Below are 72089 nucleotides of genomic sequence, written 5' to 3'. Positions count from 1 at the left end.
CTTGAATATTGGAGCACATTCATTATGAGGTTCTTGAGGATTTGAGAACTTTTGGTGTGTACTAAAGAAATGATATTATTTGATGCCTTAGTGGCAATTTGTGTTTTATTGACATCTTTCATAGTTGCAAGTGGCAATTTGTGTTTTATTGACATCTTTCATAGTTGCAAGTGGCAACTGTGCTTTGATGTTTCAGACGAAACATGAGCGTTGCATGTTTCCTTGGTCATAGTCATTAAGGAAAATATGTGTTGTGTGTCTTTCAGTACTTAGGAAAGTTACAGGCGTAGATGACCATATGGTCTACACATACACATTTCTTTACAACTTTCTAAGCCATTTCGTGGATGAAAACTCTTCTTGAAGGGAAAAGTACAATGGTCAACATTTGATCAACTAATAAGATGTGAAAACATATAAGTTTGAAAGGCTCTTTATCAAACATCTCTACAAACTATATGGCCTGCCCGCCGCAGATATAGTGTTGGGTAGAGATAGAAAGTTTGATAGTCATCTTTGAAGGAAAATCTTCAAAGATTAATCATCACTCTAAGTAAGAGTGAGGTTAACCATCTGTAGATGAATGGTGGTCAAACTAAAAACCCAATGAGGTTCTAGAGCATATTCTTGTGCATAGATGAATAATCTATGGAGAGAAGTACCTCTCACCTTTGGAATTTGTTTTTTGTTGCTCATGACTAGTTTTGCTCCATTTATGTTGTTTTATAGACTTGAGTCTAGATGTCCTATAGCCATAGAGCTATGCAAGGAGAAGAGTCAACAAGTTGGTAGCATACTCTACACATATTTAGTAGCATAGTCTACAAATGGTTGGTAGCATAGTCTACAAACTTAAGTTTCTGGAGAGCTCTTGAGTACACCTAGTTTTTCATGTAAGTGGCATGTGAAAACAATGTATCACTAAGGTAACATACTTGGTCTTAAAGTTGTAGTTGAGTCCTTGGAGTTACCGCACTTCCACATGAACCAAGGAGAATTCTTAGGTTCAAAGACCAGAACAACACAAGGTGTAGTGTGGACCAACAAGAAATTGTTAAGTGAAAGGATGGGTCAGAAAAGGTCTCAAGCGAGAATAACTATTTATGCTTACCAACAACTTTCCCCAATTTGTTTTCACAGACGAAAACTCTTTATAAGGGGAGGTAATGTCACGTAGCTTGTCACAGCACGTGGGAGCTCAATCAGATGTGGAGTCCATATGTCGGAGCGTAGACGGTGGGTACATCTAGGGTCAAAATAGGCCATAGAGCCTTAACAAATTATTAATTTTTATAAAAAAAAGCTTGGAGAGTGTTCCCACACCCATGATGCACATAGCCGCACTGCTATTTGCAAGACTAAGTAGCCGTAGTGCTACTCATCCTTGGTAGTCATAGTGCCACTTAGCACATAGGCGCATTGGCATCGTTGAATTGATGTTTCCTAGCAACAGTGGTTGGACATCCGCATAATAGGCGCCGTAATATGTGTGCACATCTCATTATCTATACTTTCTCAACTAAGATTAAAAGAAGCAAATTAATAATATAAACTAGTGAGTGTAGAAATCATGTCTACTAGGACTTATGAAAGCTCTGCACATCTCATTATCTGCTGCTGCAGGCAAGCTCAGAGGAATTATGAAGAAGAGGAGGTCATAATTTCCTAATCCGTCTCGCTTGGATGTTGAAGGATGGGCTACCAGACACAATTATTCAAAAACTTGGCTAGGAGATGCAGATGAAAATTGAGAGAGAGTCCAGGTGCGACTGATGAAATACGATCCTGACTAACAAAAATGGGTATTTGTGTACAATTCACCTGTATGCTACTTAATTCTACAAGATCATAGAGTACAAGAGAAGCTGCAAGCCACATGACTTAGTTGTTTAACAAGCTCATGGTGTGAAGATTATGATCCTATTCAAATTATGAAATTCCTCAATACCTATGATGTAGATTTAAATATAAGAATAGTGGAATTGGGAGGCTATACAGTGGAGGTGGCATCGATAGAGAACTTATCTTAGAAGCCCTCAAATTACCAACCTCACCTCGATACACAAAACTCATAATGGGAAGCTTGGTTTTGAGCAAGTACATAAGAAATTGGAATTGGGAGGCTACACAGTGGAGGTGGCATCGATAGAGAACTTATCTTAGAAGCCCTCAAATTACCAACCTCACCTCGATACACAAAACTCATAATGGGAAGCTTGGTTTTGAGCAAGTACATAAGAAATTGGCAAAGGTCAAATACAGGAGTATCTTTTAATGTCATCACATATCCAATGCTTCTAAAAGCAAGCCAAGCTCTATGCATGCTTTTGCAGGTTAAGTACATAGACATACATAACATAATTTACCCAAGACCATTGTACATGTTAGCACCTAGAAAAGAAGATGACTGGGGTTTTTAAATTCACAAGGATATATAAGCTTAATACAGAGAATACAAGAATACAGTAGCTAATCCGTTCTTATTGCATAAGATTCTTATTTTTGGAGCAGCAAAGGCATTTGCTTTGAAAGGGACCTACAGATTATACCAACTCCCATAATAGAATATCTAATATATGAAGAAAGCTAGGTTGGAGAACTTTCTAAGGAAACTCCACACAGGACAAAGGAACATAAGTTGCAATAGATAGAGAAAAAGGCAAACAGGTGGAAGAAAATACAACAATCCTAAAAACTCCACAAAGTGGAGTAGAGGACACAGAAAAGCCTGACACTTGACAAGCTGAAGAAGCAGAAACCTCTATAAGACCTTGGAAGAAGCTAAGGACCAATGAAAATATTGAAGTATTACAGCTATGCAAAGGCCACGTGCCTTGTTCATCTCAGGTAAAGCGTCCACAACTCCTGCGGATTGTCTTTTCAATCTTGCAGCAGCCGACACCGTATGCCACCTTGTCATGTTAGCTCCATGCGCTACTTTATCTTCTAATTAGTGCTATACTTTAATCAACATCTGAGATCAAGTATACAACATCAAGGTACAATACAAAAGCGGAATCAATAAGACAACCCTTGATGGCTCTTGACGACCTACTAAATCAGTCAAACAACCTGCTGCTCATGGGTCAATGACCCATTTTGCTGACAATCAAATGACCTGTTGTGCTAATAGTCGACAACCTACTATTGATAATCCGATGACCTCTGTGCTTACAATTCACGACTTGTTGTGCTGATAGTCAACAACATGCTGCTTACACCTACTTTATGGTCAAGTTTACTTTTTTTGGCTAGGTTTACTTTTTTTAGCTAGGTTTACTTTTATGGTGGGGTTTAGTTTCTCTGAATCACTAACGAAGTCAGATTTCGGAGTCAAATATATGAGGCATCTACCTAAGTCGGATATTGGAGTCAACTATCTGAGTCATTTGTCTGAGTTAGATATCGGAGTCAGCTGTATGAGTTAGCGGCCTGAGTCAAATTTCGGAGTTAGCTACCTGAGTTAACTATTTGAGTCAGCTGCCTAAGTCAAATTTCAAAGTCAGCTATCGGAGCCAGCTGCCTGAGTTAGCTCTCTAAATCATCTATTTGAGTCAGTTGTCGGAATCATCTTTTGTTCCACATTCATTCTCATGCATATCTAATTTTGGGAGGGCTCATTACTTTTATGGCGGAGTTTACGTTCTTTGAATAAGTTGTTTGATGAAGTCTGAACATGGAGTTAGATATCTAAGGCATCTACCTCAATCAGATATCAGAGTCAGCTATTTGAGTCATTTACCTAAGTTAGATATCGAAGTCAATAATCTGAGTCAGCTGCCAGAGTTAGATTTCGGAGTTAGCTACTTAAGTAAGCTATCTGAGTTAGCTACTTAAGTCAGCTATCTGAGTCAACTGCTCGAGTCAGATTTTGGAGTCAGCTACCTGAGTCAACTATCGGAGTCAGTCGTCTGTATATCAACTATCAAAATCAGATTTTATTCCACATTTTTAGAATTTGTTCCACATTTATTCTTATGCATATCTAATTATAAGAGGGCTTAATACTTAAATCATTTGGGATTAATCTTTACATTAATAAAAAGGGCTTGTGGAGGATTGCCAATGGAAAGGAGAAAAAGCCTTACACTAGGGAGGGAGAAGCATTGTGGGTTAGTAAAGATGAAAAATCTCTTGCCATCATAGAATCGATCTTAAGTGATCAATTTAACCATCACATAGATGGACAAAAGCACTTCAAATAAAGCTTGGGAAGAGTTAGCCATATTGTTTGGTGCTCAAGATAAGAGCTCCAAGATCAATCTTCTCATTCAATTCTTTGAACTTAAGTTAAACAGGGGAGAGCCTCTTACCTCTCACTTAAATCTGACGAGAAGTCTAACCACACAGCTTGTAAGGATTAACTCAACCATGGAGGAAGATGTTTGCATTGCATTATTGTTAAAAAGTTTACCCCATGAGGACTATGGCAACATAGTCACTACCCTCACCAACTTGCCTTCTCCAACACTAGCTGACATCACTGCAACTCTTTTGGAAGAGGAAAAGAAGATCAAAAGGCAAAACACCACCAGCACCACCATGTTTCAAGATGAGGCCTAGTTCACAAAGACGTACTTCAACAAAGGATCTACATCAAAGCCAACATTCAAAGACAAAAGAGAGAGTAAATGCCACTTCTACGGTAAGCCTGGACACTTTGAGAAAGATTGCTACACCAAGAAAAGGGTATCTACAAACCTAGTGGAGGATGAAGATGAAGAAGAACCTACTAATGATGTGGCCTCTCATAAGGCCAATTTTGTTGACTATGATCGGGCCCTCTATAAGTGCTCATGTGGATCCTAACTCATATAAAAATCATGTATGCCAATTAGGTTTATCCTTTGGATATGCAAATAAACCATATCATCATTATCTACTTGTGATATAATAGAAGTAAGGGGATTTGCAAGCCCTTTAACTTTCACCAAGTAATCATTTATACTCGTCTTTCCTCTGGTCACATTATGCAACTCTTGATTTAGTCGCATCTTTCGAGCTTCATGATAAAAAAAAGGATAAGTCAATGCGACTTTGCATTGATTATTGTGCTTGTGCCTTCAACATTGGATTGATGAATAATTTGATGAGTTACTTCATGCCAAATTATTTTCCAAGATTGATTTAAAGTCTAGATATCATCAAATCTGTGTTCATGATGGTGATAAACACAAGACCTTCTCTACATAATATATGGACATTATGAGTATTTGGTCATGTCTTGTAGGTTAACCAACATCTCAACAACTTTTATGAGGATCATTAATAACCTTTTTTTACTATTTCTAAACAAGTTTGTGTATTTTGGTTTTTAGTGCTTTAATCAATGATCACAAAAGCTATATAAATTAAGTTTTTTTGATATCGCACGGCAATACACTTTTTATTAATCCACATAAAAGTGATTTTTTTGAGACATCACTGAAGTCTTGGACACATCGTTTTAGTTGATGGCATTTTCGTTGATCCTAATAAGATTCATGTTAAACAACAACTCCATTTATCGTAGATCCAAATTGTAATGGTGGCATTAACAAATTGGTTAGTTTAAGAAATGCAAGACATTCTTCTTCAAGTTCGAGATCAAATGATTTGAGTTCAAAAATAGGTGAATTTCAAAAAGGTGGTATGCTTCTTTTGATCGTTGCTCCTTCATCGGTATAAAACAGTGAAATCAAATTTTCTAAAGTTATGACTGTGTTACTATGGTCCTTTTCAATTGTTGAGAAGAATTTTTAAGTTGGATTCATCACCATCATGGCGAAAGATTTATGCTACTTTTCACATATCATGAATCAAGAAATTTGTTCAAAGAAATTCTTAACATACCAAACGTTCCAAATTATGTTTTAGAGATTGAAGATGAGCAGATGATTTTTCCTTCCAGAGAAGATTCTTGATGGTTAACTCGGATTCGATTTGGTTGAGTAATGAAGATCTATAACAGTACCCATAATTACTTAAGAGTTCTTTCATTAATAGTAGTGACTTGTATGACCCCGGATCTTATTTTATGTGGGATTTATGACTAATCTCTTAATTATAACTGAATCACTAATTATTATTGAAAGGGTATCATTGAAAGGTTGTGCACAACACATCACAAGCATTATTATGAAAGGACTTGTCTTAATAGACACAATAATTCGTCTAAAGACATAACTCTTTGATTAAGAGCCGCACCCCTACATTCAAGATGTGACTCTTCACTTTTACTTCTTCGAACCCTATTTAAGAATCACCCTTGTCTCAATGTAACAATACATAACTTTTCGCTCTATTAATCTTAATTCTCAATATCAAGTCTCTATTCATGTCTTATAAATATTTTAGACTAAGAAGTCCTTGCGTTATAAATGAAGAGTAGGTATTTCCTTCCCAATAATGACTTGATAGATAGGTTGCAAGGTGCTACCTATTTCCTAAACATCGAGCTTCCTACTATTTGAATCACTAATTAAGACATGATTCCATACGCGATATGGCCATTATGAGTTTCTTGTATTACATATAGTTGAGGAAGTTAGCTTTAAGACATGATTCCATATGCGATACGGCCATTTCATGTTTCTTGTATTTACCTTTTCATGTGCACCAAACAGAAACAATCCAAAGGGTAGAAACTGCTCAGGAAAGCAGGTAAGCAAACACTTTAGTGTTTCTATTCTCGTGGATCTCACAAAGTGGCAGACTGCACAGTTTGGAATACTTCCATACCCATAGTCACTGACACTTTGCAACCCATGTGTGAACGATGTGGCATTGATCACATGTTCCAAGATTGCCCAAGGCGAGTTGCTTCAATGCAACTTGTCTCACAAAATACAACTCTTAACATCTTAAGTGTACAAAATGGGCAATTGTCCACGGTACCCTTGAATGTGCTTACACGCTTAATGAATGATCTCTTCCAACATTATTTGGGGAGATTTGTTGTTCTTTTAGGGATATTAGACATTCTCTTGAGGGGATCATGTTGAATATCTCCCATGGTCTTCGGGATTCTAAAACGTGAGTAAATCTATGTCAAAATCTCTTAGTGGGAGTTCTTTTGTAAGGAACTCATATACCTAGTTCATTGGATTTCAAAACACTATATGAGCATAGATCTCGAGCAGATCTAGAAGATGTTGGACTAGCCAATTTCTCAGACTAGGAGGCAACTTCGAGCATTCTAGGATTTGCCAAGGAAGTCAGTGAGGGATTATTCAAATCCAACTGTTTCTTTCATGAGTCTACTTGTAGGTTAGACCATGACATAAGGTGGAGGTTTAGTTGCATCAAGGGCGAGATTCGGAAAGGATTAATCACCCTGACTTAACCTTATGGGTGGTTAAAGGAGATTTTAAGTAAAATATTGTAGTGGTACGGGATGCTAGGATCTACAACATGTAGAGTTTCTTGATGCTTACATATTTATAACTTGACATGTCCTATTCCTAATGGGATAGGATAGTGGGCAAGATTTTGACATGGAAATAAAGTATAGGAAGGGTAGTTTGAATCACGTTACATATGGCTTAAATAGGATTGGGGAGGTGAATCTTATGAGTTTCATTGAGGTTAGTGCTGACTTATATGATTCCCTGAGCAGGCTATGCTAGATCGATGGCCATTCCAGCCGATATTGGCAGCTGGTCTAGGCGAGTCATTCCATAGTTAAAAATAGGAGTCACATGTTATACCAATTGTCAGTGTGGCCAATAGTGAGTACTTTATTTGGAACATGTTGTTATTCTAGGATTATAGAGTGCATGTATTAGATAATGCTGAGACTAGGAGAGAGCTCTTGTTAAAATGTCATGACACTCCCATGGGGGTATGACATCTGGGGATACAACGAACTTATGATTTGGTAAAAATAATGTTTTTATTGGCCTAAGAGTACCAACGAGGAAGAGATGGGAATCCCATAGAAGAAGATGGCTTTTGTAAATCATAGCTATGTGTAAATCATATTGCAATGTGGAGGTCCTAAATATATGGTAATGGTGTTCTCCACATTTAACAGTGTAAAGATGCACTTTCTCTTTAGTTTGGGATGCTACCTCATCTGGAAGATGGTTGTAATATCTACGCCCTGCATCCTTTGCATATATTTGTATCGTTGACTGCAATTTTGCCCACTATTTTTTTAAGCAAAGAAGTCTATTTGTTTGACGTGCTCAAGTGTGTCTTACTTTTGGTAATGTGTAAGCCTCGCTCTGTTCATATATTGATTAGTGTAATTTGAAAAGGAGAAGGGAAAGGGATAGTTTTTTTTCTTTTGGGGGGGGGTGTGTGTGTGGGTGGGTGGGTGGGTGGGGTGTGTGTGTGTGTGTGTGTGTGTGTGTGTGTAAAAGATAAACACAATGGGCTAACTCCAAAAAATCCACTAGATTTTGACAATTATTTCTTCTAGTTTTGGCATGCCAACATTATGTACCTCGAGCTTGAGCACCTCACTTATCCACAAGAAACATGGTGCTTTATAGCAAACAATTCACATCCATAAAAAAATAATGACAATATGTCACACCAACAGCACTTATGATTTGTTGAGCTCAAACATTGCCATCATGCTGGGGATCCGACAAGTGGTGATGCGATGGGTTATAATAGGATCATAAGCATGCAGCCTTTGAGAGAAATGGAGTGAGGGGGGTTCTTGGTAAGGTTTCAAGGTGTAAAAATCCTATTAGTAAAGGATAGTTCAAGTGTTGATGCAATGAGTAGAGATTGTGGGATCTAGTCACTGTTAAAAACTCCGACCTCCAAAACAGTGATAGCGTAAGCATAATACTATAATGAAGCATATGTTTATAGATGTTGTGGCTGCATGCAAGAGAATTCCAATGATAATAGTCCTTCCAATGCTTCCTTTTCAGTGTTTGGCTGCATACTAGAGTGAAATACTAAATTTGTCACCAGTGGAGTGGAGGAACATCCACAAGAATGTCCAATGGACTCTGATGGTTCAAGGAAGATCGTGAGACACTCATTTTATTCAAAGGTTTTTTGGCCAAAGTGCTTTAGTGAGATCCATGGTGTCCTACATTAACCATTTGTTTTCCTCATTGGTAAAGTGCCCAATTTGGTACTCGCACCAAACCTCAAACTTAAATTCTCTGTGTAAACACATACATGCCATTTATAGGGTAGTGCCTTGTGAGGACTCAATGATGAGCTACACTTGTGCATAAGATTTTCAAATAATAGCTTTTACCATTGATACAAGTTCTTGTGGCATCCATGAATTAGAGTCAAAGCTCACAATCGTCTGTCCATAGATGTTCTCATCTCTCAATAGACAATGATGTTCGAGGTAAGCACCCTTTGGATTAAAACTTTCATATTCGTGTGTCTTTAAGAGATTTGCCAAAGGTTTCTCATATACATAGAGAGTATATATTAGCCAATCTATTTATATTTATACCATGACAATACGCTCTTATTTTATTACCTTTAATAGTTCTCCATATTTTTTTGGAAATCTTTCTTGAGCATTGTAACACACTAAATTAAAGGACTAATTAGATCAAGGGGTTCCTACACTAAAAACTTCTAGATACATGTGGAACCTACTTATTATACTCGATTTGATGTCATGTGGAACTTGCTTAATATAATCAATTTGAAGTCATGTCCTATGTCCAAGGTAAAAAAAAATAAGAGATTAATATCATGGTGTAAATATAGGCAAGGTGGTGAGAATGTATTTTCTATATCCTGGTATAAATATAGCTAGGGTAAAAATTGAGTTTTTTATATAAACTTGAAACTATAGAGACATCGTGGTTTTCTTTCTTATGTGTGACACATCTTCCTCCACAACTCATTGAAAATTAGTGCTTTTGGCACATCTTTCTCAACAACTCACCTAAAACTAGTAATTTTGGGTGAATTTTTTGAAAAAATACCATAGATTTCTAAAATAGCCCCCCTTCTTTTGCATGCTAATGTCAAGGCTATAGGTTTGGGGTAAGTTGTTAACCTCAAATGAATTAAGGATTATGCTTTATTGTGGTGATCATGGGTGTCCTTGATCTCACCTACTTGTTGTGTATACTATGCCTCTAGATGGTCATACCAGTTGTTGTTGTGCTTCTTTAGAAGGTCATTAAGTTCTTTATAGTGCTTTTCAATTGTTCAAGCTTGCAAGTTTTTCTCTTTGTGAGCATGATCATGCCTTTTTTCTTCAGCGCTCGGGCCTTTTCTAGTTTAAGCCTTGTTTCTTTTATGAAGGCTTTCCCATTATCCTCCTTTTCTTTCTCCTTTTGACCTTCTCCTATTGTTGAGCCTTATGAACATGTGACACGAAGGCCCGAAGGGCTAGGGAGAGTGCGGGGCATGGCAAGCGCTCCTTTACCTTGCAAACAGAATTAGGGGATAAAGCGCTCCTTTACCGTGCAAACAAAATTAGGGGATAAAGCACTGAGTCATGCTCTGGCTAGGACGGAAGAACCCTGGAAGTCGTGCATTCTGGCAACATCTTTGAAGGGTTGACTGGTCAACTTCCTATATGGGTGTTGTACCTACTACTTGGGCTCCTCTTCTTGAGGTGACATTATATCCTATTTGTTGTTAACCTCAAGAACGTTGAGTGAGGTAGATGGCCTTGGCCTTTGACTTGGGGATTGTGAAGTTATTTATTGAGTAGATTCTTGTTTATGTATATCACAATTCTTGCATGAAGGCTGACACCACCCATGTTAATCTTATTTGGGGTTTTCTTTGTGTTTTCACCCAAAGCACTCCATTGGCTTCCTTGGGGTATATCAAGCTACTGCATATACATGGATGCAAGTGCATCTTTCCCTCTTCATATACTAAACTTGCTCTTTTTTTACATTCTTATGATCATCGATTTTCCTTAACTTGGCTCTTGGGGTTGTGTTTTATTCTTGTGAAAATATTGGAGCTAGAATGGGTGCCTAGTTATTAGCATACGAGCCTCTATAACATGGTGGATTACCTCTCGATGGAGGGTCTTGGAAGTGCACCTAAAGCCTGTGCAAAGATTGGTATAAAGTTGAAGATATCTTGTAGCTTCATACATGTAATTTTATGTGTCATGGTCTCACACAATTATAAGTATGATAAAAATGCCTCGTTTCTCTTGCGAAAGGACACTTATTGGCTATGTGATTATCATTACAAATTGAGCACAAAACATAATCATGTTGAGGTTCTTAAGTGAGGGGAGTTGGATTATTGATAAACTATCTACATTTGCTCTTGCATCAATGACACTAACTCCTTAGTGGCCTTTGCCATGGCATCATGAGGGTTCTTGTTGCTAGATCTTGATGTTAAAGAAACAACTTCATAAACCATATCTATGTCAACATAGTCTAGCTCATTTTTAATATGTGATGACCCTTTAGAAGAAATTATTCAACATTGTGGAGACTTCCTTTTCCTCCATTTTTAGACCTCCTCTTGGATTCTTTTATTGAGGCGGCATGCCATGGATTACTTTTTGAGGCCATTATTCTCATTATATAGTCATTAGTGCTAATTACTATTCCTTTACTTAGATTATGCCAAAATGTTGAGCCTAATCAATTACTAACCACAATTCTAGTTACATGAGTTATGCAAAGTAGGAAGTGCATGGGTGGTCAAACAGTTTGCACTACGGTAGAGGGGCTAATTTGCCACAAAAGAATCTCTCATCTACCCCCACTTCTGGAGGAGCTTACTGGGAGATTTATGAATGTGAAAGTCCAATTACGAGATGAATTTGATGAGGTGTCTTTTGTGAATTGGCTAAAATTATGTGATATAATTAGTGTATGTAAATGTTTTCTAGTTGGCGCGTCACTGTACTAACTTTTAATAGTTTGAATTGTGGTTTTCTACAAATTAAAGCTATGAATACTATCGCTCCAATGTGGCAAAAACATTTGCATCAATTTTTTGGAAAATGTTGATGCTTAACGCTTCATCGAAGGCAGTAAAATTTTCTTAGGTGTCACTAAATATGTCTGCACCACTAGCATGCCTACCACGTGGGTACTTTCATCATATATAAGCCCCTCACTCCCCCCCCCCCTCTCTCTCTCTCTCTCTCATAACACAGAGTAGGATGTAACACTCTTGATCCACTTGCATCCTAGGTATGGGTTCATATTTCTATATCATAGTCATGCTCAGCCTCTATGATCGTTTGCCTAAGGTTAAATATGGGCCCTGAATATGCACCCAAAACGTTAACATTAGATTGCTTGTGTGCCTATTTTCATGTTTAGCCTAAGGCCAAAGCTTTTCTTTTACAAAAGCATACTTAAAATAGAAAGATTAAGCTTTTATATAAGTATGTAATTTGTGTTGTTCTTGACACTTAACTACTCTCACAATGCCACATGTGTGCTTTCGTTATCAACATTGTAAAAAACTAATTATCTACTCTTGAAAACAAAACTTCGCTACGACTAGCATTAGCAAGCCAACTTTTCTTAACAAGCTCAGTAAAGGCATGAAAAGTTGTACGGAGTTCAAAGATATGGACGTAAAGAACACAATCAGTACATGCCAAGCATCTACTTCTACTTTTTATTAAACACAACTTACTCCTTCTTGTGGCCAAAAGAGAGGGAGGAAAGGGATTAGGGAGAAAGGAGATCTTTGAGATTTGAATTTGGGAAATTATATTTTGTTGTAGTTAAAAGAAAAGCCTATGGACGTAAAGCCTTGACGGGTACGTACTACCAGCCTATTTTTAATTATAAATAATAATAAATTATTGGTTGACGCCTCGTGTCACTGACATTCCCTTCATGCGTCCTCGCCCCATAAAAGCCTCACACCGTTTCGCCTCTCCACAGAAACCCTAACCCCCACTCTTTCTCTGCTTGCAGAAACCTAACCCGCCTCTTTACTGAAACCCTAACCCTTACCTCCTCACCCTCTCCCCTGCTACAGAAACTCTAAATCTTCACCTTCCTCTGTCCCCCTCTTCTCCTAGAATGGGAGCTCCTCTGCTTTGAAGGTGAGATGCTTTTCGCCACTCTCTCTGTTTTTCTTTCGCGTGTTCTCTTTGCGTTTTTCCACAATCACTGTATGCATTCATGTATGTATGGCTCGAGCGTCTTGGCATTCATTTGCATGCAAATGTGGGGTTTTTCTTTTGTAATTTGTCTCTCCCACGGAGGGTATCATGTGGGGAACATTGCATTTCCCACCGTCCACGTCTAATGTGTGCACTCTCGAACTAAAGATGCTACATATGGTGAAAGAGAAAATTATGAAACTTCATTGCTGCCCAAGACTAGGGTAAATGAATGTGTACATAGAGATGAGGAGACCTCATATGGTATTTTCTCATGTGAGTGTATGTGTTGGTCTCCTTTTTTAAGACCTCTTAATATGGCTTACCCTACACCTAGATATTAATTTCTTTTTCTCTTAAGAAATAAATTCTTGTGACAATTGAGAAAGTAATTGAGGCAGTTTTGCTCTCTTTTATAGGAGAATTGATTGCAAATGAAAGTAAAGGGTCATCTCTATGCATGTCAACTTGTGTAGGAAGATTATCTTTGGGAGGAGGAGGAGGAGGAGGAGGAGGAGGAGAGTTCATTATGACATGGTGTTAGTGACAAAAAGTGTTCTCGTCTCTTAAAAATAAGAGAGAAAAGTATTTCTATGAAGTTTCTTGTATGGAATTATGTAGGCACTTTCGTGCGGCTTGAGGGATGCTTTGAAATTTCAATGTTTTAGGGCTTGATTTTTTTTAAAGCAATTCATTATTAAAATTGAGTAATTTTCGTATGTTGGGTTCAATTTATGGCTCATGTAGACCATAGAATTGTCATCTTGTTGCAAAACAACGCCAATAGCATGGTCATTGGCATCTATGATTGGAAAATGGGTCATTTATAGAAAAAGTGGGTCTTTCGAAGGGCTTGCTTTAAATAAGAGATCTTTGCGAGAGTATGCTTAAGGGCATCTTTAAATAAGAGATCTTTGTGAGAGTATGCTTAAGGGCATCTTTGCGAGAGTATTCTGAAGGGCTTGGAAGGTTGTGATAACTGATGGGGTCATCAGTATCTTTGTCCTTTGTGTCATGACTCCTTTGGAGAGATTTTTAGGATCTGTCAAAATTATCAAAGAAAATCTGAGGGAGTTGGGGAGGTAAATCGTTCCACAGAAGTAACATTTAAAATCTTGGTAAATATTGCTTGTGTGGTCCTATTCGTATTGATATTTGGATGTAAACAACAACACATTTGGTGTCTAATTTTTCATTTGCTTGAATTTGAGGTAAGAGGAAATTTTTAAAAGCCATGTTCTCGCTGAAATAAGTGGAAATAATTTTTGCTTTTAGTTCAAGGTGTTTTGAATGACTCTTTTTCTCTAGCTATTATTAGGACTCCACATGAGGCAGCTTTTGGAAGGCCATTCCAGTCTTAATTGACCATGGCAGTGAATATTATGTCCATGATCAACAAGAAAAGTGGAAACAATTTTTGTCTTTGGTTCAAGTTGTTTGGAATGACTCTCTTTCTCCAACTATTGGTAGGACTCCATGCGAGGTAACATTTGGAAGACCAAGTTCTACACTCACTATTGGACACTGATGACGTTGTAGTATCTAGTCCATACCATGCATGATGGAGTAGATGGTTTATTGTCTTGTGGATGAGACTAGAAATTGCACTTTCTTACAAGCTGAATTTGGACATGTTCCTGGATTCATCTAGGTATATCTTTATGCTGTATTAGCGGACATGCAAATTTCACATTGTGGAGATTTTGTCCAAGCTGCAACCAGTTGATATTGTGTTATTTCTTTCTATCTTTAGTGGTGTATATGCCCTAACAACTACCTTTTTATTGTAATAATTCTTTCTATTTGTTATGATCCTTAGGGAAACTTAGTAGATAGATCTTTGTATGAATGTATGCCTGTGTGTGTGTGGGTACGTGGGAGTATATATTGATACCGAGTTCTATATCCACTATTGGGTAGTGATGACGTTAGTGGAAATGTCGTAATATCTAGTCCATACTATGCATGTTGGAGTTGATGGTTTATTGTCTTGTGGATGACTACCATGAGGTTATAATTTGCGCTCTCTTATAAGGTGAATTTGGACATGTTCTTGGATTCATCTAAGTATATAGCATTTGGAAAACCATTCCAATCTTTATTGACCAAGACATTGTCTTCACTGCTGAGCAATAGTTACGCGAGAAAGACTTATGGAGTTTGTGAAAGACAGGTTGGCCAAAGCGCAAGAGATCTATTCTTGGCAGTCGGCCAACAAGGATAGAAGGGATGTGAAATTCTCGTAAGGAGATTGGATTTATCTTGTGCTTATGAAACAAAGATTGAAACATGCGAGCAAGTGATGTCCAAAGTTATCATTTCTAAGTTTTGGACCCTTTTCTATTCTAAAGAAGATTAATGAGGTGTGCGTGAAGTTGAAGTTTACTTCTAGTTTGACCCTGCATGATGTGTTGCACGTTGCTTGGTTGAAGCATTATGCCGGATCTCTCTTCATAAATGATGAACCGAAACCTGATATTTTTGATGAAGTTGAAGTAATGGTTCCAGAACATATCCTTTTGCATAGCTTCTGCTCTGGCCGCAAAGAGGGTGAATTCCTTGTGAAGTTTTTGAATCAAGGGATGCATGCAGCAGTTTGGCTTGACAGGAACTTCTTCGAAGATTATCCGACATTATTGATGGACTATTGGAGGCTATGCAGCTTCCATTAAGTTATGCAGAAGTGAATGTCACCTGCATCCCGCACTTTGATGCCACATGGACATGTGTTCAACAGGTGCAGTGTCCTAGAGTGGTTTCTGGTCCTTTGTTAGCCCTTATCGGGGACGAGTCAGCCGGGAGTCCACTAGAGAGTCATGGTTAGGTGTGTAGTGTCCTGTACATGTTCATGGTTAGGTGTGCATGTCTTGTACATGGTTATGGTTTGGTTTGCAGTGTCTTCTACATGCAGCGATGCCAGACTGATACATGGTCATGGTCATGGTTAAGTGTATAATTTTCGTACATGGTCATGGCCAAGTGTGTAGTGTCTTGCACATGAGTAGTGCTAGTTTGTGCTGTGAGTCACCCTTTGGAATGCTGTAGAGGTGTCCCACGCATCAATTGTTGGAAAAATTCAATGTAAAAGAGTGTGTGTGAGTAGGGGCATGCGAACCACTCCTTGTATGGATTATTTAAGTAGGGATGTCATCGAGTATGGCTTGGCATCCTTATCTTATCATGTACTTTGGGCTATATAATAGCCACCCCTATGTGTGTGAATATAACATTGAGCAAGATGTAGCTCTTGTAGATCTCGTGTTTAGCTTAGGGTGTATTTTAATCTTGCGTATGTGTTGATCTTCTCTTGCTGTCCCAATATCACTATCCCTGTGTATCTTTTCTCCCTAATCCTAATCCAACAAAGGTATTAGAGCTTGTGCGTGGTTGGATCATCTCTATGTGCAGACATTGCCGTCCTCCTAGCGTCGTCTGCTGCCGTTTCAAAGCCCAGTGCCGCCGTCTCAAAGCCTTGTGCTGTCGTTCTTCAGAGCCCGCCCCTGTCGGTTAGATGAGTGGCGCTACTGCCTTGCCCAGGGAACTATCTTCGTCGTCCTGTCGGGTGGAGCTACTACTTTCGGGGCTTCGTGCTTGGTGATTGCGCCCGTTTCCGCCCGGCTCAGCTTTGCTCCGCTCATTGGGAGGCAAGGGATCGACGTTTGGCCACCTCCATTTCCGACATTCAATATAGCGCCTCACCTCCAGCCCTCAGTGTGCGTCGTGCTCTCTTACCAGCGACAAGCATCCACGTGTCAGCGTAGCACCTTACCCTTGCTCTCGGGCTTCCATTCTGCACGCCCTCGGTGTGGTTCCAGCTCTGTGTGTGTGCCCTCCAGATTCTCTCGCCATGTGTCTTTTTGGTCATCAAGGCCCTTTGCTCCATTTGCACTCCCTGCACTTTGTTGCATCTTGACAAGGATTACAGCGTAGCTACAGAGACTTGTGCTTGCTAGTTTACTTTATCTTCTGCATTTTGGGGGTTTTGCAAGATTGGGGATCCTGCAAAATCAAAGCCAATCACAATTTTCCACCTTATGGTAAGAGTCAAAGCCATTCAGACACGTCAATTTGGGGCTTTTCTTACTCCGTGTTTTGAAATTTTGAGTTTTTTGAGAGTAATCTATTGGGCTTTTTCGTTATGTTTGGGGATTTTTTGAAATTTAGGGCACTCTTTGTCGATTGGAAATTCTGTCAATGGCATTATTGAGAATTAAAGCCATTCAGTCAAACTTTTTGGGGCTTTTCTCATGTCTGCAAAATTGGTAGCCAATTAGGTGATCAATTTTGGGGCTTTCCCTTTGTTTGCATATTCAGCCATTTAGAAGCCTTTTAGTGAAATTTAGGGCTTTTTTTGTAAGCTGAATTTTGAGGCAAATTTAGGGGTTTTCAGTCCAAATTTGGGGCTTTTGGATATTGAGGCCATTTTTGTCAGATTGGGGCCTTTCTTGTGCTGTTAAGCGATAATTGGACATCCAATTTGGGAATTTTGGAGAATTAAAGCTATTCGTGAAAATTTTGGGCTTTTCTCACTTTTTGGGGGTTTAATAATCAGATTTTGGGCTTCCTATGAACATTGAGCCAGCCAATTGAAACTCTTGAACGATGACATAGAAAGAAAACCCAGCGTAAACACAAACAAAAACATAGAAGTCCCAAATACAAATAGAACTCCAAGAATTGGACATAAAAACCCCACAGAAAACAAAAAAAACCCCAATCCCAAATTTGACAGAAACCCTAATGGCTCGAAGTCCCCAATTAACAAACTTATGTGAACCACCCCCTGTATGGATTATGTAAGTAGGGATGTCATCGAGTATGGCTTGGCATCCTTATGTTATCATGTACTTTGGGCTATATAATAGCCATCTCTATGTGTATATGAACATAAAATTGAGCAAGATGTAGCCCTTGTGGATCTCGTGTGTAGTTTAGGGTTTATTTTAATGTGTTGATCTTGTCTTGCTGCCCCATAATTACTATCCCTGTGTAACCCTAATCTTCTCCCCCTAACCCTAATTCAACATCTACTTAGGGAGCCAGAGTCCTGTTTGCAAGCGTACTATTAGAATGTGTTGTTGGCTAGGGGGCACCTTATGGACCACCCTAGGGGCCAAGGAGGCTCCCATGTCCAAGCATCAGGCCATATGTTTCCTATGGAACGAGTCGGTAGCCTTCTACAGGCTTGAGTAGTAGATGACTAGGCCCTAGGAACCTTGACAACATGCGGGTAATAGCCCATCAAGCATGTGTGTGAACCCATGTTAAAAGCAATGCATTATATATGATGTGTATCAATCGTGTGTTATATATACAAGCCGACATCATGTTATTTTGGTCGACCAGCGAAAAGGAACCCTATATAAGTATGGGCTAGGCATAGGAGAAAACATTTGATTATTCACACAGACACACCAGTCAACCTTGGCATTTATATAATATATGTTTTTAAAACAGTCAAAACTGACTTAATTACGGTTTTATACCTTTTTCCTATAAATAGGAATCAGGATTATCATTCAAAGATCAAGAGGATCCATTTGTCATAGTCTACAAGGCATCAAGGACATAGAGGTGGTTCAGCAGGAGCTTCACTTGTTCGATTGTAAGTAGAGGGCCATAAGGATCTTTGGTATGCATCATGAAGTTGTGAATCAGCAAGATCATCGTATATATACTATATAGTATGTTTTGGTAATATACAGTAGATTAGGTCTCTCTCTCCTTCTCTTCTGTGTCTTTGCTAAACATAGGATTAGTGTTAATCTTCTTCGCTTAGCGTTAAACATGAATACGCTCCCACAATGCATGTTACATTGGAATGACAGCTTAAATCCTAAAACAACTTTTGGCTTACATTTTGTGCATGCTAAATTAGGGTTTGCAGGCCAAAATGAGGGTTTTCATATTTTGCATGAGTTCAGTCCTAGCAACAATGTTTTCAGTTCTAGATTCAATGTGGAAAGTGGAAAAATCAAATTAGGGTTTTCGTTTTTAGGGTTTCACTCCATTTTTGCATGTAGCATAGGTTGCATGTAGCATAGGTTGCATGTAGGGTAGAATCTACACAAGACTTAGCCTAGGTGTAACCTAGTTAGGAAAGACTTCTTTTTGTTACTCCCTCCACTAAAACCTCACCTTGATGGAGAGCAATGATGCTTGGAAAGAAGAGTTACGGTGTGAGGATGAGACTAGAGACGGGAAGATGAAGAACGATACAACAGGGAACAAGAACGCCAAGCCCAGTACGAACATGCTCAATACAAGAAGTAATTTGCTGAATTGACAAGAGACGCAAAGTGAGACGGAATGTCCGATCTCTCTCTCAAATAAAGTATATTGATCTTGAGAGAATCAAGTACATAGTGTCATGGGCATTTTTTACCAGGTTTTCATACCAATGCATATGAATACAGTATTGCAAACAATGTGTTGTCGTTGTAGACTTGTAGCTCACACTACCCTCTCAAGTGCCCATGTTCCCTACCATCTGCTCTCTATTGTTCCACCAACACATAGTACCAGCAATCAGCAAGAGATCTCGTAGGACAAGGGAACACTACACAGGGTATGTAATCATGGAGTTTGGTTCCTCCCTCCTACTACTTGCTTCCATATTTAAGCATCAAAGCTTACCAATTGCAAGTAGAGTCGATGACAGGAGAAGTCTTTGCGATGGAAGCATTCGGAGTATTGAAAATTTTGATTGATCCTTCGCGACAAAAGTCTTCAAGAGGATGCAGGGAACTCGGGGAAAGCTTCCCCTATGGTTCAACTCGAGAAAGGAGGGCTGAAATTAGGGTTTTCAGCAAAAAGAGCAGAAATTACAACAAAAATAAGAGCTGTTTTATTGAATTTTAGTCATTGGGAGTGTGTGGGAGAGTGTACACCACCTGGAAACGCTCTTGGAAGCTTGGAAAACACACTAGCAAGCATGGATATGGAGTCGGGAAGGAGAAAGTGCAAAAAAATACAGCCAAAGAGGCCTCATGAAGAGGGCGCCTACTTCTAGAGAGAGGGCAGAGAGAGACGGTGAGTTGTCCACTCTAGGTGTCAGGTAGAGAGGACAAGTGCCTCGTGGTGCAAGCTTGAACGAACACACGGTTGGTTGCTCCCTTTGTACAAAGGGAATGTGGTGGACATTCGGTTTTGTCCACCTTAGGGCATTAGTGTGTGCGAACACAGGGTTGGTCATAACTGAGTTTTGGTTGCGTGTGTACTTACTCACTTATAAATTAGTGCTAATTTCTAAAGCTAGGTTTATGACCAATAGTTGCCACTTGTCACATGCCACATAACCATGTCAGTAGACAGTTACACGCACGGTTCACGGGCGGGCGTCCCCTTACGCGGAACCATATATTGGTCAGGCAAGCATGAAAACAGCATGCAATTTCAATTGCAAGCAAGCACATAAAGATGCTATGCAATGCCACTTGTCACATGCCACATAACCATGTCAGTAGACAGTTACACGCACGGTTCACGGGCGGGCGTCTCCTTACGCGGAACCATATATTGGTCAGGCAAGCATGAAAACAGCATGCAATTTCAATTGCAAGCAAGCACATAAAGATGCTATGCAATGCAACATTGGTATGGACAATCCCCGTTCATGAAACTATACAAAATAGACGTGCTCTAGGTACGTACACGAGGTACTAGACCCAATGGAATACCAATCCTCTAGGCATTTCCAGGCATGTACACACAGGCACAAGTCCCAACGGAAAGCCAAGTCCACAATATCACATGAGCAGCATTAATCCCCGACATATGTAACTGCCATGGACATCAGTCCAATGTACATAGATAAGTAAAAAACACGGGTGGATCAATTGGGTGGCCAAATGGTGACATCACCTCCGGCTTCTAAACAATTGTCCGTAAATGAAAAGCATCCAAATAGGTGCGAAGCAAATGCGGGTAATCTGTAAAGAACTCTTCATCTACCCATTTAGCATCAATGGGAAGATAGTTCTTAAACTTCACGAGGTAACGCCTGACAATTTTGCCTGTAGCAAGCTTGTGTTCCTTGTGATACACAATTTGCTCTGGTTGCAAAATCTTCTCAAGGTCACCCACTTCTGGTGGATCCTCAATGATTCACTGGGCTCCGGCCCTATATACTTGCAAAGGAGACTCACATGAAAAGCATTGTGTATGTGCCAATCACTAGGCAATGCCAACTTGAAAGCCCACTTCATTGATCTTCTTGATCACTCGAAAAGGCCCATAGTATCTGGTTGCAAGCTTAGGGTATGCACTCTCTTTGCTAGGCCGATTTGCAAGTCTTGCTTTCTCAAATTTCAGCAATACCCAATCATTGTCTTTGACATCAAATTGCCTTCTATGCTTGTCGGCAGCCTTTTATGCTTGTCTTGTGACCTTGCAATGGCTCTCCACACTTGAGGAAAAGCAATATCCAAGTCTCTTACATACTCATTAGGTGTAAATATCTCATTCTTTGTGCGAAGGATGGGTGGCAAAACCACTTTACCATAAACAATCTCAAACAGGGCCTTTCCGGTAGACGCATGCACCGTGTTGTTATATGCAAATTCCACAAGCGGTAAGTACTTCTCCCAACGAGACTTTTGATCCACCACATAACGTTTCAAAAGATCCAACACAGCTGAATTTATAGTCTCACTTTGCCCATCCGTTTGAGGGTGATAAGTTGATGAGAAGTCCAATTTGGTGTCCATATTATCAAATAAGGTTTGCCAAAAGGGACTTGTAATCTTGCCACCTGGGATCTCTATACCCCACAATTTACTTCGGCATTCCATGATGCTTGAACACTTGTGCAAGATATATTTTAACCTTATGCTTAGCTTTGATGGTCTTCCTGACTGGCAAGAAGTGAGCTTGCTTGCTAAACCTGTCCACAATTGTCCAAATAGCAAAATTACCCTGCTGGTGCCTTTTGCCTCTCAAATTTCACCTTTTGAGAGGTGATACATGCGCGTACATGCGCCTCTATGTCCTTCTGCATACCTAGCCAAAAGAAATAGTGCTCAATCATGTGTGTAGTAGGCATTATGCCTCTATGACCAGCATATGGAGGACCATGGCACTCATTCAAAACCTTTTGCCTCATGTCAGACACCACATGTAGGCAATTATCTTTCATGAGATAACCCTCTTTGATCACATAGGAGGCATGTGCATGACCAGCCATCAAATCAGCCCAAATAGTAGCAAAATCAACATCCGTATGATACAAATCACGCATGGCAGACAAGTCTCCATGAGAGGCAACCGAGATAGCTGCTACATACGGCTTTCGTGACAATGCATGTGCCACAACATTCTTCTTTCTTGGGGTGTGCAAGATATGACAATGTAACATAGAGAGGAAATTGGCCATCCTCATGCTTCTTTGACAATTTAGTTTGGGTAAGAAAATACCTCAAACTTTGGTGATCTGTTTTCACAATGAAATTAGTCCTAAGAAGGTAATGTTTCTGAAACCGATCCCGTCGAGTGGGAAAGACTCCGTTGGACACCCACACGCTTAATAGCACAACTTTAAAACCACAAATTTGAAATGGACAACTTAAAACAACTTGAAATTTAAATGAAATGAAATGGAAAGATGGACACCAGCACTGGGGCCGGAACGGGCCGACCCCCCCCTCAATATATGATATATTTATTGGGAGTATTTAATGAATACAATGCTCCATGGGTTCCAAGAACCAGATAATGTCCATGTACATATGAAAACAGTACCAAACAAATAGGCTCGAATTTCGATGTAGAAGCTCGAAGCAGAATGACCACTAGTATGGTCCAATCTCTACGGTCCTGTGCTTTCACTGGACTCCGCGGAGAGCGCCTCGCTGGTGTTCCGAGACCACGCACAAACAGGCGCTCTCGTACTAACGCCTGGCTCTCCCGATCTCAGCACCTTTGGACCGAGGTTCGCCAATATAGCTTGGACAACCCGGCACCGAACGGGTGTTGGCCGAGCGGGATGAATCCCTTATCAGATTTAAACATAAAATACTTTATTGAAATCTGAAATTCACTTACTTGTAGATGGTTGATAGAAAAACCAATACTCGTAGTATGGAGAAGCCACCCTTGTTGATGCGAAGTCTCCTTGTAGAACACCAGTGGAGAGGATGTACCACCTCTTCCAAAGTAGAAAAACCAAGAGATAGTTGTAGACAGCCGCCTGGGGAAGCAATTCAGAAGTCGCCTCAGTGTGCAGTCCAGTAACGCTTGGCTGCAGTGCACAGCCGCCTGGCTGTAGCCTGAAGAGGAGATGGCCTGGAGGAGCAGCCGGCTGTAGCAGAGCTGAGGCGTAGCCTTCAGGTGGTGGCAGCCGCCTCTATGTAGGCAGAGCAGCCTGCTGGAAAACAGGCGCAGCCACCAGTATGGAGGAGGTATAGCCGCTGTGCAGGGGAGGCAGGATCATGCGCCTGGTTATTCAGAGACACAGCCCGCAGCCTGGTTGCTGTAGGAGCAGAGGCACATAAAAGAAATTCAGCAGCAGCCGCCTGGGAGCATGTTTGGTTGCAACCAGTAGTGCAGGGGCAACAGTCGCTTGTAAGAGAGAAAGCGCAGGTTGGTGAATAAGCGCTTGAAGGAAGCGATTGATTTTTACGCTTGAAGAAGGAAGCTTTTTTTAATAAAATTATAGTGGAGTTTACTCCACGCTTGCATGTGGGTGGGGAGTTTGGGTAGGTGACCATGCCCACCCCCACATTCACTTAAAGTGGGGCTCCCCACCTTGGCCCCTAAGTGGGTGCCCACTTTTAAATAAATGTGAACACCTAACCTTATAAAATAAAGGGTTAGAATGTAAAACATCAAAACAACAAGTGCGACATACTTACCACCTGTTCACATGCACCAAAACTTGTCAGAATACAGAGCAGACTTCACGACTCACAGGCAGGCGTCCCCGCTCAGTAAGTAACACGTCAAGCAGGCAAACACACAAATACATGTCATGCGAAAACAGTTTCAAACATGCAAAATATGTGTGCATGTGCAAATAGTAACATGGACATATCTCCCGTTCATGGAACAAGTACAAAATATTTGTCGGCACAAAACTGGCACGACATAAAAACATAAAAACCTGGTCTTCCTATGGAGTGACAGTCCCATAGGTAAGACACAGTTCCAGGCACGAGTTTCCCTATGGTGTGACAGTCCCATAGGCAAAACATGGCACGAATACTGGCTCTTCCATGGCGTGACAATCCCATGGGTCGAACACAGTCCAGGTCATACACGGGTGGCACTGGTTTGGCTCCCGTCCATACGACACCATCCTGCTAACACACGGGTGGCACCGTGGCACCAGTCTGGCTCCTGTCCATGTCAGCAAAAATACTGGCCTCTTCGCACGAGACACCGGCCTGGCCTCAAGTGAACGAGACGCAAAAACTGGAGATGGACCAAATGGTTGGCCAATTGGTGACATCCCCCGGGCTTCTAAAGAGTTGACCTCAACTGAAAAGCCTCAAGATATGCCTGCAACAACTGCGGATAATCTGCAAAATAATCCTCATTTACCCACTTGGCATCAATAGGCAAATAATTCTTAAACTTCACAAGGTATCTTCTCTGGAAAGCTTTCATGCAGATAGCTTTCTCTCCTTGTGAAAAACAATCTGTTTTGGCTGGAGGATCTCCTCAAGCTCTTCAATCTCTGGCGGATCTTCTGTGATGACAGGCTCATCAGGATCTGGCCCCACATATTTCCGAAATAGACTCACATGAAAAGCATTGTGAATCTTCCAATGATTAGGTAAAGCAAGCCTGTAGGACACTTCATTGATTTTGTGAACACCTTGAAGGGTCCATAATAGCGAGGAGAAAGCTTAGGATATGATCCTTCTTGTCCTGGCCTCTTCCGAAGCCTAGCCTTCTCAAATTTCAGCAATACCCAATCACCTTCTTTGACTTCCATGTCCCTTCTATGCTTGTCAGCAACCATTTTATGCTTATCCTGAGATCTTGCAATGGCTGTCCGCACCTGACCAAAGGCAACATCTAAGTCACGAACATATTCATCAGCTGCAAATATCTCATCCTTTGTTCGAAGGATAGGTGGCAAGACCACTCTGCCATAAATAATCTCAAATGGAGCCTTGCCTGTGGAAGCATGGATTGTATTGTTGTAGGCAAACTCAACAAGTGGAAGATACTTTTCCCATGCACTCTTTTGATCTGCCACATAACACTTCAATAAATCCAACACGGCTGAATTTGCAGCTTCACTTTGGCCATCCGTTTGGGGATGATAAGCTGATGAAAACTCAAGTTTAGTGCCCATATTATCAAATAAAGCCCTCCAAAATAGGCTTGTAGTCTTGGGATCTCTATCCCCAACAATGGATTTAGGCATACCATGATGCTTGAAAATATTAGCAAGAAAAAGCTTTACCATATGATCAGCTTTAATGGTTTTCTTGACAGGCAAGAAATGAGCTTGCTTGCTAAACCTGTCCACAATAGTCCAAATAGCATCATTCCCATGCTGGGATCTAGGCAAATCCATAATAAAATCCATCGTGATACTTTCCCAAGGTTGCGAGGGAATAGGCAATGGCTGAAGCAAACCTGGAGGCTTTTGCCTGTCAAATTTCACCTTTTGGCAAGTAATACATGCACGTACATAAGCCTCAATGTCTTTACGCATGCTTGGCCAAAAGAAATACCTCTGAATCATGCGAGTAGTAGGCATAATACCTCTATGACCAGCATAAGGTGGAGCGTGACATTCATCCATAACCTTTGGACGCAAATCCTTCACCACACATAGGCAATTATCCTTCATGAGATAACCCTCGTTGATAACATAAGAGGCATGTGAATGACCAGCCATCAAATCAGTCCATATATGGCAAAAATCAGCAACCAAATGATACAAATTTCTCATAGCAGATAGATCTCCATGAGAGGCCACTGATACTGCAGCAATATAAGGCCTCCTAGATAGAGCATCGGCCACGACATGTTTCTTTCCTGGAGTATGCACAATCTGAAAATGAAACATGGAAAGAAAGTTTGCCATTCTCATCTGCTTCTCTGAAAGCTTGGTTTGAGATAGAAAGTATCTCAAGCTTTGATGATCTGTCTTGACTACAAATTCAGCCCCAAGAAGATAATGTTTCCATATCTTTAAGGCATGAATTACAGCCAAGAGCTCTTTCTCATAGATATCCATATGAAGCTCAGCATCATGCAAACGACAGCTCTCGTATGCAACTGCATGCCCTTCTTGATTTAGGACAGCTCCTATGCAATCACCACAAGCATCACATTCAACCACGAATGACTTGTGCAAGTCAGGAACAATCAATACGGGACCACATATGATCGCATGCTTGAGCTGCAAGAAAGCATCCTGTTCCTTTGAAGTCCATTTGAAAGCAGTTTTCTTCTTCGTGAGATCATGTAGAGGAGTGACAATCATAGCAAAATGCCTTATGAAACGCCTGTAATACGAACATAATCCCAGAAAACTACGTACTTGATGTACGTTTTGCAATTCGGGCCAATTCCGAATAGTCTCTATCGTTGCAGGATCCATTGTAACTCCATCTTTGGATACAATATGACCCAGATAATGAATCTCTGAAAGGAAAAACTCACTTTTCTTGGCATTGACGAAAAGTTTATGCTTCCGCAACTCTTCGAACACTGTGACCAAATGAGTTCTGTGTTCCTGCTCATTCTTGGAGAAAACCAAGATATCATCAAAGAAGACTCCTGTAAACTTGCGATGGGGTCGGAATATCCTATCCATCATTCGATTAAAAGTAGCAGGAGCATTGGTGAGACCAAAAGGCATTACCAAGAATTCATATAATCCGAAGGCTGTCTTGAATGCAGTCTTATGGACATCTTGTGGCACCACGCGTATCTGGTGATAACCACTCTTCAAATCAAGTATGCTAAAACAAGCCGAACCATCAAGCTTATCCAAGATATCATCAATACGTGGAATAGGAAATCTGTTCTTGATGGTAAGCTTGTTCAAAGCTCTATAGTCTACACACATACGGAATGATCCGTCCTTCTTTTGAACAAGAAGCACAGGAGAACAGTAAGGTGAGGAACTGGGCTGAACCAAACCTTTCTCTAAAAGATCGTTTACCTGCTTCATGATTTCTTCTTGTTGTGCAGCACTCACTCGGTATGCGGGTTTGTTAGGTGGAGAACTATCTGGCACAAGATCTATACGGTGATCTTCGGGCCTTTGGGGGGGTAATTCACCTGGCAACGAGTCAGCAAAACAGTCGTTGAATGCATTAAGAAAATTCAGCCTATCATTAGACATAGCATCCACATTTTGATGATTTGGCACAAGACTATCACGCACAAAATCCAAGTACGCTGAAAGACTCTTTTTCATTGCTTTATTAATTTGGATGTGTGATACAAGTGGGATAGAATCCCCTTCTTTGCCAGCATCAATAAAATGCATGCGGCCTTTATGCATAAAAGAGATCATATTAGACTTGTAGTCTTTGCGGGGCTCAAGCCTATGGTGCCACGGCTTGCCCAACAATACATCACATCCATTCAGTGGAGCAACTAGGAAATGCTCATTGTCAAGGTAGCCCTGGATATGAATGCGCAACTTCCCAATCAAAGGGGTAACCTGCACCTCTTTACCAATAAATGCAGCTTCGGCTTCAATCTGAGGTCCCATGTGCTCGACCTCAATACCCAATGCAGCTGCCATTTGCATAGAGATGAAATTGTCAGTTGCACAGTCATCAAACATGAAGAGTGCGGGCTGATCCTTGATTTGCCCCCAAGCCTTGCAAACCATACGCTCTTTTGCATCATGACCTGTATTTCCTTGCACATCAGGAACTGCATGTACATTAGCTTTGGTGTGCTTGTCCTCGTGCTTTGGTTTGCGATCTGGGCATTGTCGAAACATGTGGTCTTTGCTACCACAAGAAAAGCATTTTCCATCCTTAGCATATTGCTCTCTTTGCTCCGGGGTTAAGCCGAATTTGTTCTTTCTTGGGCCCTGTTCTTTAGATGTGTTATTTTCAGCTTTACCACCCTTGTGGGGCTCCCGGAAGTTCTTTTTAGGTGGCTGTCCACCCTTTTGCTGATTTGGGACAGCCTTGTCCTTCCCTTTGGAACCTCCTTGATCCTGCTTAATGCTTAATCTTGAGCACCAATTGCTCCATAGCAAGAGCAGAAGTTGTGAGTTGTTGCAACGTATGTTTCGGGTGCAATTCAATGCCCGATCTATAAGCTGGTTGCAGTCCAGAACGAAACTTCCTCTTTCTTTCATCCTCTGTGATTTGCATGAAGGGAGTCACTTCCAGCAACACTTTCCAGAATTTGTTAACATACTGTTGCACACTTTCATTGTCTCTTTGTTCCAGCCTGTCCCACTTTTGAGTGAGAGTTTGCTCTGCATTGGGTGGCAAGAACTGAGCATAAAATCTATCCTTGAATTCCTTCCAAGTGGAGATGGGATCCTTGGTGATCTTTTCAGTGATCCACCAATGAGCAGCAGTCCCTTTCAAAAACATGCTAGCATGGCGCACCTTTGACTTTTCTGTAAAGTCCTCATCGCTAAAAGCAATGTCGAACTGTGCCACAAACGCTAACACCTTAGAAGCATCATGTTCACCATGAAAGACATCAAATTTGACAGATTTATCACCTGCTTTGAATTCCTTGAGCTTCTTGGCATGAGGCTCATGGTCTTCTCTTTTTCTTTTTCCCTTATCCAACGGGGTAGCCCTATCTGCATGGGCTCCATGGGCCGTCATAGAAGCTTCATGGGGCACGGTGGCATGTGCTCCACGAACTCGAAACTCAGATGCATGTGACTTACCTGCATATGGCATGGTCTCTCCATGAGACAACTCAGAAGGCAAAATTTTTCTGGAAGTAGACCTGTCACCATGAGAAACATGTCTTGCATGCATGTGATTTTCATGCCCTCCATGAGCACTGGCATACATATATCTGTCAGGCTTAGTGCCTTGGGGAGAAGATGCATGTCGAGAGGTGACAGTCACCTCTTCCTTTTGCATAAAAGATTTCAGCCTTTGAGATGCGGGATCTCCATGCTTTAGACGAGGTGGATTTCTGAATTTCAGCTCTCCGTCATCCCCCTCTTTGATATCACCTTTGGGAAGGAGATAGGCAAGTGTCAACTCCCTTGGTTTCTTGCCCACTTCACGAGCCATTGATTCAAAAGTTACATCTACCATAGCATCAGCCTTCTTGGCTTCAATAGCACTTTGTGATGGGGATCTACATGTAAAAACTTTAACTCTTGTTCTTGAGCCTACAAAAGTTTTCTCATATGTTCCATTTCAGCCCTCATAGCATCAGGCTCTTGTTCAAGCATAACTGTCTTTCCTGGAGACAGTTGTCCCTTGGATTCACTATCCATAACCCTTTCAAGGGGCTTGTGTCTACCTCGCAGGGCATCAGACCCACGAGAAGCACTAGATGGACCCCTCGAATTTGGCACTTCCAAAGGGTTGCCTTGGCTGTCCATTGTGTTTTAAGTTTGCTAAAAGCGGGATGTCCAGTACACAGGTTCGTTTCCCCACTAGGAAGAGGGAAACAACTGTGCTCTGATACCAATGAAGCCGATCCCGTCAAGTGGGAAAGACTCCGTTGGACACCCACACGCTTAATAGCACAACTTTAAAACCACAAATTTGAAATGGACAACTTAAAACAACTTGAAATTTAAATGAAATGAAATGGAAAGATGGACACCAGCACTGGGGCCGGAACGGGCCGACCCCCCCCCCCTCAATATATGATATATTTATTGGGAGTATTTAACGAATACAATGCTCCATGGGTTCCAAGAACCAGATAATGTCCATGTACATATGAAAACAGTACCAAACAAATAGGCTCGAATTTCGATGTAGAAGCTCGAAGCAGAACGACCACTAGTATGGTCCAATCTCTACGGTCCTGTGCTTTCACTGGACTCCGCGGAGAGCGCCTCACTGGTGTTCCAAGACCACGCACAAACAGGCGCTCTCGTACTAACGCCTGGCTCTCCCGATCTCAGCACCTTTGGACCGAGGTTCGCCAATATAGCTTGGACAACCCGGCACCGAACGGGTGTTGGCCGAGCGGGATGAATCCCTTATCAGATTTAAACATAAAATACTTTATTGAAATCTGAAATTCACTTACTTGTAGATGGTTGATAGAAAAACCAATACTCGTAGTATGGAGAAGCCACCCTTGTTGATGCGAAGTCTCCTTGTAGAACACCAGTGGAGAGGATGTACCACCTCTTCCAAAGTAGAAAAACCAAGAGATAGTTGTAGACAGCCGCCTTCTAGAGCACAGCCTGCTGGTGATGGATACACAGCCGCCTGGGGAAGCAATTCAGAAGTCGCCTCAGTGTGCAGTCCAGTAACGCTTGGCTGCAGTGCACAGCCGCCTGGCTGTAGCCTGAAGAGGAGATGGCCTGGAGGAGCAGCCGGCTGTAGCAGAGCTGAGGCGTAGCCTTCAGGTGGTGGCAGCCGCCTCTATGTAGGCAGAGCAGCCTGCTGGAAAACAGGCGCAGCCACCAGTATGGAGGAGGTATAGCCGCTGTGCAGGGGAGGCAGGATCATGCGCCTGGTTATTCAGAGACACAGCCCGCAGCCTGGTTGCTGTAGGAGCAGAGGCACATAAAAGAAATTCAGCAGCAGCCGCCTGGGAGCATGTTTGGTTGCAACCAGTAGTGCAGGGGCAACAGTCGCTTGTAAGAGAGAAAGCGCAGGTTGGTGAATAAGCGCTTGAAGGAAGCGATTGATTTTTACGCTTGAAGGAGGAAGCTTTTTTTAATAAAATTATAGTGGAGTTTACTCCACGCTTGCATGTGGGTGGGGAGTTTGGGTAGGTGACCATGCCCACCCCCACATTCACTTAAAGTGGGGCTCCCCACCTTGGCCCCTAAGTGGGTGCCCACTTTTAAATAAATGTGAACACCTAACCTTATAAAATAAAGGGTTAGAATGTAAAACATTAAAACAACAAGTGCGACATACTTACCACCTGTTCACATGCACCAAAACTTGTCAGAATACAGAGCAGACTTCACGACTCACTGGCAAGCGTCCCCGCTCAGTAAGTAACACGTCAAGCAGGCAAACACACAAATACATGTCATGCGAAAACAGTTTCAAACATGCAAAATATGTGTGCATGTGCAAATAGTAACATGGACATATCTCCCGTTCATGGAACAAGTACAAAATATTTGTCGGCACAAAACTGGCACGACATAAAAACATAAAAACCTGGTCTTCCTATGGAGTGACAGTCCCATAGGTAAGACACAGTTCCAGGCACGAGTTTCCCTATGGTGTGACAGTCCCATAGGCAAAACACGGCACGAATACTGGCTCTTCCATGGCGTGACAATCCCATGGGTCGAACACAGTCCAGGTCATACACGGGTGGCACTGGTTTGGCTCAATATATGGCTCTCAAAAGCCACGTCATGTCCCTCTTGATTTAGGACAGCTCCTATGCAATTTCCAGATGCATCACATTCCACATTGAATGGCTTTTCCAAGCCCGGAATGATCAACACTGGACCATGAGTAGTTGCATCTTTCAATTTGAGTAATGCATCCCTCTCTACATCAGTCCATTTGAATGTAGCCTTCTTCTTTGTCAAGTCATGCAAAGGAGAAGCAATCCATGCAAAGTGCCGAATGAACCTGCGGTAGTAAGAGCATAATCCAAGAAAACTACGGATCTCATGCACTGATCTCAATTTGGGCCGATTTTGAATCGCATCATTCTTTGCAGGACCCGTCTGCACTCCATCTTTGGACACAATTTGCCCAAGATAATGTATCTCTGATAAGAAGAATTTGCCCAAGATAATGTATCTCTGATAAGAAGAACTCACTCTTCTTTGCATTTATGTAGAGTTTATGCTTATGGAGTTCTTCAAAAACAATAGCCAAATGAGCTTTATGCTTTTCTTCGATCTTCGGGAAGACTAGGATGTCATCAAAGAAGACACTTGTAAATTTCTTGTACCCGCGGAATATACGATCCATCATTCTATTGAATATACCCGAGGCATTCGAAAGACCAAAAGGCATAACAAGATACTCAAAAATCCCAAATGTTGTCCTGAAAGCAGTTTTATGTACATCCTCAGGTACCACACACACTTGATGATACCCACTCTTGAGATCAATTCGGCTAAAGCATGCTGATCCATCCAACTTGTCAAGGATGTCGTCTATACGTGGAATCGGAAATCGATTCTTGATGGTGAGTTTATTCAAAGCTCTATAATCTACACACATACGAAAAAATCTATCCTTCTTTTGAACCAAGAGGACGGGTGAACAATATGGAGAAGAGCTTGGCTGAACCAAACCCTTCTCAAGAAGCTCATTTACTTGCTTTATGATCTCTTTTTGGGATGCACTTACATGATAGGCTGGCCTATTAGGCGGTGAGCTACCTAGCACAAGATTAATATGATGATCTTTCGGTCGTACGGGTGGGAACTCATTTGGTAACTCATCAGCAAAACAATCATTGTACTCTTGCAAGAATTTCAGCCTATCATTAGTAAGAGTGTTGACATGCACATTATTTTCTTTAACACGATCCCGTATAAAAATCAAGTACGCAAAAACACTCTTTTTCGTTATTTTCTTAATTTGTACATGAGATACAAGGGAAATGGTATCACCCTCTTCACCAACATCAATCACATGCTCTTGGTCTTTATGCATGAAGGTGATCTTGTTGGTCTTGCAAGCCTTGCATGGATCCCAAGGCTTTCCAAGTAATACATCACAACCATTCAAAGGCGCTACAAGAAAGTCCTCATGATCCACATAGCCTTGAATGTGTATGCGCAACTTGCTAATAATAGGCATAACCTGCACTTCTCTACTAACAAAGGCAGTCCCTGCTTCAATTTGAGGACCCATGTTTTCTACTTCAATACCCAAAGCAGTTGCTATTTGTGTAGATATGAAGTTCTTAGTTGCACAATCATCAAACATGAACAAAGCGGACTAACCCTTAAGCTGTCCCCAAGCGTTACATACAACCCTGTCTTTGCTATTATGTGAAGTGTTGTCCTGTACATCTGGAAACATATGCACATTGGGCTTTGATGCATTCGCATTATCACGCTTCTTCTTGTTTGGGCATGCATTTGCAATATGCTCAGTGCTACCACAAGTAAAGCATTTCCCCTTGCTCATATATTGCTTTTTTTGCTCCGGAGTGAGACCATGGTCTCTCACTGTGAAGGGACGCTTCTTGGTAGACTTATTTTCAGCCTTTGGACCATTTTTCTCTTGATTTGGTCCTTTTTAGGTGGCTGTCCATCATTTTGCAGGTTTTGGACAGTCTTCTCTTTGCCTTGAAATGAGGGTTTAGCCTTATTAGTTGGTGTAAGGTGTGACTAGGATACATTTGTAGTCCCGCTTTGTACATGGGTTGCAATCTCGATTGAAACCTTCTCTTTCTTTCCGCCTCGGTGACATGCATAAACGGAGACTCCTCCGAAAGCACTTTCCAAAACTTTTGCACATATGCATTCACTGTTTTTCCCTCATTCTGCTTCACCTAATCCCACTTCATCGTTATCTCATTCAATGCATTGGAAGGCAAGAATTGGGCATAGAACCTCTCCTTGAACTCTTTCCATGATCTAATAGGATTCGCTGAGAGCTTCTCCATGAGCCACCAATGGGCAGCAATGCCTTTCATGAACATGCTTACATGTGGGATCATGGATTTCTGAGTGAAATCCTCATCACTAAAAGCAATATCAAATTGGGCAATAAAAGCAAGTGCCTTTGATGCATTATATTCCCCATGATATGCGTCAAACTTCACAGATTTATCTCCGGCTTTGAAGTCATGAGACTTTGATATTAGCCTTCATCTCAACATGTTTTCCCGCATGTTTGTCCATTGGGATAGCCCTTGTGGCGTCATTTTAGGAACAAATAGTGATGCATTAGGCATGGATACATGTGTCCTGTAAGCATGAGGCCTGGCTGGCCCCTCAACACACATTGGTGCATTTTCACCCATAGCTTCTCCCTCACAAGCACATTCGAAGGCATGAATGGCATGAGAGATACACGGAATACTTGCACTAACAGAAAATTGTAGCCTATGTTCCATGGATTGTGCATGCACATTTTCAGCCGGCAATGGCATTTGATATACATTTTGACCACTGCCATAAACATTGTATCCTTCATGGGCTACATAAGGTACTCCTGCATGGCGTGAAGTTGCCGATAGTTTCTCTCCAATGGCATGTGGATTTATCCTCTTAGACAAAAGTTCTTGTTTGGGCACCTGTGGGATACCAAGGCATGTGGGATGGTTGCCTTTTCTGCATAGGCATCCTTGGTACGAGCCAAGTACGCGTTGCATCCCTCGATTGCATGTGCAACTCTTGAGCAATCAATGCCATTGCATGATCCATATAAGATTCAGCTTTCTTGGCCTTCAAACGATCATCTACCAATGGATCCTCGCGGCGGTAGAGCTTCAATTCTTCTTGTTGTGCATAAAGAAGAGCCTGCATACGAGTAAGTTCAGCCCTTAAGGCTATGGACTCTTCTTCTTGCATTTTCTTCTTGACACGGGACAGTTGTTCCCCATGTTCCTGTTCCCTAATGTGCACCACATGAGTTTGCTCATCTTGTACAACATTGGAAGCATGCATTTTATTGTCCCCGCCCCTTGTGTAAGCATCTCCAACATTCACTGTATAGCATTGGAAGCATGCATTTCATTGTCCCCGCCTCTTGTGTAAGCATCTCCAACATTCACCGTATGGCTGTCCATAGTGTTTTAAGTGTAGAGATAGCTCGTGTTCGCGTGATCGTCTAGAGAATCAAATGCTCTAATACCAATGTGACTTGATTGAACACAATGCTAATCAATACACTTAAAAACACTAAGATTTAGTGGACAACATACTCAATACAAGAAGTAATTTGCTGAATTGGCAAGAGATGCATAGTGAGCCGGAATGGCCGGTCCCTCCCTCAAATAAAGTATATTGAGCTTGGGAGAATCAAGTACATAATGTCATAGGCATTTCTGACTAGATTTCCATACCAATGCATATAAATACAGTATTGCAAACAATGTGTTGTCGGTGTAGACTTGCAGCTCACACTAAGTGTCCATGTCCCTACCATCTGCTCTCTATTGTTCCTCCCTCGTGTTACTTGCTTCCATATTTAAGAATCAAAGCTTACCAATTGCAAGTAGAGTTGATGACAACAGAAGTCTTCGCGATGGAAGCGTTCAGAGTATTGAAATCTTCGATTTGTCGTGATTCTTCGCGACAAAAGTCTTCAAGAGGATGAAGGGAACTGTGGGAAAGTTTTCCCTATGGTTAAACTTGAGAAAGGAGGGTTGAAATTAGGGTTTTCAGCAAAAGACCAGAAATTACAGCAAAAATAAGAGCTGTTTGCTAAATTTCAATCATTGGAAGTGTGGGAGAGTGTACACCACTTGGAAACACTCTTGGAAGCTTGGAAAACACACTAGCAAGCTTGGATATGGAGTTGGGAAGGAGAAAGTGCAGAAAAAACAGCCAAAGAGACCTCATGAAGGAGGCACCCACTTCTAGAGAGAGGGAAGAGAGAGACGGTGAGTTGTCCACTCTAGGTTTTAGGTAGAGAGGACAGGTGCCTTGTGGTGTAAGCTTGAACGGACACATGGCTGGTTGCTCCCTTTGTACAAAGGGGATAAGGTCTGGGCGGTGGGCATTGGGTTTTGTCCACCTCGGGACATGAGTGTGCGAACACAGGGCTGGTTATAACTTATAAGTGAGTTTTGGTCACGTGTGTACACACTCACTTATAAATTAGTGCTAATTCCTAAAGCTAGGTTTATGACCAATACTTACCACTTGTCACATGCCACATAACCATGTCAGTGGTAGACAGTTACATGCACGGTTCACGGGCGGGCATCTCCTTACCTGGAACTACACATTGGTCAAGCAAGCATGAAAACAGCATGCAATTTCAATTGCAAGCAAGCACATAAAGATGCTATGCAATGTAGCATTGGTATGGATAATCCGTGTTCATGAAACTATACCAAAATAGACGTGCTCCAGGCAAGTACACGAGGTACTAGACCCGATGGAACACCAATCCTCTAGGCATTTCCAGGCATGTACACACATGCACAAGTCCCAGCAGAAAGCCAAGTCCACAGTATCACATTAGTGGCATCAATCCCCGGCTGATGCAATTGCCGTGGACGTGAGTCCAATGTACATAGATAATCAAAAAACACGGGTGGGCCAATTGGGTGGCCAAATGGTGACACCGAGTACAGGCAACAACTCATAGAAGAGGACCGTCGGCAAGGCGAGAAAGAAACATATCAAGTAAAGCTTCAGGAAGAGCGTGTCAAGGCCAGCTTCTGTACGAGCAAAGATGGACACAACTCAAGGAAACATGGGCCAGTTCATGGCAGCATCAACAAAGGCCAAGGAGGGTTTTGAAGGAGCCCAAGATTGAGAGCGCGTTGATGCAATGAAAAGAGAGCTTCTAAGATAAGAGTTCTCGGGAGACGTGATCACAGAAAGAGGTGTTTCCGAGGACGTGCCATTACTTGAGACGCACGTGCCAGAGCCGGAACTAGAACCAGAGCCAAAGCTAGAGCCAGAAGCTAAACCAAAACTAGAACCAGGACCGTAGATCAAGCAGGTGGATCTTTCCAATTCCTATTCGGAGGAGGATAAGGTCAACCCGATAGTTCCCAAGGAGGTGGATCTCTCCAAATCCTATTTGGAGGAAGATGAGGTCGTCCTGAGAGTTTCAGAGGAGCTTCCAGAAAACCTCTCTGAATCCCTTGAGGAGGAGGAAGAGACTACATGTAATTCATGAGATCTAGAGACCGAGCTAGAGAACTTGAAGACTAAGTCAGAGAGCTTGGGAATTGAGTCGATGGATATAAATTGCACTCTTCAATTGGACCAGAACGGAATCGGAGCAAAGGTGTATGGATTACCTCGGTCCTCCAAGTTTAGGAGCGGATGTCGCGTGCATCTGTTAATCTTGATGCTCATAGACATGTATATAGCAAATATATGGGCAGATTTAGGGGAAAATTTAGAGCGGATTTCGCAACCCTATAGGCTATCGGAAGTGCCCAAGACATAGCCCAATGGTTGGGACACCTTTTGGGAATAGTTTGGACACAAAATATGACTTTTTGGACAATGTTTTGTGGAAAAAATAGGCAAAACCGACTTGATTATGAATTGCTCTCTTCGCCTCCCTTGCTTTTTGGACAATGTTTTGTGGAAAAAATAGGCAAAACCGACTTGATTACGAATTGCTCCCTTCGCCTCCCTTGCTTGCCCCCTTCACATGCACCTACGCTACCTGCCCGTCTCCTTGTCCGCCCGCCGTGTGCTACTCCCTTCGCTCGCCCACCCTTCCTTAGGCCCCCAAGGCAGCAACATAACTCTCTCTCTCTCTCTCTCTCCCTCGCTACTCCCTGCCTGTGGGAAGCGCTGTAGAGTAATCTCGAGGAATGGCTCCGAGTCTCCAAGAGAAGCTCGAGGCCCTCGAGACGGCAACGAAGGCACTAATCAAGGAGAACAAGAAGACATCCGATTCCAACCTCAATGAGGTGGAGAACAAATTACACCGGCACATCATGGCCCTCGAAGCACGGGTCACGGACCTTGAACAAGAGAACATGGCACTCAAGGAGGAGGTGAGTGCATTGAAAGTGGAATTGTAGCCGTCAAGAACACCGAGAAGGAAGAAGGGGAGATCAATGACAACACTCTCACGGCCATCAAAGAAGAGATCTCCAAGGAGATCACAAAGGACATGGAGGGAAAACTTGAAGCCAAGTAGTCAGGATGGGTTGAAGTGGTGAAGAAGAACATCCGTAAAGAAGTGAGGGAGGAGACTCAAAGGGAAGAACACCAAATTATTCACACCACCATTGAGGAGGAGAAGATGAGGCAGGTCCGCCGCCTCAACATTCGAGTCACAGGTATAGCCGAGACACCCGACTCCACTCCCGAGAAAGATGGAAAGCTTCTATGCACGAAGCTCGGCTACAGGGAAGAGGACCCTCTCCCCTTCACCAAAGCATGGAGAGCCGGGAAAGACTCAACACGCAAGCGAGCCCTCATCCTACAGTTTGCAGGAGAGACGGAGAGGGTCACCTTCATGAGGAAGAGGGTGATTCTACGAGGATTACAGGGAGATCCCATCTATTTGGATGACGACCTTACAAGGATGCAGATAGAACACAGGAAAACATGCATGCCAAGAGTCCTACAGGCCCGGAAAGAGGTCAAGAGAGCATTCTATCGCGATGGCCGTGTCATCACCGATGGCAAGGCCACCGACGACTTCTGCACAAAGTGGGGGCTTATAGTGAACCTTGGGAAAACCAAGGCCATGATTTTTCACACCTCAGGGCCGGTTCGACGACAGGCCATCTTCACACTAGCAGGAGGACAGGTAGAGGTGGTAGACTCATGTGTACCTGGGGATTACATTTACGACTCCGCTAGGAAGATTTACTATGGCACAGGCAGCCAGGGATAGACTCACACAAGGGTATGCAGCTCTGGCCATGCTAGAGAGACAGTGTCACCAGGCACACTTCCAGGAGCCCCGCACGAAGGGGTGGTTGTTTGACACACTAGTCACCCCTGCTTTGGTGTATGCTGCAGTAGTATGGGCACCTGGGCTCGCCACCTCCACATGGTCTCAGATAGAGAGGCCTCAGATTCTCATGCTCTCACGGATGATCTGCAGAGCAAACCCTCCGTCCCACATGACATTGTCCGGACGGAGTTTGCTGCACCTCCTATGCTAGTAGAGGCCCTCTTTCAGACGATCTGCTTCATACAGAGGATTAGAGATATGCCATCAGATCGACTCTCACATAGAGCTTTTGAGGCGTCGAGGCAGCTCGCAGAGAGTGGAGATAGGAGATCATGGTATTCACAGATGATACAGTGGCTCACTCAGCATGGTCTCGACATAGATCACCTGCCACCTTTCCAGTATGATATACATGCACCACACATCTAGCTCTCTCACAGTGAGAGGAGCAGAGTCCTTCGGCAAGATTTATGGCAGCGATACACTCAAGAGACTTGGATTACACCTAGTTAGCCTCTTACGCCGAAGATGCTATACTACAGAGATCAGTTTATGCGTATCTCAGCGGATGGATTCATACAGAGACCTGGATACATGGATGTGTACATGCCTCACAGTGCACGAGTGGCGATTGGCCAGCTCAGAGTGTCATCACACCAGCTTGAGATTGAGGCAGGTTTGGCAGCACGGATGCCCATAGCAGAGAGGATATGGAGACTATGCCAGGAGGAGGTTGAGAGTGAGGAGCATTATGTATGCAGATGCAGAGCATATAGTGTCATTAGAGAGAGATACACCACCATCTTCAGTGGACATCCCTCACTCCGCCAGATCATGGAGTCCGCAGACCAGCGCAGATTTGGCCAGTTCTTGCTAGAGAGAGAGCGCCACAGAGAGACACTGCTACGGACTCATACCACGGAGAGGTGGGTGACAGATCCAGCTCACTTATTTCTTCCAGAGATCTATCCCAGTGCCTACCCCGACATAGAGGGGGTTACACTTCAGCGCGCTGCTGCGGACCTCCGAGCCAGACGGAGACCGAGAGCACCAGGCTACCAGACACCCAGATTACATCAGAGGGAGATCACAGAGATACGTGCTGGACATCAGCACCATATCCAGGAGCGGCTAGCTCACTTACACTCACACCCGGAGATCATGCTCTGAGGTATTTTCGCCTCGCCTCGCCTTCGCCTATGTATCACATATTACACCCCCATTATGGTACTGGTCGGAGCTAGACAGATCTGCGTTGCATTCTTGTATACCCTACGCATATAGGTTGCATACTGAGCCTCTAGCATTAGTGCTCCATCCATCACACCCCCCCACTAGCTCAGTACTTTCATAGTTTATTTCATGTTCATTTTGTCCTTTTTTGTTGGACATCCAGAAGACATTGACAGTTGTACATTGATTTGTCTCATAGGTCGAGTTCGGCCTCTAGTAGACATTAATACAGCTTTCTTTCTTCTTTCTCTCTCTCTCTCTCTCTCTCTCTCTCTCCCCCTTGTACTTCATTACCATGGCTTGAGGTCCATCTCTTCCCCTCAAGCCTCATTTCCTACCCACACACATCTTCAACATGAAGATCTTCCATCCTCCATAGCTCTTCCATAGCCCTGGTTGGGATGCCTCGATTCCAACATGGTATCAGAGCCATCACCATCATCATCTTGCGATTTCTGCATGTGAAGGTTACCATCACCATCTTCATCCAGGCTTAACATCATATGCGTTTTTTGTTGGATTGTTCGATCATCATATTGCTTGTGTTTTTAATGCTGCTGCTGATTTAGCTGCCTTGAATGATAGGGCTTTTGCATTTTTGCTTCTCGGTGGAGCAAGAGCATGACAAAGAGGTCTCAACCTATATAATATGAATTTGATGTCCTTGTATTGCTTAATCATGAAGGCTTGAAACCTTAAAAGACTTCCTAGTTTTGAAACCTTAAGAGTAATATTAAAGGTTTTAGCTATGGCCATAGTCACAGGGGATGGAGGGGATGGAGGGTCGGGACGCGGAAACGTCGTCCCAAGACGTGATCATGTTCCGACATGCATTGGAGACGGTAGGAATGTTCCAATGATTCGTGTCACCAGGGGACGACGTCTAGGGAACGGCAGAATGGACGATTCTTGTCGGGGATGGGACGAGAAGGGCACGCTGCAACGGATCGTTTTTGGTCGTTTTTTCTGTTGTTTTCTGCTGTTGTTGGTTGTGCCCATTTTTTTCTATTGTTACTGGCTGTGCCCGTTTTTTGCCGTTTTTTCTTGCCTGTTGGTGTGGATTGTGGCCTGCCGCCTATAAGCTTCTTCACTCTCTCTCACTCTCTCTCACCCAATTTTTTTTTCCCACTCACCCTTGCTTAGGCCCATTACTCAGAACTACACATTGGTCAAGCAAGCATGAAAACAACATGCAATTTCAATTGTAAGCAAGTACATAAAGATGCTATGCAATGCAGTATTGGTATGGACAATCCTCGTTCATGAGACTATACCAAAATAGACGTGCTTCAAGCAAGTACGTAAAGATGCTATGCAATGCAGTATTGGTATGGACAATCCTCGTTCATGAGACTATACCAAAATAGACGTGCTTCAAGCAAGTACACGAAGTACAAGACCCAATGGAACACCAATCCACCAGGCATTTCCGGGCATGTACACCGAGGCACAAGTCCCAACGGAAAGCCAAGTCCACAGTATCACATGAGTGGCATCAATCCCTGGCATATATAACTGCCATGGACACTTGTCCAATGTAAATACACGATGAGAAAGCACGGGTGGACCAATTGGATGGGCAAATGGTGACACATGATGCGATTAAAACTGCCTAGATGATGGGTGTGGATAACATGAACAATGAATAGGTTATGCAGTAAAAGTGGACATCTTGAAGTTGTGAGACATTAATAAGCTGGTTATTGTGTAGTGATTCATTGCCATAATACAAAACTAAATTTATCGATAACTTGTTCCACATTGTTATATAGCACTATTTTTTTCATTGAAAGGTCTCTTTTTAGAGAGTCATGATGGATATTTGTTTGTATGTCTGTAATTTCTGTTTATCTTTCCACAATTTTCAACTCCTTTCAAGCTTTGCACGTTGCTTTCATTTTTAGACGTTTTGGTGCTTTCCTCACATGCCTTTGGCATGAATGTCGGTTTATGTTTAATCTTTTAGATAAAATTGTGAAAAATGTTTTTGGAATTGATTAAAAAAAAAGAAATTTTATGCTATGATGCTGTGTTACAATAATGTTGTATGGCTGTTTTTGTAGGTTCATGGTCAGTGTGCTTATGGATTCTACTGCAACAAGGAGTGTAGGTGTGTGTCACCTTATTTTTTAAAAGCGACAAGTTTTTAAAGTAGTAGATCTGGACCTTTTTTTAGTGTGGGACGAGTAAGGTATCTGTAGACATGTTGACCGCCATTTGTAAAGCTTTGTAGAATGTATTTCATGTTGAATTGCATTTTTGAAACAAGATGCGTGGGCTCTATTCAGGCTTTGTGAATGTGTAGTTTATGGTTGTCCATTGGGCTAGTTACTGTTTATAGAGGCAAAGAATGAAATATTATAAACTATATTTTAATGGTGAAATATTATAAACTGTATTTTAATGCCGTAACTTGTCCATGTTGATTCTTGTCACTAGATGTGACACATGCAACTTATGTGGTGAAAGTATATGTTGTCTCAAAGCAAGTTCTCCCCTCTCCCTCCCACTGAAAGATCTTGCTAATCAATTTGAATTGTTAGCACTCTCCGGTCTTGACCCCTCTCTTAGAGATTAGGGGAGCAGAGAGTCCTACGCATGCTCAGGATTCAACCCTCGGTTGAGGAGGTGTCGTTTGGCTGTAGCAAGCCGGGATTGAAACGGAGACCTCTTAGTTCAATCAACTACCAACACACATATAGGCCACGGACCAAGCTATTATAACAAAAGTACTAGAGAAGATGTAAATAATTGATTTTCAGCCATGAAATATTTGATAGATTTAGATTATAAAGGAGTTTCAGAGGTTGCTATTCATTAGTTTAGCCTAAAAAATGTAATGTTAGGAGCAGCAAGTTGCACAATCTTGGAAGCACTCTCATAGCACTAGATTGATACGGAGAGCATAGTTAGGGTTTGGGAAAAGTTACTTTTGGGGTTGCTTGTGATTTCCAAGCTTTTAATTTTTTGTCATGGCTACAAACGAGATGATGGTTGCTTTTTCCTATATGCTGTGAGAGTAGATGTCAACTCTCAGGGAAGCGCTAAGATGCCATTTCAACGCGGTTACATGTCGTCAAGTAAAGACACAACCCTCAAGGAACTATGAGAATACGTGAATATGAAGTGGAAGCAAGTAGAGATAAAAAGAAAGAAAGTAGACAGCCAAGATCTGAAATGTGTTGATTTATGAATGAACAATGTCCATGCTCATATATGTAGAGCTAGTTGGCTATAGGAAAAAGTTCCTAATTTGGACAAAAGGTAAAATGCCTAAAAAAGCCAAAAACTGACCTATAAAATAGCTGAAAAATATGGGAAAAATCCCTAATTACATCAGATAAATATCTGGATAAAAATTGGTATAAAATGGGTTGGAGATGACATGTCCAACACCTTCTCTTAGCTCCAGCATGGGGGTCCGACTCCCATATAGGTAAGGAGCTGATCAATAGTATCTTGAGGAAGAGGTTTGGTGAAGAGATCAACAAAGGTTGTTCCGAGAAGGACAATACTCTAGTGTAATGATGTCGTCGGCGTCCAGCTCACGAACGAAGTGAAAGTGAACCTCAATATCTTTGGTTCTGCCATGGAAGGATGAAGTTTGAGCCAACGTTAAGGCACTTTGGCTATCCATAAGAATACGGATCGGAGAATCTGAGAGTACATCAAGATTGCTCAACATCTGGAACAACCATAATAGCTCACAACAGGTATCCAGGGTACTCACTGTTAGTGGAAGATAATGAAACCGTATTTTGCTTCTTGGATCTCTAGGAAATAAGACTAGAACCAAGAGTGAAGCAATAACCAGAAGTGGATCGTCGAGTATCTTGATCACTTGCCCAAGTATCCAACAAGGTTAGTGCCTTCTCTGAAAGAGAAACCATAGTCCAAGGTACCGGATGAGTATTGAAGACCCTCATAGTGGCATGCCAATGAGAATGTCGAGGAGCAGAAGAAAACTGACTGAGAATAGTGACACTGTAAGAAATGTCGGGCTTGGTGTAGGCCAAATAAATAAGAGAACTAAGAAGCCTTTGGTACTGTGTAGTGTCATCGAAGAGGAGAGAGGAGTCATCATGGGAGAGCTTGGAGTTAGGATCCATTGAACGAGCAATTGGACGGCACTTGGTTATCCCAAATGTCTCCAAGAGCTGTTGCAAATATCTGTAGGGGCTAAGAAGACCTCCATTCCAAGAAAGTAGTGGAGAAGTCCTAAATCAGTCATCTCGAAGGTAAGAGCTAAATCTGACCGGAGCTATTCAATCTTGGCTAGTGACCAGTAAATCTTCAACATATAAGACAATCAAACAAAGCAAAGCATCCCGAGCAAAGACATAGAGATTGTTGTCTGCAAAGCATCCCTGGAATCCAAGGGAAAGAAAGAATGCATCAATCTCATGATACCATGCCTTGGGTGCTTGTTTCAAACCATAAAGGGCTTTGTGCAATCTGTACACCTTTTCCTCATGTTCGGAAACCTGAAAACCTTGAGGTTGTTTAACATACACCTCCTCATGTAAGTCACCATTAAGAAAGGTAGACTTGACATCCGTTTGGTAAACTGGCAAGTGCTCATGACTCATGAGCAGAAAGAGCAAGAAATGTTCAGATGGTGGTGTATCTGGCTATAGGAGAAAAAGTTTCCTCATAATCCTCACCCTCAATCTGAGAGTACTCCTTCGCAACCAATCTAGCTTTGTGTTTGTCCAGAGATCCATTAGCATGAAACTTGGTCTTAAAGACCCACTTGACCCCAATGACCTGTTGATTCAAAGGCGGTCCACAAGCTGCCATGCATGATTCCTCTCAATGGATTCAATCTCGGCCTCCATGGCTGCCCGCCACTCAGGAAGAGCAAGAGCCTCTTTAGTTGTAGTAGCCTCATATGATTGTGTCACTGTACTCATAAGGGCGAGGTTACAAGAATGACGAAGCTGCTGTAATCTCCGTGCTCGTGTCAAAGATTGTGCTGAAGAATCAACAAGCTGATGAAGTTCCATATCGGGGAGATGAGAATCACGAACAATGGTTTTCCAGCCATCGTGGAATCGTGGGGGCAATCCTCCGTTGCACACAGGAGCAAGAAGAGAAGGAGGAGAAGCCAGGGTAGGAGGAAGTGGGGGTGGAGAGGTAGGGGTAAAAGAAGTTGATAGTCGAGAAGATGGTGGTTGCAGATTGTTGCCACACGTATCCAGGAAGGTGGTCTTTATTGGTTGAAGGACTTTGGTGGCTCTTTGACTGAGTCCCAATCTCATTTGCAACAACTTCTTCACAGCTATCATGCCTTGGTAGCTCATGTGGACACTTATTTGAGGCATGCTCGCTACGGGCATCTGAATTATACTTCTGTGAAGCTGTTGTCTTCTCAACAGATGGTCGAGGGCCTTCCACCACTGAAACTCTCCTACTCCACTTGTGTGGCTTGTCTTCATGGCAAGCAACACCTAGACCCCTTTCCTCAAGAGGCTACTCATCGGGCGTCTCATATTCTGGAGCTCATTCATATGGACTTGTGCAGCCCATGCAAACTGCTACTCAAGTAGGAGCTAGGTACTTTATGCTTATTATTGATGATTACTCACGTAAAGTTTGGGTTTATCTCTTGGTAGAAAAACTTTCTCCCGCTTCTAAGAGTGGGTGATTGTGGTCAAGACTGTGACCACATAGAAGGTTCAACAAGCTCGCTCCGACAATGGAGAGAATTCATCTCCAAAGCCTTCCATAATTTTTGCTCACAGAAAGGTATAATTGGCAATTTTCCACACCTCACACTCCTCAGGAGAATGGTGTGGTTGAACGCAAGAACATGACTGTTTAGGAGATGGCCCGTCCCATGCTTTCTTCTTCTGATCTTCCTCCCTCTTTGTGGGCTATGAGCATTGTTGTTTACATCATCAACCGCTCGCCTACAAAGGCGGTTTCTCATATGATTCCAAAGGAGGCTTCTACTGGACAGAAACCTTCCGTCTCTCATTTCAAGGTTTTCGGTTGTGATGCCTATGTTCATATCCTTGATTATGACAGATCCAAATTTGATCCCAAGTCCAGGAAGTTTAAATTCCTTGGATATAGCTCTCATTCCAAAGCTTACAGATTATGGGATCCGGAGTCGCGATCCTTTGTGATTTCTCACGATGTTTACTTTGTAGAACCCTCATATGATTCTCGCTCTCATCTAGAGCTTACCATCAAGGTTCCTCCTCCTTCCTCGGCCACCCCAACTCTAGGTGCTCGTGTTGATGATCTCAAGGACGGCTAAAGTAGACACCAGATCCTTTCTCCGCAATCCAAAAAACTAAGAGGAGATTGTTGGAGAGCTTGGGAACATGAAGCATATCCTGAATTTTTGAAGGTTGGCCCGGGGAAGAGTTAAGTTGCACATTATCAACCGATGAGGCCTCCAAGTTGGAAGCATCACCAATGGACACCGTCGAAGAGTTGGGATGAATGTCATGAAGAATGGTCTTGTCAAGAGTCATGTGGGAAGAGGATTTTTGAGTTTGGTTGATGGATGAAGAGGTTTTATTGGGGGGTTTCTTAGCAAAACGATCTTCCCTCTTTTTCTTGTGACAATGAGGTTGAATGTGACCTTTGAGACCACAAAAATTACAAGCTCGCTCCTTATGAGCGGGATTGTTGGCAGGTTTGTGGTCACCTGTGGAAACCTTGGGCTGCCATTTACTTTGTTCCTTAGCCTGAAGAAGGGTGTCTGAAGTACCCTGGCTGTCTTTTCTCATGGCCTTGTCTTGAAGCATGCCAACAATGGTATGTAGATCAGGAATAGAAGGAAGAAGTGATATAGTATCACAAAAAGCAGAGAAAGTCTTGGGCAATTTGGCGAGGAGACGATTGACAAAGTCCTTGTTGGTAGCTTTGCTCCCCAAAGAGACTAATTGGTTTTGAATGGTTATGAATTCCATCCCAGAATCCATGATGCTGGCAGTATTGGCAATCTTCAGGTTGGAGAGCTTAATCTCCAAGGCTACCTTTTGAGCAGAAGGTCTCATGGTGATACCTCCTCTGGATGGTATCTCACAATTCTTCTGCAGTTTTCTCATCATTGTCATCAAAGTTATAGAGGGTTTCATGTTGAAGAAGATAAAGGCATGAGCCCTTGGATCTTTGTCAGCATAGGCATCAATCTCAGCCTGAGGAGAAGTTGCATCGGGAGAGGCATCAGTAGAGAGTCTTCATCTATAGTGCCCAATTAAGTAATTGGTTCCATGTAAGATGGATTCCTTGGGTTGAGGAATGGATGAAGAGATAATAGTTGGTGTAGAAGGCATGGAATCCTCCTCTTGAATTTACAGCGGAAAAGCTGCAAGTAGGTACCCAGGGGTTGCCCACTCCTCCCTAGGTGAGGCGAAAGAAAGATGTAGAACTGTACTCTTGCCAGAGATCAAGGCACATGGGAGCTGACCCGATGCGCGATAAGTAGGGAGGGCAAATAAGCTTCATCTAGCATTTGGCAAAGCAGAACTACTTTACTTAAAATATAGACTAAATCATAGTTGCAAATACAAGCAACTACATTATACTCTCTCCGATCATCTGCAATCACAATCTCATTCTTGCTTCCTTCCTGTAATTGATTACTCAAATCAACTACTGCAGTTGAGACATCCACTAAAGAGGAATATAGATGTATCATAGCATCCCATACCACCAGGATACTATCTGTAAAAGACCTGCTTTAGACACAAGATTAAGTTGGAGTGATCAATTCCTTTCCAATCCCACCTTGACACAACTAGCGTCCCACTTGAAGGGAGCTAACATTCAGGTTGACTTTTAGGTTAGCACACCACATCAATATGTCCTGGACAATATTCCTCATTATAATCTTGGGGCTACTGTAAGTGTAGGAACACTCGTGTACATCAATCTTGCCTCATGTAAAACTGTCTAAAGCAACTCACTGGCATGAATCACACATGTATAAAGCTTGGCAGATCTCGAGTATAGCTACCATTGGAGTAATCACTTTTATAGTGATTACTGCTACTGCAAATAACCAGCTAGTCATCAATAGTTACTGCTACTGCAAATAACCAGCTAGTCATCAATAGTTAGTAACTATGCAGAAGACTCTTTGAAGCCACTTATGCAAATCCAGAACTGCCGAGGATATGCACATATGCTGGCCGAGGGAATTTAAGCACACATGTTCACTTGAATACCTTACTGAACTCTTGTAGAATGAGATGGCTGCTTATGTAGGTGTGGTATGCTGCTGGTCGGTGCTAGTATGCTGCTGTTGTCCAGTTATTACAGCCCACAACTTGTGATTTTAAGCATTAAATGTAGGTGCTAGCATTAAATGCTGGAATAACATTTATGCTGGCCGACTATTGTATATGCGGGAAATTTACTGCCGACTGAAATAATGAGGTGTCCATGATGCTTAGCATCAAATGTTAGGCATGTAGCATGCCTTGTGGCTGGCCCGTGCACATGTAACTCCTACATGCTTCTATATGCTTCTATGGACTGACTTAGATGTTACCTAACCTCAGATGCCTCTATATGCTTGTTCTCCAAGTGGGTTAAGGGACTTACCCTAACACCTAAGGCTGGGAGATTGACCTACGTAGCTCGTGCCTGAACGGGGTCACAATGGGGACAAAAAAGGGTATTAATGTTGTATAACATTACATTGAATGTTGAGCCAGTGTGTCACATAGCACCACAGTGCAGGGTGTCGTTGCCGCCTCCGCCACCTACTTTACTTGCAATGTCACATCAGCAACTGGTCTTTGGAAATGTGAGCTGTGGAGACCAATAGAACCAACATTGCATTGGAGAAATTCAATGGCTCTAACTTTCCTACCTAGAAGACAAAGATCATGTTTCTCCTGATGAAAGACGCAGTGTGGAATGTCGTCAACAGGGCATTGAAAAGAAACCTGCAGCAGATCAAGGTGCCGAGAAGATTTGCATCTAGTAAGACAAGAACGACAAAGTCCTTGCACTTATTGGACTCAGCCTCACCAGATAGCCTCATAGAGCATATGGACTTTGACAAATCAGCCAAGGAGGTATGGGGCAAGCTAGAGAATCTTTTTGGCAACAAGATTAACAATTGAAAGGTATTTCTCGGCTGGTCCATGCTTGGGTGTTGTGTCCTGAATACTTTGAGAACAACTTAAAAATGTGATGATCATAGACACGGGTGACGGTACACAAAGTCTTATAAAGATCATTGGGCTTAACCAATTGAGTAGTAATGGATAGCCTTTTGGTTTTTTTTTTTCTTGAGCATGCATGTGTGCACACGCACGTCTGTGTATATAAGTGTGTGTGTGCACTGTGCATGTAGTGTATGTATGTTTGTGTCTTTTTTTCTTCCTCTTCGAACTCAGAACTCATATTATCATCATCACCATCATTTTTTCTTTTCTTGTTTTCTGCAGGTGAACAATGCTGGAGGGGGTTGCTCTTGAAAGATAATAAATTTGTTTCTGACATTCAGAGCTACAAGGTTCCTATCACGCTGTAAGTTTCTGTCGTTGCTTTTTAAGAGCCATATGGTGCAGGATGGCCATATGAAGAGCTCATGAAAGTCATGGGTTGGTTGATGGGAATTAGAGTCTTCCTTGTGTCTAAGTTCTATCTTGTATTGTGACAGGCCATCTCAATTGATCATTCAGAAGCTGGAGGCGGATTCAATTTACCCCCTCGACATTTTACGGACTTTTGACTTCCTCCCTTTGGGGGCCAATCCTGCCCGGTTAGATGAATGGCAAAGATTTCTCACATTCTTAATGCAGTACCGCAAGGTGAGGCTTCTTTGTTAGTTATCACTTCTTCAGTTCAGCCAGCTGCTGAATGCATGAAGCCTAAAATGACTGAAGTCTATGGGTTTGTGCATAGGTTGCTGTTGTGACAATCCCTGGATGGGAACTGCTGATTAATCCGCCTGCTCAGGGCTCGATTCACCCCAAGCAAAAAGTTGTGGTCAGCTACCGACAGCAGAAGGCTTCTGCACTGTCAAGTTTTTATGCTCCAATAAAGCCGGTGTTGAACCCAAGTGTTACTTTTGGTAATGGGCAATAATTGAAAATGCTTTGGATAAAAATGAATGTACTGTAACAGCTATTTGCTTCAGTCTATAACCTGGGTCATTACATCTTGGCAGTTCTGAGAGAGCAGTTGAAGGCAGATGTGTCAGTGCAACAGAGGAGAAGCCAGTTGGATTTGATTGAGAAAGATGAGAAGCCTTGTCATGGGCTGCCAAAATATGCACAGACACATCCCAGCTATCTGGAGACACTTGGACAAAATCACGCGTCTTGGATTTTCGGAGCGTTAGCAGAGCTCATCGATAATGCCCGAGATGCAAAAGCAACAAGGTTGAGCTCCTCAAGTAGTTGTAAAGTCACTTATCTTTGTTGAAAAACAAACCCTTCTTCTGCCCTGAAAGTTGGATTTCATAATAGAAGTGTGTTTTAGCTGTTGTTTCTCTGATTTTGAGCAGGATTGATATCACCATTGATGAAGAGTTTTCCAAATTGGCAAAGGCCCAGATACCAGTCCTCTCTGTACGGGATAATGGAACAGGTATGAGCCATTCAGATGTTTTGCGCATGGTCTCATTTGGTCACAAGAGACCAGATGACGACGACGATGGTCTCATTGGACGGTTTGGGGTTGGTTTCAAGGTACGTTGTGGATGATGCAATGGAAATACAAATGCAACAGCATGGTCTCTCTTTGGCACATCTGAAAATGCATATTGTGATAGTTGATGTGTATGTGGCGTTTGTAACAGACGGGGGCAATGCGGCTCGGCAAGGATGCTGTGGTGTTTACCCAAAGTAAGGAGACACGGTCTATTGCATTTCTTTCTCGGTCCTACAATGAAGGAAAAGAAGTAAGATTTATGTTCAGCCTTCTCTTGTTCTAGTATCTTTGCTGATGGTTCTTGCATTCCACTTTTTGGACACGTCTGGGTGCCATTTTGGCCCCACAACCTGGGGATGTGGAGGGAAGGGACAAGTACCCGGAGCAATACAAGATCTGATACTGTGCTGGAAAATCTCAATGTGTGACTCTTAGATGATCTATTTCTTCAAAGTTTTGAAGTAGATTTCTATATGATTGTGTACTCTTGCAGGAGGTCGAAATCCCTCTGATTACATATCGGAAGGAAGGTGGTTGGATGGAGTTTGATTTGCAAGTCCATAGCCAGGAGGAAGCCGAGGCTAGATTGAAGGCTGTAAAGGAGTTCTCACCCTTTAACGAGTACAGCATTGGGTCAAGGTTCTCTGCTGTTGGAGAAGGCACTGGAACAACTGTTTGCATTTATAATATGGACCGGTGGGGATCAAACTACAGTCTCCAGTGGGACCCAAAATCTACAGAAGCTGGGCACAGGTTCAAACGCGATATAACAATTCGATCCCGGCGTGTACGCATGCGTCCATCTCAAATGACAAAAGAGGTATAAGAATCTGCATTTTGACAGTTGCGTGATGCTATTTTTTTTGAGAGATTAATTACTATGTATCATAGCATCCACCGAGTAAAGCCAGCAGGGTTTGAACCCCGGTTCCTCCTAGTCCTGGCAGAGTTCAACGTTTCCACCAGCTCAACTTCCTCCCAGCAAAGTCGAACTCCTCCAACTCAACTACAGCTTGGGGGTCTCTGTGATGTTATTTAAGTTGCACAAACCTATAATGTGCTGGGACCATGTTCTGCAAAGCTGTTCATTGTTTATTTGAAAGACGAGTTTACCCTCGTTGGCTTACTGAGTTAATAGAGCATTATAAAGAGGTTGACATAGCCTAAAATGTCGAAGAGAGAGATTCGGCTGATGTGAAAGGATTCGGTGTTAGCTTAAGTGATAAAATAAAATTCATTGCAGTATGCATACAATACTATCATACAGGATTATATATACGATATTGCAATGCTATGCTTCATAGTGAGAGAGAGAGAGAGAAAGAAAGAAAGAAAGAAAAGTTTATTAATGTCTACGAAACAGACCAAAGGGTCTGTGAGACCACGAGTGTTACAACGAACATGAAGTAACCTTGTCATGCTAAAAAAAGAGGGAAACTGGTTACGCGGGTAAAATAATCATATGAATGACAAGGGTACAGTGTAGCCACATGAAGGCTGAAGCATGTGAGATGGTGGGAACGGTATCTCCCACAGATAGAGTTCACTTTTTATAGTAATAAGCATGTGGCTTTTGGATATAACCCGTTCATGCTTATGTATGGATATCAATCGAAGTCATCCACAGCTATAGGCCTAAGGGGAGTCGAGATACAATCAGTTGTGGACTTCTTTGCAAGATATGCAAGAGATGTTGAAAGCTGAAAGGGAGAGCGTAAAGAGTGTTTAGGATCATGCTTAGTATTACGATAACCAGAAAAGAACTTCAAGAGACTTCTTGGAGGGCATGTGGGTATACCTTTAAGACTCTTAAGACGATGCGACTGACAAGCATTATATTTGTTGTCACGATGTTGTGGTCCTTACCAGATCACAAAGATGATAATAAGTGATATGGCTTATCTGTTAGCACTGTCTCCTAAAATCAAGCTTCACCTTGAATTTCACATTAGTAGCTTGAAACAATGTCTAGGTGAAGATGATAAGATTGTGCCAATGCAAGAGGGTTGCAAGAAGTAGGCAGAAGGGTTATGAGAATGCCCTAATGCAACAAGCTTTAAATTAAAACTAAAAGCAAGAAAACTATTACATCCAAGGCTACAAAACCTTGTATTTTCTTGCCTTGAACCAAAAATCATGAGGCAAATCTTGGCCTTTAGCCATGAAATGTGCCATCTCCATGAGCTTTACTTGATGCCCCTTTTTTGGCAGATGAACTTAGACATGCGATTGAGGCATTACCATATGGTAAATGTCTTGGGGATGATAGCCTCTCCCCCATGTTTTAAAAAAAGTTTTTGGGATGACATTGGGGATGAGATCACTGGCATTATACGATATGTGGAACATAGACTCTATGCCTCCTTTTCTTACCAAGGGTCTTATCCATCTTATCCTTAAGGGTGTTGATAAGACTAACATTGCCCCACTGGAGGCCTATCACATTGCTTGGGACTGCATACAAAATTTTGTCAAGGCAATGAATATAGCCTGGGTATTACTATATAAGTGAGTTTGGGCTCACTTATGGTCATTATGAGGTATCCACATAGAGAGGGAGGTCTCGAAGGTGTGCATGATCTTAGGGCTAGAGTAGCTGGAGGATGTATATGACCTTTGGACCACAATAATTGGAGGCAGGCAAAACCTCAAGGCTAGAGTAGCTGCAGGACGGCATGGGACACCATGGCACACTGTCTCGAGGCTTGGATGACTCACGAGAATTTGACCCTAGGCTTGGGTGTGGTTCTGGAAGGGAGCATATGGGGCTGGGAGGTGAGCTGCTAGCCATAATCTATCATGGTCATATTCGATGTGGGTTATCTTAACCCTATTAGGGTTTTGAGGTACATGGTCCATACAAGTACCATCCTCCATAGTCAAGCGCATAAAGTTGCGATGGAGTCCCTTGATGGATAGAAGGCTTGAATCCCTAGATGCGGGGGCGTCTGGCTCTCATGAGGCATCTAGATGCGGGGGCGTTTGGCTCTCATGAGGCATCGTGCTCTCTCACTAGTGACGTGACGGATGCATGGGGCCAACGAATCTTGCGAGGGGATGGTGTGGTGTGGGACTTGAATGATTCCTTAGACCTTGAGAAGTACAACCAACACTTGGTGCAAGGCTCTTGGAAGTGGGCCCGGAAACACCATCTCTCCAAGCGTGCTTTGAATGGGTATCATCTGGCTAGGCCTACGTGGGCAGTGGTATCATGGAGAAGGTCAGGCCTGTGAACTTTGAAGACAACTCTGAGATAGACACAAGATGAGATGATCTCGCCAATGGGTCATTCTGGGCTTGTGACCAAGAAGGGGGAGGTCCCGAGTTAAAATCCTTGCAAGCTCCTCAGAGACATTTGGGCTGATTGCTACCATAATTGTACCACCTTTGGGTGGGAGACAAAGCTGCTTTTGGGTGAGCACTCAAGTTGCAACTATAGAAGGATCTACTTAAAGGGAAAAGAAAAGACGAGATGATTGCTACTCGGGCCCCTCTATAGAGAAAGAACCGGCCAGCCTGCATTGGTAGGAAGTGTTGGAAGTCCATGATGTTGGTTTTGCTGAGGTTGATCCTAGAGTGAGAGAGAGAGATAAGCATCTACTAAAGACCCAATGGGCCTATGGAAACAAACTGATACATTAATGTCGATGGCATATCTCATCATGGAACGAAAATTAAAATAGAACAAATCATACTATCTCACTTGAGTGATGCAAAACTCTCCATGGAAATCTCATTATGGAATAACAAAATAGAACAAATCAAACATCTCATTGGAGTGATGTAAAACTCTTCATGGAAATCTCATCATGGAATACAAGGAACATGAAACATCAAAGGAGCATGAGCTCCCAATAGATGGCATACCACTCTCCAAAATATCAAGTGTGGGGCTAATGAGTATGGCCGAGAAGTCTCCCTCAGCTATGTCACATAGAAAGGTATCTTGATAGCGATGGAGCATGTCTTGGATGTGGAGCTGATGAGGGGATCGTGGCCGAGGTCTAGGGGCGCCAAGCATGTTGGAATGCGGAGGCCTGGTCCGAGGTAACTCGTCTCGGGCGAGGTGGGTCTACAAACAGCCCAAGGTGGGTCCACGGGATCCACTGTATGGGTGTCCTCCTCCTCTTGGGTCCGGAAGAAGCTGGTGATGGTTGGTTGATGAGGGAAGGGTCGGGGTGGTTGGGGCCAAAGAAAGTGTCCCGTGTTTGGAGAGCTTGAGCAAGAAGAGACCTAGGCAGCGTTGGTGCGGGAAGTCAATGATCCTGGAAAGTGGGCCAAATCTCTCATAGAAAAGACATTGAAACCTCTTACGGATCTCATAGTCATATGTAATGCTCCTTTGTCTCAACCTATGTGGCATATTCGGTAGATCCTCTCCTTCCTATGTCTTAGTATGAGCTTCTTGGCTCTAAAGATGCGCTCAGCTCTTTGTCTCCACCCGGAGGCGGTGGGATGAAACCTGCATCTAGCCAATAGCAATTGCATGGAATGGGACATGTGAACACTGCAGTAGCCTGGCTGCTCGATGAATCCATCATCAGTGAGCATGAGGAAGTGATCTCTATAGGAGTGCATCTTTGGTGGGAGCTCCAAAGGTGTGATCCATGTGCAGTGGGTGTAGAGGATGGAGCCCATATCTTGAGAACCAAAGTGGAAACTTGGGCATAACATACTCCAGGGTGGCCCTCGAGTGCTAGATGCCTCGAGGACTCCAGGGAAAGCCTCAGGTATTGTGGGGATCCGTGTTTAGTCTAGTGTGGGACTGATGGTTTGCTGTATATGATGGATCATATGGGAGAACATCATGACCTGGGGCCTCTCAACTCGTTGCCAATCCCCATCGAAGAAATCTAGCCCCCAGAAGTCTGCCCCATACATCAAGGTTGGTGTAACGAGGGTGTCAAAAAGCCAACCCTTCGCCTTCGGCACTTGGAAGCAATGCCACTCAGGTAGGCTCAATGTTGCATATCCCGGTGTCACTAAGGCATTTGCTGCGGGAACCATGGTGAAGCGCGGGCCATTGAAAGTGGCACCAAGGTAGACATAGGATGAAACAATGTCTAGAGGATCCCCTCTGTAGTTCCATCCATAAACCATTCAAACTTTGTCCAAGAGTCTTTGAGCTTTTTTCTTCTTTATCCTCTGGATTTTTGTGAACTTTTCCATATTCTTCAAGTGCAAGTACCCATAGCTCTGATACCACTGTCACGAGACCTCATGTACTTCTTGCAGAATTAATCAAACTCACATAGACATCAAGAAACAAATCATACATTTGAATCAAATTGACAAGATTAAAGCATAACATAAAACATGAGATAGAGTAAACATCACCATCAAATTTTTGAAAGGTAAAAGCTTTGTGGCTAATTTTTCTAAACCATATAGGACCACTCAAGTACATGTGAGCATTCAGACAAGGTTCAATAAAGCTTTGAAGTGCCAAAACCCCCATCACAAGCAAAGAAGAACTTCGTGGGGCTTATCCATTATGAGGTGGTGAGGACTTACCTTGGTTTTACCAAGGTTAACAGTGAGGTCCCGTTGAGTGCAAAAATCTTGTAAGCATCCAAATGTCTTTGAAGCCCCTCGGCTGAATTTGGAAGGAAGACGATTAGGGGGATCAATATGCCTGCGAGTGTGGGACCAGCCCTACCTAATCTGTTAGTGAAGCTCGAGATCTCATCAGTGTAAAGGCCAAAAAGAGTGGGTGATAGAGGGAAGCCTTGTTTCACCCCAGTAGTGCTGGAAATCTCTTGCGATGCACCTCTTGGGTGGGGCTCTCACTTGTCTTGGTGATGGACTTGTAGGGGGCGATGATTCTCCAAACCATGTCAGATGGAAATCCTCTCTTGTAGAGGTTGTAGGAGGCGGGGGCTCATAGTATAGTACCAAAAGCTTTGCAGAAATCCTAAAAGCAACAGTAAATCCTTTGATGTCATGCTCTGTCCTCCTCGATTTATGGCACGGAGGGTGAAGATGTGGTCAAGGGTAGAGTAGCTCCTTCGAAAGCCTGCCTGTCTTGAGGCTCTCCATCTCTCTCTCTCCGCAAATCAACTGAGCTCTGCCTCGAGCACCTATCCATAGAGTTTGGCCAATGTATGACCAATCATGATCGCCCTCCAGCCAATGAGGTGATAGCTCAAGTGGTGAAGGTGTTTGCCTAGGACCAAGAGGTCCTAGGTTCAAAACCCCCCTTGGTGCTTCCTCAGCGGCATCACCTATTGGTGGATAAATAAGCGTCTATGGGCGGCTGTCTACGGACGGTGAAATTTGGTAACTACGGGAGGATCTTGGGCCAAAGGCCCAAGATGGGCCAAAGGCCAGCTGAAAAAAAAAATCATGATCGTCCTCCAATTATTAGGATCAAGTGCTTTGAGGATGGGGGTGGTGGTGTTATTGCACCAAGAGGGGTAGAAATGCTTCACAAAGGGCTCTATTGAACATGTAGGCTAGTAGGTGCGCCAGGGTAACATCAACATGTGAGATGTACGCGGCAGCAAGTCCCTCGTGATCCTGGGCCCCACCCATTACGTAGTCTACGGATGGCTTTGAGGACCATGCCCTTTGTGAAGAAGGTGGACTCTGGGGGTGGTTGGGCGGGGAGGGCAGAGATGGCTTATGGGGGTAGAGATGGCTGATGGGGGATATGATAAAGGGAGCATGCATAGGAGTGCCATGCATCCGTGCGGGTGATAGGTGTTTTTTTTTTTGGGGGCCGGGGGGGGGGTGATTGAAACCGGCCTCTGATAGAAACCAGAGTGCGGTAGACTAGTAGTCACCCGTCCACTTGTAGTCTAGATGTGAAAACAAAACAGATTGGAGCTATAGTGCCCAAATCTGAAAACAAGGCGACACCTGTTGGCCCCAAAGCTTGGCGCCCCTTGCGGTATTTCTTTATTCAATTAAAATAATATGAATGGCTGAGTACAACAAAAATCAGCCAAGAGATTACACCTGTATGTCCAATCTGACGGCCCACAAATCCTTCTCAGCACAGAGGATCTATGCACACAGATCTGTGTCTCCAAATAACACACTGTGCCTCCCTCTGATCAGCCAAGATCACTAAGCAGGGCAGCCATGAGCATACATCTGGCATAACTCAAGTGCATGATACAACATCTCAGCTCATACATATGCTGTCCAAACTCTGTCTCAACCCTTGTCAATCTGCCATACCCCTCCTCTCACAAGGGGCCAGATAACTCATATCTGGAACAGACATCAAGCAGTAGAAAGAGAGATAGATGAACAGAAACGGAGCTTACCAAATTCAGCTCATGAAACAGCACTGGAGGAAGCAACGGTACCAAACTGTACTTGCAGGCACTTGTTTCCACAACCCTGCTTCACACATGTGCACGTACTTGCCTGTACCTTCCTCCTTGTGTTCACCTCTATGCTGTCTTTGAAAGTACAGATCTGAAAAACAGCACTGTACTTGTCTGTACTTGCTTGTACTTGACGGTACGGGCTGTTTCTGCAGAAAACCAGAAGTAGTCGCCTGCTGATTTGCTGCTGGTCGCCTGCGCCGTCTGCAACAGTATTGCCCAGCACCTGTACTTGCTCCAAAACTGGCCGTACAGTGTACCTGCAGAAAGTACAGAGCTGTACTTGCAGTCGTACAGCCTGTACAACCTGGATTCAGCAGTCGCAGCGGCCTATCTCTGTCCCACAGCTCTGCGCCTCTGTGTCCACAGCAGTACCTTCTGTTTGTACAGCACTGTACGACAGTTGTACGGCCTGCTCCAGCACACAGCTCACAGAAAACAGCAGCAACCAGTATATTCAGCAGCCGCCTCCTCCTTCCCAGCTTTTCCATGCTAGAGAACCCACTTTTGCTCCACGACTCCCAAAAGGGAAGAGAGAGAGAGAGAGGAGAGAGAAACGCTCCAAAAGTGGAGTGGCCCTCCTCCCCAAAATAATCCCTAGGGCCCCAAACTTTAAAAGTCCCTAGGGGCCACTAAGGCCTAGGGGCAAACTTTAATAAACATTAAAGTTTAATGTTCTAGTTCCCCCCCTTCACACCTAGGGATGTCCACACATCTTAAACTCTGTCCGGGCACCCCCCATGTGAATCATTCAATATTCTGACTCTGCAACCACCATGCCCACACTTGTGCTGTTCCATTTTCACAGGGCCATGACATACCCCCCTCTTGAAAAATGGCAAGCGTCCTCGATTGCATTCTGGTGATGCATCAAAATATCCAAAGTGAAATATACATTATGGCAAGATCAGCGTCCCAATCTCTCTAAGCCATGCATCAATAAGAACCCATCTCTGAGAGTATAGTGCTCATGCCGCTGACCCTCAGACATCTGATCATACAACCTTTCAAAGTCCTCATCATGGGCATACTGCTCTTTCATTTCATCAAGCTCATGATGATAAGCAAGTGAAACTGCAGAGACCTGTGGCTTGCGTGACAAAGCATCTGCCACTACATTCTTTGTGCCTTCCACATGCACAATCTGGAAGTGAAACATTGACAGAAAGTTTGCCCAACGCATATGCTTCTCTGAAAGCTTAGTTTGCGTGAGGAAATAACGCAAGGTCTGATGATCTGTCTGTACACAGTGAAATCAGCCCCAAGCAAGTAGTGTTTCCATGTAGAAAGAGCGTGAATTACAGCCAACATCTCTTTCTCATAAACCTGTAAATGCTTCTCAGCATCTTGCAAAACTCTACTCTCATAGGCTATGACATGTCCCTCTTGCATGAGAACTGCACCAATGCTACTTCCACATGCATCACACTGGACAACAAAAGCCTTTCGGAGGTCCGGTAACACCAATACTGGGTCCGAAGTAAGCTTTTCTTTGAGCTTTTTGAATGCTGTAATTTCCCGATCAGTCCATCTAAACGGAGTTGCTTTCTTCGTCAAAGCATGAAGAGGCGAAGCAATTTCAGCAAAGTGCCGTATGTACCGCCTGTAATAGGAACACAATCCTAGAAAACTGCGTACATCATGCACGGTCCTCAAAGTTGGCCAATTAAGTATTGCTTCCACCTTTGTTGGATCCATACGGACTCCATGACCAGACACAATATGCCCCAAGAAATGTATCTCTTGCAAAAAGAACTCACTCTTCTTGCCATTAACAACCAACCTATGGTTTCTGAGTTCTGCAAACACAATGGCCAAATGCCTTCTATGCTCTTCCTCAGTTCGTGAATGCACAATCATATCATCAAAGAATGTGCCCACAAACTCTCTATGAGGCCTGAAAATCCTGTCCATCATTCTGTTAAATGTGGCAGGCGCATTCGTCAAACCAAAGGGCATAACCAAGAACTCATACAACCCAAACGTGGTTCGGAATGCTGTCTTATGCACATCCTCGGGTCTGTCCAATATGTCATCGATCCTCGGTATGGGGAATCGATTCTTGATGGTATTCTTGTTCAGCGTCCTGTAATCAATACACATGCGCCAAGAACCATCCTTCTTCTGCACTAAGAGCACAGGTGAGCAAAAGGGTGATGAGCTAGGCTGTATCAACCCTTTATTCAAAAGCTCCTGCACCTGACTCATAATCTCTTCCTGTTGGGCTGCACTAACACGGTACGGCGGTCTATTCGGTGGAGTACTAGGAGGAATCAGATCTATGGCATGATCTTTTGGCCTCTCAGGAGGTAATTCTCCTGGCAATGACTCGGAAAAACAGTCTTGAAACCCACTTAAGAAATCAGTCCTGTCCTTATCTAACATAGACAAATTAGACTTAGACTCATCATCCTGTGCATCCTTTACATAAATCAAGTACGCGGAAAGATGCTTTTTCATTACTGATGAAATCATCGAAGCGGATACAATAGGAACAGATTCTCCTTTGAGTTTTACATCCAATACATGCTCTTTCCCTCTTATGAGTTAGAGTGATTTTCCTATTGTAAGTATCCACCACCGCATGTACCCTGTGGGACCATGGCATCCCCAACAAAACATCACAGCCATCCAAAGGCATGATGAAGAACTCTTCGCTGTCCACATAACCCTGCATATGAAGCCGAAGCTTCCCAATGATAGGAGTAACGGGTTCTGCATACCCTGGACAAGCCATATTTGCCTCATGTAATGGCCCCATCTCCTCTGCGCGAATCCCCAATCGGCTAGCCAAATCTGGTGAAATGAAGTTGGCTCTAGCACCTGTGTCAAAGAAGATCAAAGCATTCTGATCTCTCACTTTGCCCCGTGCCCTGCACAACTCTGTAGCTTCACCACCTAGCTGCTCCCCCAGAAGATCAGGAACTAAGCCTGCAGAAGGCTTTTGTTTCTTTGGCTTGGGCTCTCCTTTATTGTCAGGGTCCTTTTGGGACTTTCTTTTGGGACAATTGAATGACATATGCCCCTCTTCAGTACAGTAAAAACACTTTTGAGCATCTCTCAAAGCCTGTCTTTCCTCAGAAGTCCTCTTGGGCATTGGCAACTTCTTATACTTTGTCTCTGAAGACCCTTTAGCATCACGAGAAGCATGCCCAAATTTTTCAGCTTTCTTGCTCAATTTCTTACTGCCTTTAAACCCAGATGAACCACCTGTGAGTAACGCATTAGCTGTCATAGCATTTTCAATCATCTGTGACATGTTCGTTACTCTCGTCTTTATACAATAATCTCGTACCTCCTTGGGCAGCCCACAACAATACTTCTCTACCTGCTCAGATAATGGCACCGCACGGTAAGAAGTCACTGGGAGTAAAGCTTCCCAAAACTTCTTATTATAATCCTCCAAACTATCACACTTTGAAGCATCCAGCTTGTGCCATGCGGTCATAACATCCACCTCAAATGTAGATGTGAGCCATACGGAAGAGAAAACCTGTTTAAATTGGACCCATGTGGTGGGTGCTATGCCCTGCAAAAGAAGAGTAGACCACCACTGCAAAGCATTGCCCTTGAGAAAAGTGGCAGCTCTCCTCACCTTAGAGGACTCTGTGTAATTCCCACCAGAAAAAGCAGCATCAAACTGCTGTAAAAAGGTAAGTGCTTTAAGTTTATCCTTGGCCCCACTGAATGTGTCAAACTTTACTGCAGCTCCCCCTTCCTTGTAATCCTTCGCCTTTCCCATAGGCGTTAGATTATCATATGGAAGTGGTTTCGCAAGATTGCCATGTTTCCAAACATTCCATTATGCATACCTGGCTACATGCCACCAAACATATTGCCTTGCATCCCAGGTTGCATGCCTCCAAACATATTTCCTTGGATACCGAACTGCGTACCACCATACATATTCCCTTGCATGCCAGGCTGAAAATTGGCTCCAAAAGGTCCGTACATACCCATGCCTCCCTGAGGATAACCCCCAGTCATGGATTGGAACACCGAGCCACCACCAAAATAACCTGGATGCATATTCTACTGAGGAATAGGTGGCTGTTCATAGAAGGAACTCTGTGGGTTAGCACCAAAAGCATGCTGCATGTTCGGAAACTGTGCAAGAGATGGATCATGTGGAGTGGTACCACTATGACCCTGAGGAAGATTCTTTGAACGAACCTTCTTCTTCTTTTGCTCGGGCTTTGTGCGGGGTTCTATGTGAGATCTCATAAATTCAGCAAATCTCTCGCTCTGTGTGAGCTGCATAAAAGTATCCATAACACTAGCCAAGCGATCTTTGAACCGAGCATCATCATCCTCTTTACCATGCACATCTTCTGGCTGTGTTACATCCTCATAAGGCTCAACATCTGCAGCCTGTTCTCCTGCAAAAATATCCTCAGATACATCTCTCTCAGGAGAAGTCTCTTGCTCTTCTTCTTCATGATAGAAGTACTCATCCTCTGTATCAGACATGTTTGCTGAATTTTCAGCGATGGCTTTCTTCAAAGCAACCACGAGCTCACCCCCTTCAGAAAGTTGATGATTGGTCCCGGCAACGGAACCTTGAAACCGGCCTCTGATAGAAACCAGAGTGCGGTAGACTAGTAGTCACCCGTCCACTTGTAGTCTAGATGTGAAAACAAAACAGATTGGAGCTAGAGTGCTCTAATCTGAAAACAAGGCGACACCTGTTGGTCCCAAAGCTTGGCGCCCCTTGCGGTATTTCTTTATTCAATTAAAATAATATGAATGGCTGAGTACAACAAAAATCAGCCAAGAGATTACACCTGTATGTCCAATCTGACGGCCCACAAATCCTTCTCAGCACAGAGGATCTATGCACACAGATCTATGTCTCCAAATAACACACTGTGCCTCCCTCTGATCAGCCAAGATCACTAAGCAGGGCAGCCATGAGCATACATCTGGCATAACTCAAGTGCATGATACAACATCTCAGCTCATACATACATATGCTGTCCAAACTCTGTCTCAACCCTTGTCAATCTGCCATACCCCTCCTCTCACAAGGGGCCAGATAACTCATATCTGCAACAGACATCAAGCAGTAGAAAGAGAGATAGATGAACAGAAACGGAGCTTACCAAATTCAGCTCGTGAAACAGCACTGGAGGAAGCAACGGTACCAAACTGTACTTGCAGGCACTTGTTTCCACAACCCTGCTTCACACATGTGCACGTACTTGCCTGTACCTTCCTCCTTGTGTTCACCTCTATGCTGTCTTTGAAAGTACAGATCTGAAAAACAGCACTGTACTTGTCTGTACTTGACTATACTTGCTTGTACTTGATTGTACTTGACGGTACGGGCTGTTTCTGCAGAAAACCAGAAGTAGTCGCCTGCTGATTTGCTGCTGGTCGCCTGCGCCGTCTGCAACAGTATTGCCCAGCACCTGTACTTGCTCCAAAACTGGCCGTCCAGTGTACCTGCAGAAAGTACAGAGCTGTACTTGCAGTCGTACAGCCTGTACAACCTGGATTCAGTAGTCGCAGCGGCCTATCTCTGTCCCACAGCTCTGCGCCTCTGTGTCCACAGCAGTACCTTCTGTTCGTACAGCACTGTACGACAGTTGTACGGCCTGCTCCAGCACACAGCTCACAGAAAACAGTAGCAACCAGTATATTCAGCAGCCGCCTCCTCCTTCCCAGCTTTTCCATGCTAGAGAACCCACTTTTGCTCCACGACTCCCAAAAGGGAAGAGAGAGAGAGAGAGAGAGAGGAGAGAGAAACACTCCAAAAGTGGAGTGGCCCTCCTCCCCAAAATAATCCCTAGGGCCCCAAACTTTAAAAGTCCCTAGGGGCCACTAAGGCCTAGGGGCAAACTTTAATAAACATTAAAGTTTAATGTTCTAGTTCCCCCCCTTCACACCTAGGGATGTCCACACATCTTAAACTCTGTCCGGGCACCCCCCATGTGAATCATTCAATATTCTGACTCTGCAACCACCATGCCCACACTTGTGCTGTTCCATTTTCACAGGGCCATGACAGTGATGTTCTCTTAGTTTTCTCCAAGCCTCTTTGCAGTTCGGCCCCAAGAAGAGTCGGTATAATTCATCTTTTCTGAGCGTGCATTGACTTGAGATGCATAGGGCAACCTCTGAATCTTTAACATACATTGAAAAGCAAAGAAATAAAATCTGTTTGTCTGATGCAATGGAGCACCCATGGTGGTTATTAGTGTTTCCTTTGCTCCTTGCCCGTGTGCTACTGCTTATCCTTCATATCGAGTATCGAGTCACCTGTCTTCTTAAATCGGATCAAGGAGTCCTTTTGGGATGAGAAAGAGGACCGTGAAATATGCAGTACTTTGTACTCCAAAGTAATGCTAGTTTTTTGATAAAATTTTCATTTTAGACTTATTTTGGGGGCCATTCGTGCAGTATTTAATTTTTTGCAGACATCTTCAAGGTCCAGATTTGCATTGTTCTTCATCGGAATCTGAAGTAGTATTGTCTAATCTACTACAGACGAGTGTGTAGATATGCGTGAAAGCATCATTCACTCACCACACCAAATCTCGTCTACGAGCTACCCTTAAGTGATATCAATCTCTACATCTTAAAAGTAAAATTTCTACACTTTTGATGGCAGGTTCCATTGGATTACTCTCTCCATGCATACTTGGAAGTTATGTTCTTAGAGCCAAAGATGAAGATCTACATACAAGGGACACTGGTAATGGACATACTTTCTTGCTTGTCGTGTCTTAGAAACGATGGCATACAATAACAGGGTACATGAGAATGTTGTGTAATTCCTGCAAACTTTTGTGAAGGTGAAAACACGGCGCCTCCATAAATCTCTGAATAAAACTCGAGTCTTCAAAGACACACTTTTGGGGGGAAGGAAGGTGGAACTCACTCTTGGACGCAGCCAAGCAGAGAGAGATCGTGGAAATTGTGGGATTTTTCTTTACTGGCATGGACGGCTGATTGAGGTATATAACATGAATGGTGGCACGCAGATAATGCAGTGAATTGATGTAAAAGGTTTGGATGTTTGAGCTGTAAATGCTCACACATATGATCAGATAACCATGGTCTGGAGTAGTGCTAATCTAGTAATTTCAGGCATATAAACGTGTAGGAGGAATGATCCACACAGCAGATATGGGACGCGGTGTTATTGGAGTAATTGATGTGACTGACATAATGGTAAGCAAGCCTAAGCTTCACCAATATGTTTGGTAGCTCTTCTTCTTTCCATCTTGTAGGGTAGGGCAACTAGTCTCTCTATTTTGTAGGGCTAAGTGGTAACACTGTGTCTAGCGTTTATTTTGTTGTGCTTGAAAGCCTCAAATTAGAAGGTGAAGCTGCTGTATGGGACCTTTTCTCATTTTTAAATCGGTGCTATAGAGGCTCAGTGACGGGGTTGCCGTGCTCAACAATAAGCAAGGTTTTCAAGACTGTGAGGCTTATGCCGTTTTGGATGACTGGCTTGGAAACATGGCCAATCGGTATTGGGATGAAAATTTTGACTCTTTGGAAGTGGTGCGTTTCCTCGGTAAAGTCAATTTTAATGTAATTGATGAGATAATTTAAACTTGTGGTTTCTACAATGAGCTGGCCAATGGTCTAACCTTTAGGTGCTCTTTTATGTAGGGAAAGAAGGTTGAAAATGCCCAGTACACTCCTGACCATAGTTGGGTTCAATGCAATAAATGCTTGAAATGGCGGATTTTGGATTCCAACTTTGACAACAAGGATTTGCCAGAGGATTGGTAAGTAATCAACCAATGGTTTTTGCTATGGAGTGCATGTTGTACATTTGCTAAGTGGGTGCCTTATCCTGATGCACTAAACCATATGCCTGCTTGCAGGTTTTGCTACATGCCCCCATTCAAAGGCTCTTGTAAAATGCCTGAAGTGGAGGCTGAAGCTGGAATCGTGACAGTAGGTGCTGTCAGAACATATGGTACTGTCAACTCTGGCTGTGCAGTGGCAGAAACAAAAGTAGAGCTGTCCACAACGGCTGGCAACTCTTCTGTCAGTAATACAGGTAATGCAATTGCTTATCTTAGCCTATGGGGAACGACATGAGTGAGAGGTGGTTTTGATCCTAAGGCTGGATACAGACCACCCTTCCCACCCCAAGGTTCTGTTCACGCCTCAGGGACCCATTTTGGGGGTTGGGGGGTGTGAAAGTCCTGTTTCCAGCCTAAGATGCATTCATTGAAGTTGGATGTATGTCATGTGGAAGTAAGCTTCTTGTGCAAACTCCAATACAAGTAATTCAACAGATAAATGAGCATAACTAACTACATGTATGCATGTGCTCCTTAACCTCCCTCCTGGCTGGGCATGGTGGTGGGTGGCAGCCTGCTTATGTTTTTTATTTTTGTTTATAGCCCAAGTTCTTGTAATAAATTTATTTACGTAGCCTGCAGAATTAAGCGATGCATCGTTAGAGAGTGATAATACTGGGAAGGTTAAGGATGTCAAGCCTCCCATGTCAAGGCGATTGAAAAGAGGACCATCTGCTGCCCAGGAAAGTAAGCGTCACCAACCAGAAACCAAGAGGGCTAAGCAAGAGCGGCTGAGAAATTCTTAAGAAGGCTGACATGTTGTCAAAAGAGGAGTACCAATGAGGAAGAGATGGGAATCCCATGGAAGAAGATGGCTTCTGTAAATCATAGCTGTATGTGAATTATATTGCACTAAATTTATGGTAGTGTTCTCCACATTTTTTATTGTATAGATGCACTTTCTCTTTTATTTTGGGATGCTACCTTATCTTGAAGATGGTTGTATGATTTATGTCCCGCATCCCTTGCATATATTTGTATCCTTGAGAGCAATTTTTCCACTATTTTTTCAGCAAAGCAAATATATTTGTTTTGACATGCACAAGTGTATCCTTCTTTTGGTTCAGAAGCCTTGCTCTCTTCATATATTGATTGGTGTAATTTGAAAGGAGAGAAAGGAAGAGCGGTGGGGAAGGGAGAGGGGCTTTTTTTCTTCTTCTTTTTTTTGGGGGGGGGGGGGGGGGGGGGGGTCTGTGCGCATGCACATCTGTGTTTTTAAAGTATGTACCTCGCTTGTGCCAACGTTAAGTATGTACCTCGAATTTTAGCATCTCATAAGAAACACAGTGCTTTCGAACAAACAATTCACATCCATGAGAGAACAATGGCAATATGTCACACCAGCAGCATTGATGTTTTGTTGAGGCCAAGCAATTGCGGATCCATCCAGTGATGAGGTGATGGGTTCTGATAGGATTGTCTGCGGGCAGCCTTGGAGAGAGATGCAGTGACAAGGGTCCTTGGTAAGGTTTCAAGGTGTAGAAAGCATATTAGTATAGTAAAGGAGGGTTTGAGTGCTGAGGTCCTTGGTAAGGTTTCAAGGTGTAGAAAGCATATTAGTATAGTAAAGGATGGTTTGAGTGCTGAGGCAATGAGTAGAAAATGTGGGATCTAGTTTGCCAACTTACCCGCAAATGGGCACCTAGTGAATAGTGAAGGATAGTTTCAAGGCGCTTTGCCAACTTACCCGCAAAACCCAAAGCAATTGGCCTTCGAGAAAGAAGAATATTTTTGTCGCACATGTCCAAATCAAGGATACTTATTCATACATAAAATCCAAGGCCGCACAGAATCACAAGTGACAATACCTACTCGACAACATGTAGGATCACTTCTTTACACTCTTATAAAATTACATGAAGTCAACAATGAATTCATGCCTCAAGAACTTCAAGTGGAATGTTTCACGGAAGAGTAGCTTTGATAGAGGGTAAGTAGTGCCTTTTGACTTGATCATGAGCTACACTTGTGTCTAAGATTTTCAGTTATTAGCTTATTCTTGATACAGTTTCTTTTGCAACTTTGAATCGGAGTGGAAGTTAAACGTTTAAGTCAAGAGCTTACCTTAGTCGTGCTAAAGCATGTATCATTGGGTTTTGCCTTCGAGTCGTGAATGCAACTTCCTATTGTAGGTGCAATAGCTCGTCTGTCGCGTCCTCACTCTATTGTCACACCAAAATGCTCCTTGCCAAGGGTTGAAGAGAGAGCTCTCAATGCCTAGATGGAATTTTGTAAATTGTGTTGGAACATATAAAGCCCCACACTTATGTCAAATAGGGAAAGTCTATAGACTGTGTGTACATGGTTGCACAACACACCTCTAAATTCATTGTTACTTGCATATTTTACTCCACAATCTGTTCAACTAATAGCAAGTTCTTTGTAATGCACTAAATATAAAGAACATTGCTTAAATATTGATCTCCTCCTTTAGGAATTTCCAAAGGTATACTTCCAATATGAGTAGCAGGACCTCTTGTTTTGATGCAAATAAGTCTTCTCTTCCAGTCATATAATTTGTACATGTGGAATATATGTACCATTTGCCTTTCTCCAAAGACTCTACTATTGACTAATGATGCATAATAAACAAGTTATATTTTTCTTCCGCTTTTCTCTCTCCTTTTATCAAGGCATAATTTCCTTGATTTACAGTGTCATTCCTAATGTGTCTTTGCTTTGAATCATAATGTTGAGTCTAATGTCCCATTGTAACTTTGCCATTTTGTCCTCTTCCACCATTATGCCTTGCTTGATTTGAGGATTGTCTTCCACCTCATCCTCTTTGAGTGTTCTTTTAACCTCCTATCCGTGGGAGTCGTCATGGCTATTGTTACCTTGGCCTCTTACGAAGTTTCCACCTCTTTTTTAGACTTATTAACATCATGGTCCTCAGCCTCTTCCTCTAGCTTTTCCATCACTAGTATATAGAGTGCTTTCATCACTCCAATCTACTTTTGATGACCTTCCCCCCAAGTATTTGTTCCTCAAGAATCATCTTTGCCACAAGTTCCTCAAACTTTTGCAACCGATCTCGTGACAAAGATGTTTTGAACATCTTGAAGTCTCTTCCAAGACCTCTAATGCATATCTCTACCATCTCTTCATCTCTTCAATTGGCTCTTCAATCATTGCCAATTGATCACATATACATTTGATCTTTGTAACACAGTCAAACACTCTCACAAGTTCTTCTTCTCAATCGTATGCAACTCTCCTTTGAGTTTTATCATGTGAGACTTTGACACACTTTCAAACATGCTTGAAAGAGCCTCCTACAAATCAATAGCTGATTCATAATATTCGATGTGTCGAATTATTAATTGACCCATTGTTTGAGCAATAATATTCATCACCTTCTTCTCCTTTAACCGTCATGCTTTGACATCGATTTCATATTGTCTTCGTGGATTTTACCGAGTCTCATAAAATTGATCATCTCTGTCTTCAGCTTCTCTCCTACTACCTTTTAGTAGCTCTAGAGGCATGTTTATCACTGTATCAACTTCATTGAGTATACCTCATTGTCTATAGATCATAATATTGGAAGAATATTTTGATTTTGAATCTCCAAGAGTGATAGTTGTTCTTTTCAAGCTTTTCAATGGTGTTAATTTGTACTTCCGCCATGATGACATGGATAAAGTGTCGATGTAGAGGGTTTTTAGAAGTGAAAGGTTAAAAGAAAAATATTATAGTAGGGTAGATGAGAGGGGCATGATGAGGCTAAAAGCTCAAAGAATTGTGGAAAATTTTTTGATCCCTACTTTTGCTTTTCTTAGCTTTTAGAAGTAAGATGACCTACTTTTACCTAGCTAGCTAAGAAGTTCTTTTCTTGCTTCTATGATTGCCTCAATATGAACCATCCCCCACAACCACAAGAACTCATCCTCTTTACCAACATAACTCCCGACATCCTGCAGGAAGCAACCATCTGGTACACCAACATTCGATGATAATAACAAGGCAACACCACCTAGTACACCAACTCCGATGCCGATATAACAAGGCAACACCACCGTTGGTATGAAGGAACCGACAAGAAGAAGACCTCATTTAGCCACTATACGCACTTAAGTGACAATCAATCCACATTCTTCTTGATAACTAGTAAGTATAGGTAAAACACTTCTCACCCTCCTTTTACTACTTATTTTGGCTCCCCAACTGAGTGGATCGAGCACTCCACAGAGGAGGGTAGAGCTGGTAGAGCTGAGTTTGCTTCTAAGCACATCACCCAGAGAGTCCAATTGTTAAACAATCTATAAGTCTAATAGAAATCCCCCCTAAGCCCAAACCCAAATCTTCTCCACTTAAAACCAGACCCTTACAAGTCTTTGGTGTGCATTCAACCCCCTTCGCAAACATCCTTTCCCCATCGACACTTAGGCATATAGACACAAATAGTTCTTTTGCCTTGTGGTCCCTTTGGCACCCACCCATGCACCCACGCCTTTTTTTGTTAATCACACCCAATGGCCTTAAAACATACCTTATCAAGGCACTTCGACATCGGATTCCATTCTTGCAAGTAATATCCATGCCCTATGCCAACACTTTGTATGCTTGACTTCGATTCAGTTGTCTTGTCTCATCTTCTTTATTAAATCTCGTTCTTGCTTAGTCCAATCCTCTTCTCATCCATGTATCACAATTTCGGCATCTGCGCACTCACAAGTGCTACTAGCCTCATATATGCACACAACATGCTTGGACTTAGTGAAGATGCCCACTGGAGAATCCTGCAATTTTCCCAATCAAATGGCCATCCCAATTATGGTCCTCCATGGAGCCATTGGATCCATGCATCCAAATAGAGGTCTTCACACACAACAGTGATTCAGTCATCAACTGGGATCTACATTTCCCTCACCAAGGCATAAAACTTGCCTACAACTGTGCTAATCAAGCCAAGTATAGATGCCCAAAATGTCAAAGCGCCATCGCCCGCATGCCCAAGGTCGACATTATCTACTAACAATCCCAAATTTTACCCCGAAGTCATGGGCGAAAGCTCTATCCTGCTTCCCTTCTTTCCACCAACATCGCCATGTTTTAGGCAAGCAAACTAAATAGTTACTAACATTTCAACCAGAGGCTCAAGAAGTACTCGGATCCATTCGGCCATATTCCATAAACCATTCATAGTTTGCGTGCCATATTAGGTGTGCTAAATTCTTCCATTCTCATGGATAACCTAACCACATTCACAACCACCTTATTAACTAGCCTTGATAAACATTAACACAGAATCCCTAACCCAAACCATGTCTAAGAGTTGAAGAAAGCAGACAAATAAGTTTTAAAGAAAGCAGTATGTTGGAGTTTTTACCAAAGTTTTCATTGCATGGAACTTCTACACATGAGCACACCTTTAGCCTAATGTGCCCATACATGAAACCCATATTATATATACACTCGCTATGCATCTAATAGACACATCAATTGGCACCAACGATATCTCAAGCACCCGCCAACTACTAACGTCATTAATGTCAATCGTCTAAGTACATTTTTGCATGGGGGAGACCATGATGGGTGCAAGCCTGGCCCATGGTACAACCCATCATCTAAACCTTCCTCAAATCAACAGGAAGCTTCTTTGACCCCACCACCTATTGATTCATATTGCCTCTTATCCCTAGTACTCAATAACGCCAAATTCCTCCAGTCACAAATGCCACTAAGGGTAAAGTTTTCTATCATGCATCAATATTTTAACGATCTTGACTCCCCAAGAAAAGGGATGCCGAGTCAATGTAGAAGAAAGCATCAGAGAGTTAAAGAAACTAGCTGAGTTGAAGAAATCTTCAAGTTGAAGTAGACACATAGGGCACACCTTCTGCCCATTGCCCATGCATGTCACCTGCATATTTCACTATGGGCATCACATTTTTTTCTTATATCTATCGCATCTCAAGGCATGCAAAAACACATGCACCTACAACTAAGTTCATCGCACCAACCATCCCCACGTACATCTCTGGATGAGGGAACCATGGTGGCCCATGGTATGACCCATCATTTGGTTAACCATCGACCTTCTTGCACGAACAAGTACCTTCAAAATGCTCTAAGGAATACCTCTACTTCGACTCTAATTCGCCACGATCCAGCCTCACCTTCGCTAGCATGTTCACTCTATGAAGAAGCCCCATCTCTAGGCTTTACACTAGAGATGGGACATAATATCTTGTCATGCCAAGAAGAGAATGAGACTACCATCCAGCCATGAAAATCATTCCATGGTGGTCATGGCACTCATTTTACCAACAATCACACAGTTGAAGGACTTCATACACATACTTCCTTAATGTGAAATAGGGAAAGTTGAAGGACTTCATGCACATACTTGCTTAATGTGAAACAGGGAAAG

At 42.8% G+C, this 72089-nt stretch overlaps 1 protein-coding gene across 4 annotated transcripts; it reads left to right on the top strand.

Moving 5' to 3' along the window:
- The first annotated feature begins 12742 nt into the window (after window positions 1-12742).
- On the top strand, window positions 12743-66753 carry LOC147614261 (uncharacterized). 4 transcript variants are annotated; one of them, XM_086780810.1, is made up of 16 exons: window positions 12743-12976; window positions 41985-42031; window positions 49341-49422; window positions 49556-49706; window positions 49801-49969; window positions 50066-50279; window positions 50405-50588; window positions 50699-50800; window positions 51044-51370; window positions 64501-64584; window positions 64685-64846; window positions 64980-65063; window positions 65265-65399; window positions 65511-65629; window positions 65729-65907; window positions 66296-66753. In XM_086780810.1, exons 2-16 carry the CDS (start codon window positions 41989-41991, stop codon window positions 66457-66459), a joined length of 2199 nt encoding a protein of 732 aa, XP_086636936.1. In that variant the 5' UTR covers window positions 12743-12976; window positions 41985-41988; the 3' UTR covers window positions 66460-66753. The 4 variants fall into 4 exon arrangements, 2 of the variants coding, with proteins under 2 accessions (XP_086636936.1, XP_086636937.1); XR_015263095.1 differs by having other exon boundaries at window positions 12744-12976; window positions 65265-65412; XR_015263096.1 differs by having other exon boundaries at window positions 12744-12976; window positions 65265-65412; window positions 66289-66753.
- Window positions 66754-72089: the final 5336 nt, after the last annotated feature.

Source organism: Cibotium barometz, chromosome 42, assembly GCF_041138505.1.
Source record: "Cibotium barometz isolate CiBa-2024 chromosome 42, ASM4113850v1, whole genome shotgun sequence".
NCBI lineage: Eukaryota > Viridiplantae > Streptophyta > Polypodiopsida > Cyatheales > Cibotiaceae > Cibotium > Cibotium barometz.
Note: the sequence above shows the minus strand (reverse complement) of the source record. Positions and strands in the feature narration are given on the sequence as shown.

What these genes read in the sequence shown, in the direction of transcription:
- LOC147614261 (XM_086780810.1), top strand. Translation starts at nt 41,989, where the DNA reads ATGGTCAGTGTGCTTATGGATTCTACTGCAACAAGGAGTGTAG. An exon ending in CATCTCAAATGACAAAAGAG is followed by an intron (nt 51,371 to 64,500) that starts GTATAAGAATCT and finishes TTTTGATGGCAG; the next exon opens with GTTCCATTGGATTACTCTCT. An exon ending in TCTACATACAAGGGACACTG is followed by an intron (nt 64,585 to 64,684) that starts GTAATGGACATA and finishes ACTTTTGTGAAG; the next exon opens with GTGAAAACACGGCGCCTCCA.